Genomic DNA, 72089 nt, shown 5'->3' on the forward strand with positions numbered 1-72089 from the left:
TCCGGATTGAAAAAATTTGAAGCTACTGCGTTGATTAATAAGGAGATAGAGGATGAAGTAATGCAGCTCATAATCCACCTTACAAAATCGAATCTGAAACCAAGGTAAGTCAACAGAAGGTGCAAGTACATCCAACTTATTCTGTCATAGGCCATTGATAAATCAATTTTAACAATTTCCCCTTTCTTTCCATTCCTCTTTAAACTATGCAGGGTTTCTTGAGCAATTCCCACTACTTCATGAATCTGTCTTCCATCCAGGAAACCAAACTGCTCTGGAGAGATGTGCCTAGATAAGAAGGGTTTCATCCTGGAAGCAATGATTTTAGCAATAATTTTATAGACACAGGTGCATAGGGAAATAGGCCGAAAGTCATCGAAAGAGGCTGGCTGATCAGATTTGGGGATTAGAGCCAGAAAGGTTGAGTTGAAGGGTTGATAGATAGATCCAGAGGATCTTGATTCATCCACAACTGCAGCCAGATCATCCCCCAGGAATTCAAAGAAATGAAGGAAAAATTCCACTGTCCACCCATCTGGCTCAGGACTCTTGTCCTTCTGCATATCCTTGAAAATTTCCTCCACTTCCTGTTTAGAGACAGCTTCCATAATAGAGTCATTTTCTTCTTCCTCAGCATATCTTGGAAAGAATTGAGCAACTCCAATGACCTCCGCTATGGATACTTCCTCCGGGGCTTTGAAAAGATTCTTAAAGTGGTTTACACCTAGAGAAGCTAGTTCTTCAAAGGATTTTGCCATTTCCCCATCCTCTTTTTTCAATTCCCAAATTGTATTAGCAATCTTTCAGCCCTTTGCATAATTCTGGAAAAACTTAGAGTTTTCGTCTCCCGCTTGCAGCCAAATGGCTCTGCTTTTCAATCTCCAGCTTTCTTCCCTTAACTGGAGAAGTTTTCGCCGAGATGCTTCCAACTCTTTAATTCTGTTTCTTGAATCCAAGGACTCATAACCAGATCCATCCGAGTTTTCCAACAGATCTAATTCGAAGTTTATACTTTTGAGCTCCTCTTCTTCCTTCAGTTTCTTCTGATACACCCATTCTTTTGTCGCTTGCTTCATTCTCTTAAGATTGTTTGACAAGTGGATGCTTCTACTTCCTTCTTCATTATGATTGTCCTTTCTCCATGTATCATGGAAAAGAGCTTCAAAGGATTCATCCTTCAGCCAGGATGAGTTGAATTTAAAAGGGGTTCTTGGTTTTTTTCATCTCCTTTCAATTATAGGAGGATCGGGAAATGATCATAGTGACCCCCTTCCCCAACCCAATGTCTGAAAACTGATAGAAAATCCACCAGAGTCTCACAGAGAAGGAAGCAGTCTAGTCTTTTGCCCACCCAATCGACACCAAGGCATCTGTTACTCCAGGTAGGGTGCAATTTGATCAAAGGAGCATCGACCAGGTGGTAGGAAGCAATTTTATTCATGAAAAAAATAGAGAGGGGGTCCGAGTGGGCATTAGCACCCCAAGATTCCGAATCCCCTAAACAGAAGTTCAGGTCCCCTCCAATGATGAGGTAAGGATGGGAGAGGCAAGAGAGGCTGAATAAAGAGTTCCAGAAGCGTTCCCTCTCCAGACAGGGCCCATAGATATTCAGGATAAGGAAGGATATACACAACTCTCCAGAATAGAGTTCCATTGCCAAACAGTTTTCAGAACACCAAGATGAAACTTCCTTGAGCTTCCTCATATTGTAACCTATAACTACACCCCCCGACCTGCCTTCACTGTCGAGAGCTGAGAATGCCTACCCAGGCAAAAACTTTTGAAGAGTACAGATAACATCGTCACTTTTCCCCAATGTTTCTTGGAGGAGAATAACATCAGGGTTATGGGAGTGCACAAGGTTTTTGAAGGCTAGCTTTTTTGGCTGGCTAGCTAAGCCTCTGCAGTTAAAGGAAGGTAGAATTATCAAGGAACAGGGGGGGTGGTGGCTCCGCTCTAAGCACCCCAGGAAGAGTTTTCTGCTTCCCATCAGTGATATCAATGACAGCTTTGAACTCGGCTTTTGAGAGTAAACATTTTCTTCCCCTTAACTTCCTTGGCCAAATAACCACTGGATCCAAGGCAATTCCTCCTACAGCCTATCCCTTACCCTCTCTATTGGCCAAAGCGCAAAGATTATAAGGTGAGTTATCCAAGATATGAACACAGGATTCAGCAGAAGTAATAGAAATATCAGAGGGATGTAAGGCATCATCAGAAGGAAGGGAGACCGAGATGATAATACTATTAGAGGAGGCTTTAGATAAATTCAGTGCAGAGAAATCATTTAAAATCTGCCTGGAGGGACCAGGCCTTTCTGAGAGAGACTATAAAGAGATTGCAGAAGAACATTCGCAAAAAGGAGGAAAAGAAGACGTACCCGCCATGGACGCCCCAACAAGCTCATCAGGTAAGGGAGCCAGTGTGGTCGGCGGATTAATCTGAGCAGCAGCTGCATTTTTACCATCCAAGAGGTGTTCCTGCTCCATTAGATCGATTATTTGTGAAGCCCTCGCCTGGTCTACAAATTGCACTGAAACCTTCTGCTGAGCCCCCCCTGCTTCCTCTGCAGGAGCCCCCTGAGGTCGAAAGGGTCTCATCTGACAGCGACGACGACGATGTCCCAATGGACATTCCTTCGCAAGCTGACCATACTTATGACACCAAAGACAATGGAAAGGGAGGTTTTCATAGTCCAGAGTTTGAAGGAATTCAAGGTCCCTGTATTTTAACGTCATCGCATCCACCAATCCCTCTCTCAGATTTAGGCTTACAAGCACTCGAGCCATACTCCTGTCCTTGGATATGATGTAAGAGTTATCATAATCTAGAAATTTACCCAGGGTATTACCAATAGAGAGAAAAACGGATTCCATCCAGAATTGTAAGGGAAGTCCAGGGAGCTTTACCCAGACAGGGGACTCCTCCAATTTCTCCTTCTGCGCATCAAATAATGGAGTCCATCTGCGAAAAAGAATGGGACGCTTCCCAAAACACCAGTTCCGTTCAAAGACCCAGTCCACATGTGATTTGCTGTCAAAATGAATACTAAACCAACCCCTTTCCAAAACAAGAATCTCTGATGGCTTGCCCAGGGCTTCTTTCCACTCGGATTGGACCCAGTCCACTATGTATTCGGCTGAGTACTTCCTTCCTCTTACACGGCCAACCAGAATAGTCTCAGTTGCATCCATTGTTTGTTCTATGCTGATACCTACCCCCAACAGACATCACGGACGAAGCTTTTTCTTCTTGATGGACTTCGATTTCTTTCTCTTTGCCCCCATGACTTCCTTGAAGCCCCCTTCCACTCCTGCAGCATTTGGAACAGGAGCATCCGGTGCAACCGAAATAGGCGGCCCTTGACCCCCTCCTTCAGGCACAGAAGGGACTTCTGCTTCGTCCGACCTCCTCTGCTAGTTTCCTTCAACGGTCCCAACCTCCTTTGAGTAAGCAACAGCCTGAGGGATCAGATTAGAGGTCGAGGTCCTAGGGTTTTTGTCAACCCCCCCATAAGATGTGGCCCAAGGCAGTCGATTTATGCAAGAAGCAGCCAGAATGGAGCTTAAAGAAGGTCCTCCGCCACCGTGTGAGGCTTCTTGAACCTGGGGTGCGAAAAGCAGAGGAAAACCTTGCTAGGGGCTAGCTTGACCTTGCGAGACTCCACCAACAAGAACCACTTGATCCTCGTTCGACGAGATAATACGAGAGAAATGCTTCAAAAATTCCGCCCGATCTTCGACTGCCCACAACTGCTCTTCGTTCTCCATAGGAGTAGCTCCCACCCACCAAACACCATTCCAGACACTCGGGAGGTTCTCATCTCGTCGACTTACCCCATACTGTGAGCCTCCCACAATCGCCTCTTTACTGGGACCCTGGATGTTTACATTCTTTGGGAAAAACAAGTCAAGATTCTTGGAAGAGAACTTGTGTCCCCAGCACGTCAAAAGGTCCTCTGGCGCAGGCTCGAGCTCAAGAAATTCGCTATCAAACCCCATCTCTCCTGCGCCCAAACAAACTTAAACCGGCACAGCGAGAAAACTGCAACCGTCTCGAAACCCTAATCATCAAAACCCTTTGCAGTAAACAATGTCGGTTAAAAGGGATTAACCCCATCCTGTGGTTGTAAAACTAATGGCCCGAGTACCAACCTCACCATCGATACCTCGGGGCCAGAGAAAAGTATGACATTTTGGGTGCCGAGTACTAAGAACTAACATTGAACTGTCGCCATATTCAATTATGTGCCAGGGTCATGGGACCTAGGGATGAGGCCTGAAACCCTTGGTCTCCATTCCCCAATGCGAGAGCTCCAAGGTGATCCACCCCCCAACTCGTGAGTTCATCCATGTTGAATGTTGGACAAAATATTATAGCAATATGGCTATTCTTGATAATCAAGTAGATAGAAAGAGTCATAGCCAAGTACTAGTTCACGATGTTATTGTAAGAAAGCTAACATATGAGGATAAAGATGCAAAATGAGAGATAAATTACATTTATAAAAAATCAGAAGCATTGATTAACTATGTTATAGATTTATTTCAAATGAAGGGGATTTTGTTTTTGATTGATTCTTAGGTTCAAGTAAGTTTTATTATATAAAATTAGAGTTTAATATTTTAGTTTTTAGTTTTTATGTGTTTATACTAATTTACTTGACTATTTCTTTTGTGCTTGATGATTAGGTACAACACTAGCATGTTCACTAAAAAAGGAATAAATTGCATTGCCATTGAAAAAGACCCAATAAAATGTATTTTATTCAACAAAGAATTAATCTCTTCAATTTCTTGCAAATGCAATGCAAGAATTTTGTTTGACTAAGGGAGATTTTAATGAATCGCATGTGGAAAAACATGCAAACGAACCTCAAGCACCATTATATGGAGTGATTGGGAAACGACACAATGGGATATCAGTAGACATGAGAGATCCATTACAAGAGGAAATGATGGAACTAAAGCAAAAATTATTGTGGAAGAAGACAATAATGAATCTATAGAAGATGATCCACATGGATTATATGTTATTGTTGATGAAGTTTAAGTTATGCTTGAAAAAAAGGCTTAATTATGAGAGCCATTCATGAGTTTTACGTTTAATGTTTTGACTTGGAGATTTTACTAGAAGAATTACTATTAGATTATTGTTAATATCTACTTAATATATGTATTATTTGATTTTCACTTTAATTTTTATGTGAATCATTATTTTTTGTAAAAAAAATTGTGATTACTTGTAATTTTTTTCATAAAATTAAACAAAAAAGTTATTTTTTAAGTTTTTTTGTTAAGGTTTTTCAATAAAAATAGTTCATTTTACTTATCATTTTTAACAAAAAAGTCTTAAAATGTGTATTTTTTTCATTATACTTATATTAAAAATTTGTATTTTTTTGTCAAATATTTTAAATTAATATATTTTTGGTGACAATTATTTGATGTCCATTGAAATATTAATTAACATTAAATAAAAATATAGAAAATATTAACTTTAAAATATTGGCCCTTTTTTTATCTTTTAACTGTGTGAAAAAATGAAGATTTAATTACAAAAAAAATTGAAAAACGTAAATACATAAATACACTTAAAAATAAATATATCAGGGAAGAATAAGATATTAGGAAAATTAAAGTGTAAAAAATAAACCCTCTAAAGGAAAGGGGTTAATGATGCATCAACACCTTTTAAATCAACATGAAAATCACTCAAAATTAAAAGAAAATATTCATACTTGATACATAGGAAAAATTAAAGTGCCAAAAATATGCTCCAAATATAAAAGGTGTGTTCTCAATAACCACTTTTCAAAATCGTATGATTTTTTTCTACCTAAAAAACATGGGTAATAGGTAATTTTATCATTTGATCAGTAACTATGTTCTCTATAATCAATTCCATTTTAAATGTAAATTGTGTCATGAATTTGGATAGTTTCCATAAAAAATAAAAAATAAAAGGGAAAACAAAAGTGGCTAGATGAAGGAGATAACTAAAAATAAATAAAATTGAGAACATGCCCTAATATGATACAAAATTCAAAAAAGATTCTTGAATCAAATATGGTGTTGGTGGTGAATTGACATGCCCCTTCCTAGGGTCCCTTGGAACTTAACAACAAATCAAGTGGACAAATCAACTGCCCCCTTCCTAATGTACCCTATAAGTGCACCCTATATCAAATCCTCACAGCCATAAACAATTGTCTATAGGTAATATTTAAAATTTTTGAAATACATGGAAAATTTTGACGAGGAATAGGGAAAATTCATAGAATGTTGGAAAAAATCATATATTTAAGGATATGAGGAAGTTGAAGATTGATGACCCCATTTTGAATATGTCCCTATTCATATTTGGGAAGAGGAGGAAGAATAATCATGGAGAGAAGAGGAGGTTACCATTTATCTAGAATACTTTAGAAATCATCAAAGAATTGCTTCATCAATAGTTAATAAATATCGTGGTAGAACTAAATAAGTAAGTTAGAGAATGATGAGGTGGTTAGAATGTATGAAGCAAAACCATTGGAAATTTTTTAAATGAACAAGATGATAGGTGAAAGGAATTGGGAACTTAGTTGACAATTAAAACAATATGAAATAAATGAAAGAGAATGCCAAAGAATCCAAGTGGAGTTATCCTTGTTCAAATGGTGATTCAAAATATAAATGTAAATGATGAAGTGAGTCTCCTAGAACTATTTGGGGTTTGGAAATGACACAAGGATATTTGAGGTTAGAAAGTTAGTCAAAGGTGAATACCCCAGATCCTTCTAATCTAAGACACAAAGTTGAAGATCGATTTTCAAATAGAAGTGGAAGTATTTAGAAAGGAAGTGGCACCTCAACATTAAGCTCAAAGGATCCTTGCAAAGGTTATGTGTTTTCTAGGCCCCATATATTCTTCAACAACTCTAGGAGTGTAAATCCCCGCCTTAGATGGAAATTAGTTTTTTACATGTGTAGCAATAAAAGTTGTTTTTCTATACTTGCTTTGTAATTTACATGAACTCAATTCTTATAGTAATTGTATCTTTAGAGGTGACATAATACCATAATTGATTTGTTATAAAAGTGAATTGGAAGACTTTATAGCATTGTTATTTCTTATAGATATTAATTGTCAAAAACAAAGTAAACTTGAAGAATCAAGTCCATAGGCCCTCGAAATATAATGGTTAGGCTACACTCAATTATCAAAAGCAATGGTTAATTCAATAAAAACAAATATTATACGCTAGAGCATTAGCATGGGGAATTTATTACCATAAACCCGTCTTGCTTGAATTTCAACCTCATGTGGACTATCACCATCTTCCTTTTAATTTCAAAGTCTTTTGTATCTTTGTGTGTCTCTTTGTGGATGTTGTAACCATGGCATGAAGCATATCGATCATTGCCTCTAGGTGAAAATAATATAGGAAATAAAAATGGAAATATAAGGATGGATCAAACAATATCATCATGCCAATGAGAAAGAGTTTTTCCTATAAAAATTGATAAGAATAACTTAATGATATATTGGATAAAGATTAGACCATTCAAGAAATATACAAATAAGAGAGGTCATCCTCCCATCTTTTACAATAATCTTTAAAATAAAAATAAATTTTGAAATTAATGTCAATAGTTTTTGGTTTAAAGAAGATAAATACAAAATTTTTCCATAAGAAATGGAGATAGATTTGATACTTGAACATGTCCTTCAATTTTTTTTTGTATAGGATAATTCTTATCTATTAATTTCAATGATAAAGGAAGAAGTTTGGAAAGACTTATGATACTTTGATTTCGATAAATCCCTAGGTCCGAAAGGATTTTTTTCTTGTTTTTTTCAAAAATGTTGGCACATCATCAAGTTTGATTTACATAAGATGGTATACTTTATTGACCGGTGCAATAAAATGGGAGTTGGAATGAATTAAAAATTATTAACCATTGATCCAAAGGGTATAAATCCTTCATCATTCTCAACATTTATGCCAATTTCATTATGTGATGCCTCTTATAAAATAATTCCTAAAATTGTTGTTTCTCGCCTTAAGCCCCCTTTCCAAAAACTATTCTTTGAAAAATAAGGGATTCTATTCTTTGAAAAACAAGGGATTCTATAAGAAATAGCGAAATTTGTAAACACTATCGAATTGATATGTGAAGCGATCCATTTATGATAGAAAAACTAGGAAAGGAAGTGAAAATTAATCCGATTTTGGCTAATGATTTTGATAGAGATAGGCAGTCATTTCTATTCATTGTCTTGACAAAATATGAAATTCAGGAAAAAAAATAAATAAATAAAAAATAAATAAATAAATAAAGATAAAAAATAAAATAAATAAATAAATAATAATAATAAAATAAAAAAAATGTTCATTCTTGATACATAAGAAAATTTAAAGTGGCAAAAATATGCTCAAAAAATAAAAATGTGCATTTCGAATAACCACATTTCAAAATTGGGTGACCTTTTTGCTACCTCCAAAGAATAGGTAATCAATAATTTTCTCGTTTGATCGGTAACCAAGTTTTCTATGAGAAATTTCATTTTAAATGTAAGTTGTGTCATGAATATGAACAGTTTCCATAAATAACCTAAAAGCAAAGGAGAAATACAAGTGGCTAGACGAAGGAGAGCTTTGAAAATAACACAAAAGGAGAAATGCTCTAATATGATGTAAAATTATGAAAATATTCTTGATTCAAATATGTTGTTGGTTGTGGAATGACATACCCCCTTCGTAGCATCCCTTGGAGGTGAACTCCACATTAAGTGGAAAAATCAACTTCCCAATTCCAAATGCCCCTAATAATTGCACTATATATAAAATATATAGGGTTGTAAATAATGGTCTATAGGTAGTATTTACAAAATTTTTAGATACATGTAAAATTTTGAGGAGGAATAGTGAAAATCCATAGAATTTTTGGAAAATCAAGTATTTAAGAATACCAAGAAGATGAAGTTTGATGACCCCATTTTGAATATGTGCCTATTCATATTTAGGAATAGGACAAAGAATAATCGTTGGAAGAAGAGGAGGTTTCCATTTCTCTAGAATAATTTAGAAATACTCAAAGAATTTCATCATTGATAGACAATAAATTTCATGCTAAACCTAAAAACTAAGCTAAACAATGATCAAGTGGTAAGAAAGTAGGAAAAAAACAAATGGGAATTTATTAAATGAATAAGTTGATAGGTGAAAGGAAATGGGGACTTAGTTGACAATTAAAACAACATTAAATAAAGGAAATAGAATGTCGAAGAATCCAAGTGGAGTTATCCTTGTTAAAATAACGATTCAAAATATGAAAGTAAATGATGAAGATAGTCTCCTAGAATTATAGGGGGATTGGAAATGACACAATGATATCAGAGGTTAAAAGCATAATCAAAGGGGAATATCTCCAATCCTTCTACTCTAAGAGACAATGTTGAAGTTGAAGTTTTGAATAGAAGTGGAAGTATTTAGAAAGGTGTCGGGCCTCAACATTAAGTTCAAGGGAGCCTTACAAAGATTATGCATTTTCTAGGCCCCATCTATTATTCAACAACTATAGGAGTGTAAATTGTTGCCTTAGATAGAAATTATTTTTTTACATCTGCCTTCAGCAAAGGTATGTTTTGTAATGAAATCATATATTCCTATTTCATAGCAATAAAAGTTTATTTTCTATAACTCTCTTTGTAATTTACCTAAACTCAATTTGTTGTAATTATATATTTAGAGGGGACTTAATACCATAATTCATCCATTATAAAAATGAACTGGAATTTTGATGTGCCATCCCTTTAGGGAGCGCATGGAAGAATTTATAGCATTGTTATGTCTTATAGATATCTAATTGTTAAAAATAAAGTACACTTGAAGAAACATTCCCATAGGCCTTGGAAATTTAATGGTTAGGCTAGGTTGACTTGTAATAAGCAATGGTTTATTCGATAAATAATTTTATTTTATGTTCAAGCATTACCATGGAGAAGTTATTAGCATAAACCCATCTCTCTTGAATAACAACCTCATGTGGACTATCACCCTCTTCTTTTTAAGTTCAACTTCTTATGCATCATTGTTTATGGACTTGTGGATGTTGTCACCAAGGCATGAAGCACATGGATCATTGGATTTAGGTGAAAATAATATAGGAAATAAAAATGGAAATAAAATGGTGGATCAAAGACTATTATCATGCCAATGAGAAAGACTTTTTTAATATAAAAATAGACTAGAATAAATTAATCATATCTTAGATAAATATTAGGCCATTGAAGAAATATACCAGCAAGATAAGTGGACCTCTCATCTTCTACAATAAACTTTAAGATAAAAATAAAATTGGAAATTAATGTCAAGAAGTTTTTGGCTGAAGAGGATAAAATACATATTTTTTCCGTAAGAAATATAGGATGATACTGTCGAGAAATAATGTAAAATACATCATAATCAATCTGAATGCATATTTTTGTTTACAAATATTATTGAGGTTTCCTATGATCATTGTGGGAACTTATACTTCTTATCTATTAAGGTCGCTGATAGAGGAGGAAGTTTGGAAAGACTTATGATACTTCGATTTGGATAAATCCCTAGGCCCGAATGGAATTTTTTCTTATTTTGTAAATAATGTTGGGACATCATCAAGTTTGATTTACACTCGATGATATATTTTATTCATGGCTGCAATAAAATGGGAGTTGGAATGAATTTGACATTATTAACCATTTTTCCAAAGGAGATAAATACTTCATAATTCTCCACCTTTATTCCAATTTCATTATGTGATGCCTCTTATAAAATAATTCCTAAAATACTTGTTTCTCTCCTTAAGCCCCCTTTCCAAAATTATTCTTTGGAAAAACAAGGGGTTTTATAAGAAATAGTAAATTTGTAAAACAATATCAAATTGATAAATAAATCCATCCATTCATGAAATACATATTAGGAAAGGGAGTAAATATTAAGCCCATTTTTGCTAATGCTTTTGATAGGGCTAGGCACTCATTTCTATTCATTGTCTTGACGAAATATTAAATTCTGAAAAAAACAATTATCAAATGGAAAACTACTTTTATAGTTGAAACTATTGTAGTGGCTACAACCACCCTGCAAAATTTTGCCTTAAATTCATTTTGGAGCCTCTCGACAAATCTTCCTTATCATACTGTCTTGCAGTGTCAATTACATAGGCTCCAACTGAGTTTCAACGACTTTCTAGCTTGTGCATGTCAACTTGCTTGTCTGCCATGAGATGCTGCCATTCTGAACATAGGTGATTTTATGGGCGAGATGTTCACTCAGAAAATTGTGTAATTATGGAGGGGAACCAACCTTCCTTGTAGAAATTTCACAATCCTATTGGCTTGCCTATTGGGCTACAGAATTGCACAATGCAGCCAAGCAACGCTCCCTTAGAAAACTGCAAAATCCACCTCAGCACTAGGCTTCAACCCAGATATTGGGTAACTCTGGGAAGAAATGACCCCCTTACCCCAAAAATTGTTGCATGCCTGAGGGACATCCAACCCTACTTGGCCTAGAAATTTCACAAATCCCTTTCCCACGCTTCTAGACGGTTGCATGTACCTTCTGGTTGATTGGTTCCCTCTGGGATTGAGCAAACTTGATTTGCATGCATGAGTGGATTTTCTCAAAATAGCAAAAATAAACATGCAAAAAGCATCCATAAATTATAGGGATCTATTTTTAGCAGCTCGAGGTTACATGGAAATATCGTTTCAGGAAACTTCCCTCCAAGTGTCGCTTTTTTCCTAAATTTTTGGCATGCGCATAATGAGCCTCAAACTTATTTATTCAACACTGCAGAGCTCATTCCTCACATCAATTTTGTAGTTTTGACATACCATAAGAGATCTAGGAGTCTTTGGCACATTCATCTCAGCTGTTTCCAGATAAGTTTGCTTTTCATGTCATTTTCTACTTTTATGTCACTTTTCATATTTCGATGTTTATGAATGTTTTTTTCTTGGTTTTGTTGACATTTTTTGTTATTTTAATGTATATTAGCTTGTAGAAGCACCGTTTCATTTTTTTTTTTGCATCTCACTATTGTCTTGTGCATGACACTATTTTTCACTAACGGTCGCTGTTGCGGTGACTCATTTCACACACATGCATGTCTTCCCATCTTCTAAATCTTGCATTCATTTTTTGCATGCATGATCATTCAATCTTGCTTACTCTCATTCTCACCATGCATCCAAACCTTTCCATGTTTTCATTCTCCCATTGGTGGGTCTACATTTCCTTAACCCAGACCTTGCCTTGCTGAGACATAAGTTCATATTTCTAGACGCGAACCCTCTACCTTCCCTCTAGAAACTACAAAAATGAAGCTGGTACTGACCTCTAGGCTTGTATTGCGCAATTTTGGGATGCAGTACCCTGCTGACCCAGAACATTGTGAAATGTAGTCTCTAGGCATGCATGTGCTTACTGACTGAAATTGCATATTGCACGGTTTTGGTCTTCAACATGTAGGTTGGACTGTGCATTATACAATTCCAGTAGTGAGTGAGTATCTTGATGGTCTGGACTATCCTTTCTGCAGTTTTGGTAGTCAGACTCCCACCCTGCCGCTGAAAATTGTGCAATCTTTACCACTAGTGAACCAGGTGTGTTGCATGCGAGTCGTCAGATTTGTTTTGGTTTTAAACTAAGATATTTCTTGCCATGACTGTCACTATGTCTCTATCTATATCACATGTTCATCAATCTCTCAGAAGTACAGGTACAATAGCCTCCAAGAGAGTAGGGTCAAAGGACATCGATGGAAGTGGAACTGGAGATGTAGTTGAACAAGTGTCTATGGGCTTTCTCGTTTACGAAGACACCAAGCCAATCATAGATAAAGACATCAAGATGCAATGGTAGGACATCAACGATACATTCTCAAGCATATTTAAGGAATATCTGGAAGACCGTAGGGTCTATGTCAACATCCAAAAATTTGGCTTATACCAGATTGCATGCAGGTATCCCGCGTTTCCATGCGCGAACATGATACACTGGATTGTCTCGCACACTGATCCTGAGATGATGATGTTGAGCAATGTCAACACGACAGATCTTGCTACCTTCAGGTTGAAAGTCTATCAAGAGATGTATCACTTTCCACAACCGGTGAACACAATGGATAAACCATTCAGCACATGCAGCAACGTAAACTCCAGGGATATTTTGAAGAGTTGGGTGAAAGAGTCAGTAAATTTCATAACAACACCAAGTATGGTTTACAAGAGGAAGATAATGTGGAAGACATATTTTTACTTGGTAATCTTTTCATGCTACTCATACAGGCGAGAGAGCACAAAGACCTTCCCGCAGAGATCGAAAATTGCATTGGACCAATTGGCCAGCAAACGAAGGCTATGCAATTGGTCCGACATGTTGGCTCTCACATTGAAGGAATAGGTGACAGAGGCTTGATCTGGCCAAAGGTCAACAAGCTCACGTTCGGGATGCAACGTATGCCTACCAACAGTTCCCAGGTTTGAAGTGGGCATGGACACCTTCGAAAACCTTTTTGCACACTTATTGGAGATTGTTCTCCGAATGTAGCTTCCATTGCATTATCACATAGTTTTCAAACCACTTTTTCACCCCGATGTGAAAAATGATATTTGAGTAGGATCCACCTTACATGTCACAGGAAACAGTGGAGGAATTTATTGCCATAGCAGATTGGTATGCCCCACCACTTGGCACATTCATATGGATGTACAGTGCCACGAATCCTCCACATGTTTTACTGAATTTTTCCATGGACAATCTCGTTATGCAAAAAGTGTCGTATCACTTCTCAACAGGGATGTCAACTAGAATGCACAGGAAGAAGAAGGCACCTTGGCCCACTCTTCCTTTGTGGATCGGGTTGTATGAGATATTGAGTCTCAAGCACATTAATGCTGAGATGGAGGAGTTCAAAAGATTCACTTTTGACACCAGAAGTTTCAATATAGATGACCCACATTGTTTTGTAAAGGATGATTTTGTGAGAGTGAAATTTCCTTAGATCCACAAGGCATTTCATTGGCCAGAGGAAGACCCATGGAGTTACTGACACAACTTCTCTGGGCTCAACGAACCAGTTGGCATAGGTGTTGAATGGTTAATGAAGAAAGATCATAGAGAGAACCATCATCAGTAGTAGCAAAGGGTAATACACATGCGCATGACAAAGACAAGAGAAAGGTTGATGACAGCACAAAGGAAAAACAAAGCTACAAGTTCAAAGAAGATCCACTCATGATTAAAGAAGCTTTGGAGATTGGGGCTAAGAGGATACATCGCAACAAGAGGAACATGGAAAGGCAAAGAGATAAATGGAGGATGGATGAAATAGAAAAAGATTTGCAAGGTTTGAAGCAACAACTTCGGGAAGAACAGTGGTTGCACATAAGAGAGAAGGGAGCACAACATGAATAGATAGAGCAATAGGTGCAACATGAATATATGGACAAAACAACACCCAGAAAGGTTATGGGCTCATCCAAGTAGCTGGCACAGAGCAGATAGGGTGAATAGTCACAGTAGAAGGAGTTAGCTCAAGAGATTGAAAAAATGCTAGAACATATGGGCACAGACATGGTGCAGCCAGAGTTAGATCAGGATACATACCTCATGCATCATAACCAAAAAGTCACCCCACCGGGTTCACCAGATCGAGAAGAAGAAGATGTCGCAAGAAATCAAGGACACACAAAGATCCTTGAAGACAATCTGGAGCCACATATGTAGAACATATCTTTTGATGAATCAAAAAATAGAGTTTTGCAGTCATGCAAAGTGCCTACTCCAGATGTCCACACATCTCTTTCCCAAATTGAGGAATGAGTGATCATATCTGATCTATGAAATCATTTAGCAACACTAGATGATGCTACCAAAGCATATTCCAAGTACACTATATTGTGTGTTCAATTCTTGATAGAAGAGAAGGAGCACATGGCAAAGGTGTTACAAGTGGCCAAGCAGGGAGGACATCAGGTTACGTCATTTTCTAGAGAAAAGTGGAGGAAAGCGATACTGGATGAAGTATAGTCCCTCGAAAAAGTCATGCAGATGTTGGTTCTAGATTCGACATCATGCATAAGGAAGTTGTTTATCTCAATGATTGGCAGTAGCGCTATGCTTGCAGATCACGCATTTTTTCAAATTTGCACACTCCCACTGACTAGATGTAGACATGGACAATGGGATACAAAGAAGCCTCATTACATTTTCCAAAGATGATGAAGCTGAAGCTTGTAGAGTTGAAGGCCTACATCCAGAGTGAGATCTGGAACTATGAAGAACTCCTACAACTCATCAGTAGTTTGGAGGCTTTGCATGCATGAGTGTTCAGAAAAATGGATTTCATTGTGCACACACGTGATCCGATATATTGGCACACTCACTGAGGCGAATTCAAAGAACCAAATCTGACTAGAGCTGGACATGTACTTTGACGAGTTGATTAACATAGGAAACAACACACACTTGGACATCAACGCAAACACTTTGCATCAGTATGTTGCTGTTCTAGCTGCACTCTAGACTAAGACGTGTAAGTTATGAGACGAGTTGGAAAAAGGAGCCAAATCAGTGTACCTAAATGCAAAGAAGGCAAGAGTTCATTTTCAGCAAGATGTCACCGTTGAGCACATGAACACCATCATGGACTACCAATCTTGGCATCAATTCGCCATCGTCAATCATTGTGAGGATGTCAAAGAGTTGGTATGCTCACAACTATTTGAATCTTAGTGATAGCTTGCATGGCTTTCTCAAGCCTATTTTGTGTCACATGGGTACATGTGCAAATTATAATGTAACATCTTGTAAAAGTGAAAGACCAAGTGTCGATGGTCGAATGTAAAATCATGTAGTAGTTGAAGGGTGATGACGGTAGGTGAAGAGTCAGAAAGGGGAATTTGATGGGTCACCTCGCCCTTTGCTATTTATAAAACCTCATTACTGATCATACATGATTTTGGGACTCAAGCTCCCTATAGGTTTATCTTAGGGAAAGCTTGGAGTGTATTGTAACGAGCCTTTAATTCTCCACAAAGAAAAGCTAGTACATATCTTTGGAGGAGTAGGTGGCAGTGACTATAACATTCCTCTATTGGAACTAGTGGTTGGTCATGGTTTTATTGTATGATTGGATCTTTCACTCTTAATATAACAGAGCCAAAAAGTATCATGGATATGTTATTATTGTATTTCAGGTGTCTTGGTTACTCTAACGATATATGTAGTTGTTTTCTTACACATTTATGTATGTACTCTCTCTATATATGTATGTATGAATCTTGTTGAGATGCGATTTTGGTTTAACCATTCCTATGGATTGTTGGTTTACCTCCCTTCCAGCTTGTGATGTATCTTTGCTCGTGTGTTCTCTTCCATGCTGTGTGTTTCCAAAGGTTTCCAAGGGCCATAGTCATTCCACTTTCTGTGTGTTAGAACCCTTCTTGCACCTTCCTTGGCTCGTTGAGCTAGCCACAACCTTGCTATGAACAAGGACTTCCTACTTGCCTCTGCGTGCAACCGGGGTTAAGGCAATATCGTACAACCCACTGCTGGGACTCCTAAAGAAAACAGTATGAGGTCTATATTGGACTTCTTACTAGGGAGATCCCCTCACATTTTGGTGGGTCCAACATAGTCAAAAGAACCTTAGATTTCTCCTTTTGTAAATCTTAGGTTTGTGGGTTTTTTTAAATACCTTATTGGTCTAAGAAAGGGGTTCCCTTTCTCCTAATTAGAAAAAATCAATTATAAAATAAAATGAGAATTTATTCCTCATATTAGATATATGAGGGGGACCATGAATATAAGTCATTCATAATTTGTAGATGACACCCTGTTAATAGGATGTGTTTTATTTATAATGTCTTCTAGGTTTAAAGCCATTTTATACTACGTCATGCTACCCACTATAGGGTTAATCAATTCAAAGGAATGTCATATTTAATATTGAAATATCAATAGTCAAACCAAAATAATTATTCTTAGAAATTTAGGTTTTCTAATTTCATATTCTTGTACCAAATTCAGGTATGTTTAGATGATTGCACTAAATACCTTCCCACATCCCCATAGCTTCAACTTTTAGACAATTTTAGAGTTAAATGTTCTCAATAGATAAATCAATAGTGGAATATGTTTTGTTGTCTAGCCCTCTTCAATTCCATGCTATCTTGTGTTATTTCAATTCACATCTCTATTATATTCCAAAGGAGTTATAAATTTCTTCATCAAGTAAATTCATCAATTTATATGGAACAAAAGAAAAACAATGCCAAGGGATTTCATTTGGTAAATTAATTTGCAATGAAAACACCAAATAATCATGGAGGCTTTGCTATTAGAGATAAGTCTCTAATGAAAATGGCCCTCGGTTATCAAATATTTTGGAGAATGGTGGCATATTAGAATGAATCGTGACAATAGGTATAACATATGAAATATTTTCAAGGAGATCGATGAAACTCCTTTGAATGTTCAGTTCATGTTAGGGTAGGATAAATTTTTTTGAAACTTTTAGCTTCCACAATTCCATTGGTGAAATCGAGGTTGGCATAGATATCCTGGAACGGTAGAGACATTGTTAGGATATTCCGACACATAGGATATAGTTAAGTTCAACTTGGTCTAGTATAGAGTTAGGTTAGAGTTAGGTAAAGTGTGTTTCTTTACCGTTGTACATTTTGTAACTTACAATCCGACGGTCACGATATGTAGTGATCCGACGGTTCACTCTCACCTCGGTATTACCGACACTTGATCCGTGGCTTGACACCCGATTGGTCCATGAGTTCTATTTAAAGCGCATGGAGGGTCATTGTTCGGGTAATCCGTGCATGAGAGAAGCTTATGTAAATTTTCATTCTTTGATTAATAAATTGTCTGTACCCACGTTGGGACAGGCCGTGGACTATTTCCCTCCTTGCACTCTGAGGGTTTTAACCACGTCAAAAATACTGGTGTATTGATTTGAGATCTGGTTGTGAGCGGTGTCCTCTTGGTATTCTTTCTGAGGAACTTACCCTGTAAATTCCTACATGGTATCAGAGCTATTTGAGGGCCGCGTCCGTTGGTGATCCAAATCTGAAGCCGATAGAACTGCATGCGGCTGTCGTTTCCTAGATCTGCTGTTTCTGACTGCTTTCGGGCCGAGAGGACTGCTCTGTTGCGTTCGGAGCATCTGTTTCAGTGAGGAACCCCTTTCGTTTCACACGAAAAGGTTTCCGGTAGCCCTAGCTGCGTCATTTTTCAGATCGGGAGGTATACAGTGTTTTTTTTTGCAGTTTACTGTCATTTTCTCTCTGCTTATTTCGGTTTCGGTTTATTTAGCCTTTTTTTTCCGGATCTATACCTTTCATTTCTGCGTATGCTCTTTGCCCTGCGACTCTGTGCGATCTGGGCAAATCAGAAACAGAAAGAAAGGATTTTTCTCATGCGTATGCTCTTTTCCCTGCACCTTAGTGTGATCTCGGAAAATCAGAAACATTAAGAAAAATATTTAGTTTTTCGGCTAAAAGCTAACTTTGAGATTTTTTTTTAAATTTCTAGTTTTTTGGCTAAAGCTAACTTCGAGCCGTAAGGTTCGTTTTTCTTTGGATATTCGTGTTGGGTTTTGTGTTTTGTGTTTTGTAGGGGAAAAGAGTCTTCCCAAGGCAAGCACGCAAATCGAGGCCCCCCCCCCCCTCTCTCTCTCTCTCTCTCTCTCTCTCTCTCTCTCTCTCAAATATTTTGTATAGATCAATTGGTTCAAAGACCTTTTAAGAGAGTAGACGTCTTGGGTTCAAGTCTCCATTTTGTGGGGGCAGATTTTTTCATTCCCGCACATTCGTGCACTTTGCCGGCAACGTCAACAATTTTGTTTCAAAAATCCATAACTTCTTCATCCGGAAGCCTTTTTCAGAGCCGTTTTTTTTAAAACCGCCTATTTTTTCGAGATCTATCCATTGGACCACTTACTTTCAGCATCTTCAGCTTCAGTTGTTTTTCAAAAAATGGAAAGTCCATGCCAAGTCATTCTTGACAGCACTAACTACTTCCAATGGGTAGCCTACATGGGAGATTTACTTAGAAGTAAAGGTCTCTTCAGAATAGCCACAGACCAAGAGAAGAAACCCAAAGATGAAGACAAGGCCGAAAAATGGGAAAATCGACAAGATCAAGCACGTGGTTTGATAGGAATGTCTGTTTCTCCTGATCTTAGATTCCACATTGCAGAAATTGAAACTCCTCATGAAGCATTAGAAAAACTTGCTAAAGTTTTTGGGATTAAAAATGAAATTAGAGCCCATCAACTTGAGAATGAGTTGCTTACTTTGGATCCTAATAATTTTTCTTGCATTGAAGATTTCTTGTCCAAATTCAAGACCCTTAGATATCTCTTGGAAGGTGTTAAAGTTAAGAAAGAAGATGGTAACCTTATTTATTCCATCCTTACTAAGTTGGGACCATCCTACTCTGTATTTGTTTCCACTTTCCATTCTACCAGGGAAGCTTTCATTTGTCAAGGCAAAGACTACAAGCCCCCTTCCTTTGACTCCTTTTGTGATTCCTTAATAAGAGAACAAGAAAAACTCTTACACCTTGGTCTTCTTAATCTTGGAAACTCTTCCTCGAAAGCGTTAGCCGCCCAGCAGCAACCAAATTCAAAGAATCCTAAGAAGTCTTATCCTCAAAGGAATGGTCCTAAACCAACTCAGCCTCAAGATGAAAGATCATTTCAGCAATATGACAAGACCAATAAAAACAAATGGAAGAAGACTGACAGACATTGTAACTTTTGTAATCGAGATGGCCACTTAGAATCTAAATGCTTTAAGAAGATGGAAGCCTTGGAAGCCGCAATGAAGAAACATAACATCCATCTGGAGCCTACTTCAACTTCAACTTCCGGAACGGCATTTTCTGCATGTCATCGTCAATCATCTCAGTCTGGTTATGCATTAAATGTATCTTCTTCTTCTTCTCATTCTCATGAGTGGCTCATTGATTCTGGAGCCTCTTGTCACATGGCCAAAAACCAAGCCATGTTTTCTTCTTTAAATGATTGTAACACCAAAAATATATATGTTGGTGATGATAGATCTCTTAATGTTGTAGGGACTGGAACTGTTCATCTAGACAATGGTCAGTTCAATGATGTATTATGTGTTCCAAACTTATCCTGCAACCTTCTATCTGTCTATCAGATAACTCATTCAGGTGAAGGTAAAATTGTTGAATTTTCACCTCATGATGTTGTAATCAAGGATCTAAAAGATCCTAAACAGATTCTAGCTACTGGTCTTGCTGATGATTCCAAAAGGTTGTATAAGTTTCACAACTTTGGGTCATCCCATCTTCCCTCAGTATTTGTTGCTCATAATGATGAAGTGAGCAAACTTTGGCATGAGCGGTATGGTCACTTAAACTATCGCTCCCTTCAGCATCTATGTAAAGAAAACATGGTGACAGGTCTTCCTATGGTATCTTGCAAAGATGGTGTTTGTTCCGGATGTGTACTCGGAAAACATCATCGGGACAGTTTTGACAAACGTGCCTCTTGGCACGCCTCAGCCCCTTTACAGCTTGTGCACAGTGATTTATGTGGTCCTCTTCCTGTTGCTTCATTCTCTGGCTGCAAGTACTTCTTAACTTTCATTGATGATTTCTCCAGACGCACTTGGGTATACTTCTTAAAACTCAAGAGCGAAGTATTTACCACCTTTTTGGCCTTCAAAGCATTTGTTGAAAAACAATTTGGACATCAAATTCTTAAGCTAAGAACTGATAATGGTGGAGAATATGTTAAAAATGCATTCATCAACTTTTGCACCGAAAATGGAATTCAAATGCAACATACTGTTCCATACACTCCACAACAAAATGGTGTAGCTGAAAGGAAAAATCGCACCTTAAAGGAAATGGCTAATTGTATGCTGCAATCTAAAGGACTCAGTCTTAGTTTTTGGGCCGAAGCAATTAATTGTGCAAATTATATAATCAATCGCACTCCTACTAAGGTTCTAGAGAATATCACTCCAGAAGAAGCTGGAGTTCCATTAAACCAGATGTAAGTCACTTTCGTGTGTTTGGAAGTGAAGCATGGGCCCATATTCCAGATGAAAAGCATAAAGCCTTAGAACCTAAGAGTGAGAAATGTACTTTTTTGGATATTCTGAAGATGTAAAAGGCTATAGACTTATTCCATTTAAGTCCAAAAATGTTATCATTAGAAGAGATGTAAAATTTGATGAAAATAAATCGGCCTGCGAGCCTAGTCCGGCGGATGTGCCACCTCTTCCTATCTCTTCTATCTTTGAAAACATTTCTTCTTCTGATGATGAAAGCGAGGATGATAATCCTTCCCCACCTTCTCAGGATCCTCAACTTCCAAGATGGGTCCGTGCTACTCGGGATGCAGCAGGTGATCTTGCCGGTGATCCTACAGATCAGCGACGTACACGTTCTCAGTTTGAAAGAGCCTCTTCTTTACTGGCTCAAGCTCCAGTAAATCATGATCCTGACACTTTTGCAGAAGCTTCAGGCCATCCACATTGGGAAACAGCTATGAATGAAGAATATCATTCATTGATGACAAATGATACATGGGATCTTGTTCCTCTACCAAAGGGACGCAAACTTGTTAGATGCAAATGGGTTTACAGAACCAAGTATGGACCAGATGGGAAAGTTGATAAACATAAAGCTCGTCTAGTTGCTAAGGGCTTTTCACAGGTTGAAGGCATTGACTACACTGAAACCTTCTCTCCAGTTGCCAAAATGAACTCTATCCGCCTTGTTCTTTCCCTTGCTGCCTCTTTAAAATGGGAAGTCCATCAAATGGATGTTAAATCTGCCTTCTTGCATGGTGACTTGCAGGAAGAAATCTATATGGAACAACCCATTGGCTTCATACAAACAGACTCCAGCCTCGTTTGTCGACTTAAGAAATCCCTTTATGGCCTCAAGCAAGCTCCTCGAGCTTGGTATGCCAAAATGGATAGCTTTCTTTTAGAATCTGGCTTTTCTAGGTGTCATTCTGACAATACTGTCTACACCAAGAAAGTGGGCAACTCTCTCATCATCCTTGTTCTTTATGTTGATGATCTTATTCTTACTGGTAGTGATCCCAACCTTATAAACCATGTGAAGTCCAGCCTTAAAAAGAAATTTGAAATGACAGACTTAGGACACTTACACTATTTTCTCGGTCTTCAAGTCTTGCAATCCCAAGAGGGTATTTTCCTTTCCCAGTCCAAGTATGCTTGTGATATTCTTCGTCATTTTCACATGGAAGACTGTAAGCCAGCCACTTCTCCCTTTCAGTCTGGAGTCAAACTTTCAGTCTCTTGTACTTCTCCTGAAGTTGATGCTACCTTATACCGTCAACTTGTCGGAAAACTCTTGTATTTAACCCATACTCGTCCTGATCTTTCCTTTGCTGTTGGCCTTGTTGCTCGTTTTATGCAAAACCCCCGTGAAAGTCATTGGAAAGCAGCTAAAAGAATACTTCGTTATGTTCGAGGTACAGTACAGTTTGGGATTCATTACAGTGCCAAAGCAGCTCCTCTGTTAGTTGGTTTCACTGATTCTGATTGGGCTGGTGACCTTGATGATCGGAAGTCTACTGCCGGTTATGTCTTCACTCTTGGTTCAGGACCTATTACATGGGCTTGTAAGAAACAGGCTGCCATTTCTCTTTCATCAGCAGAAGCAGAGTATCGTGGTGCCGTGGAAGCTAGTAAGGAAGCCTTGTGGCTTCGTCAGATCCTATCAGAGTTTGGCTTTGAGCAACAACATCCAACCACACTTTGGTGTGATAATCAAAGTGCCATTCAGCTATGCAAAGATCCAGTCCAGCATCAGCGCAGCAAACACATTGAACTACACATGCACTTCATCAGAAAGCTCATTCATGACCATGTTCTTGAAGTGCAATATTGTCCAACAGATGATCAGGTTGCAGACATCTTCACAAAGGCTCTCACAGAGGCGAAGTTCACTAAACTTCGATATATGCTTGGAGTTCAGGAAGTTGTCACTAAGGGGGGATAGGCTCTAGTGCCTCCTTCCTTCTCCTATTGTGTCATATTTGTAAATCCTTCAATCCTATCCCAAGTTGTTCTTAAGGGGGGATGTTAGGATATTCCGACACATAGGATATAGTTAAGTTCAACTTGGTCTAGTATAGAGTTAGGTTAGAGTTAGGTAAAGTGTGTTTCTTTACCGTTGTACATTTTGTAACTTACAATCCGACGGTCACGATATGTAGTGATCCGACGGTTCACTCTCACCTCGGTATTACCGACACTTGATCCGTGGCTTGACACCCGATTGGTCCATGAGTTCTATTTAAAGCGCATGGAGGGTCATTGTTCGGGTAATCCGTGCATGAGAGAAGCTTATGTAAATTTTCATTCTTTGATTAATAAATTGTCTGTACCCACGTTGGGACAGGCCGTGGACTGTTTCCCTCCTTGCACTCTGAGGGTTTTAACCACGTCAAAAATACTGGTGTATTGATTTGAGATCTGGTTGTGAGCGGTGTCCTCTTGGTATTCTTTCTGAGGAACTTACCCTGTAAATTCCTACAGACATCAACTACTATAGTAGAACCATATGGTGAGATCGTCCTACTGAAGAATTGGAGCTCACTATCTCTTCTTAAAAGTTAGTTAGTTATGAAAGAATATTATATTTGCATAATATATCCTCATGGTCAAAGGATGGAGTATGGAAAAAATGGTATTGGAGAATTGTGCTTCGAAATATTCAAATTTTTATTCAAGAAACGGTGATGGCACTTTTGGGATGTGCTTGCAATAATAAATCGGAGAATGATAAACATAGTTGGCATTTTCAAAGTACTCTATCATGTGCTATATTTTTTCCAGATTGAACCCCTCCCATAGAATTACTGTGTAATAGAACCTTGCATAGGGATGGCCTCCACAGAGTGACAATTTTCTAACAGACATGACAATTTTCTAATAGACATTGGTGTAGATAAAAATTATTACCTTCTAAAATATTTGTTAATGAGGAATACTTTCTCTTTCTCTTTTTACCTCTACATCATCCTCTTGGAAAATTTGGAAATTATCTCTCATATTTTTTTGGAATGCATATTTACAAGGTAGTTTTGATATCATACCTTCAAAGGTATTGCATGTTGGATGGTATATCCAAAAAGGCTTCATTAGTTCTTTGATTTTTATTGAAAGTAGTATGTGGGGTCCTTTAAACATGAAACTCTCTTGAAGAGAAGTTATCTAGCCCTACATAAATTTTTCTATTGGGAAACATTGTTGGGGAGAAACAAGGCTATTTATGATGATAGCCCCTCCCATCCCTAAGAAGTTTCTCTTAAGGAACATCCATTATTTTTCTAATCTATTTATTTCAAACCTACATGAATTTCTCTTCCAATATTTTTCGACAAAATTGGGGAATCCTAGATCGAAAATTTCAATATTCAATAATAGCTCTATCACCATCATATGGAAAGAAAGAGTTGGAAGTTGAGGATATCATAACAGTAGTTTTATTTTTTTGTGGAACATCTAAATATAATCCAAGGATGGTATTTGGGAGGGGAGCGTTTTTTGCCAGAGAGAACAATTAGAAATTTCTTATTATTCCACAATATGCTCTAATTCTAATAATCAAACTAAAGCATATGTTGTATTCCAAGGCTTCCATCAAGCATCTATATCAATTTTAGCATAGTAATAGTTGTAGATGATTCCCGTATTTTAACTAAGCATGTTAACATTGGTTCTACTCAAGAGTGTTTAAGTCTAAGTATGTCTTTGCATAAAAGTCTAATTTTCTACAAAAGTGGGATAGTTTTTATGTGTTCCATGCTCTATGTAAAAATAGCGTAGACCTTCCGGTAACTAATGGGGAAAGACTGAATCAATTTTTCCTTGAAGTTAACAGAAGGATAACATATTATTTTATCCCATAGTGAATAGAGACATATGGGTACAAGTTTCTAGGACACATGTATTGGGGTGTGAGGACAAAAAGATGGAGAGGAAAATTTGTAAATGGAGGCATAGTTTAGTAATTCACTCTTGGCTACCATGCAGTACAAATAAGAGGAATAAGGAATAGTTATGATGTAACATATTATTTGTCTCTACTTTAATTGATTTTTTTTGCATAGCGTTTTCTCAATAATGATGCATCTGTTTTCTAATAATAAAATAAAATAAATAATTCTACACAATCAGCTAAATTTTTCAAAATAGGCTATAATCTTCGCACAATAAGCTAAGGTTTGCACAATAGGCTAAGTTTCTTCCATTCACAGAATACCTTGAGTTTTTCACACAAACTTTATGAGTTGTTTTCTCGAAAATGATGTATTTACTTTCCAATAATAATATAAAATAAAATAAATATAATTTCATATCTTATTGTGTGGAGCATAGCTCATTGTCTGCTGATACCCTATTCAAATTTGTGGGGTCATCAGCTATAATTCATATATTTTTTTTCCAATAATAATGTAAAATAAAATGAAAATGTTATTGTGTGGAACATAGCTCATTGTCCGGTGATATGCTATTGAAATGTGTGGATTTGTCGGCTATAAGTCTCACATTTATCAAGTAAAGTGTTTTCTACATTTTTGTTTTCCAATAAAAAAATAAATTAAATAGCTCACCATAGTCCAACTTATGGTTTATATGAATAGGACATTTTGTGAGGAAGTTCCAACATTTTTGTTTAATAGTAATATTTGTACATTAGTTGTGCATATAAGTTGTCCATGTAAAATAATTATTGAAAGTAGACAATATTAATGAGAGAGAATTAATAGCTATAATTAAAACTAATAGTCATGTTAATAAGAGCTAAATGTAATATCTATTATTGCAGTGTAGAGTTTAACTCATTTATTATTAACTATTAATAAAAAAAAACTAATAGCTAAATTATTATAATAGTTTTCCATGTAAAATAATTATCAAAAGACAACATTATTGAAAGAGAATTAATAGTTATTATCAAATGCACACTACTCTATTAAAAGGCAAGTTAATAATAGTTAATGTAATAGTTACTATGATGATGATTTTAACTGATTAATTATTAGCTATTAATGAAAATAGTTAATCCTAGTAGTATTATAGGTTAGTAGTAATACAACAAAACGACCCTGACGCTCTGTAACTAGGGTTCTGATATTCTCTACAACGGTGCAGACAACCTACTCCCTGCCTCCTCAGGACATACACCTGCCAAAGTGCAACAGCATACCCTTGGTAAATCAGCGCGGCAATGGATCTCCCCCAGGGGGGGCTTCAAAGCCCTCCCCCATCTCCAATCGTGAGCCTCCAGAGCAACCACGGACTTCACCCTCCGGGCCAGAACAAGAAGAAACGGTCATAAGTGAGTCCCCTCTACAAGATAAGACAAATGCTTCCACCAGCCAGTTAGGCGAATGCAAAGATAGACCCGATGGGGAAGCAGAGCCAGAGGAACCGTCCAAGGTCACCTCGAAGACATGCAAACCTGTAGTAGCTGAAAGGCCCAAGATAGAACTTCCGAGCCATAGAATCAATGGGAAAATCCAGTATATGAAGGACCATGCGCTCATTGGAAAATTCATTGGGTTCTGGCCGACAGAAAAAGCTTTGCAAGGATGGATCTCAACTAAATGGAAACCTAAGGGCCATGTTACGCTATAGCTAGGACCAAAGGGGTTCTTTACTACAATTTTTATCTACATTGAAGATAGGAATTGAATCATGGATGAAGGGCCCTACTTCTTCAACTCCGCGGGCTTATACTTAAGAGAATGGGTGGAGAGATTTAATCTGGACAAGGAGGACCTCAGCTGGGCACCAGTGTGGATCAGGATGTACTCACTTTCAGTGGAATACTTGGATGAAGATTCGCTCAAAGACATTGGAAACGGGATGGGGGAGTTCATAAAATCGGCGGAAGAGATGAAGCTGCGTAGAAACACCACCTACGCCCATATTTGCATCTTCATGTGCCTGGACATGGCCCTCCCAGACTCGGTAAGTCTCTTCCATGATGACTATGAATGGATTCAACCCTTGGATTATGAACATGTACCCTTTCGCTGTTGTAAGTGTCATGCTTTTGGGAATCTTTTTAGAGACTTCCCTCTAAATGCCAAACCCCAAACATCTGATCCCTCAGACAAGCTGGGCCAAGATGGCTTCACCAAAGTAACAAATCACAAAAGAGCGCACAAGAAACCCTCCTCAGGGAAGAAACCCCAGCAGGACGCTGCCTCCTTTCCTTCAACAAGCAACAACTTTGAGGTTCTTGCTAAAACCTCAGAAGACCAACCTCTGCACTCGATGCCCAACCCTATGCTTTACACATCCTCCGCAATCCCTCCTCCCTCTGGTTCCTCACCCATCCCTCGCCCCCCTAATGATACCAACGGTACCCCTGAGGAGGCCAGCAAGGTCTCGGATTGGAAAGCAAAAGAAATGGATGTTGACGGTGCTCCCAGTCAGACCTTGAGCTTAGCAATCATTTCAGATGAAAAGAGCCAGGCACAACAAATGGACGAAGAACCTGAGAGTATTGATTTAGGAGGACTTGACATTCTTGAGCTCGAACAAGCCTGCAGAAAGAAGGACTATGACAAGATTCCAGAGCACCAGATCAGCACACTGGAAGTCATCATCTCCAGGGCTTACCAGCAACAACAATTAGGCATTCAGCCAGGCAGTCATTGGGATGGCGGCTTTCTCCCTAAAGACTCCAAAAAGCGGGGGAGAAGAACAGATCTTCAACGAACTATTGCAATAGGGAAAATCCTGGTGGACTCAGGCAGATATTCTAAGCTGACTAAGTACTACAAGCCCACCACTAGTAGTGAATCATGAAGCTCACTTCATGGAATTTAAGAGGGATCAATAGCCCAGGGAAACTCAGATTGATAAAAGCATGATAAACTAGGAGCATCCATAGATTTTCTTTCTTCAAGAAATGAAATGTAACAGTATCACCCTTGGAAACATTCTCTCTAGGGCATGGCCAGGTTGTCACTCGGTGGCAGTGGATGCCTCAGGTGCCTCAGGCAGACTAGCTATTGCCCAAAACATGCAAGCAATAACACTTTTAGACATCCATGCTTCTCATCACATTATCTAGGCCACTTTCCACATTATTGGCACCAACATGCACGACAATCTTACCAACGTTTATTTCCCACAGGAAGCAGGCAACAAAATTGCTTTACTAGACACCATAGAAGCGCTCAATCTTAATAGAGTCCACCCTCTTTGGATCATTGGGGGAGATTTAAACATGATAACTAGGCTAGAGGAAAAGCAAGGAGGCCAAGCTAGGCTGGAGTAGGAAAATTCCCACTTCAAAGAATTCATACAAAACAATTTGTTAATTGATATTCAATTTTGCAACAGCATGCACACTTGGAGTAATCGCATGAGTGGGAGGCAACAAATTGCATCCAAACTTGATAGATTCCTCGTTTCTGACAACATGGTGCATATTGGAGGCGACATGGTGGCAACAATACTCCCTTACTAAGGTTCTGATCATTGGCCTATCTCCCTCAAGTGGCAAAGGCTGAGCAATGCCACCAGGCGACCATTTCGCTTCAAAGCGTTCTGGCTCTCCCATCCCGCCTTCAACGACCTCATCAGATCTACATGGAACAACTTCCCTCAGCCAGAAGGCTCAAAAATGTTTCAGTTTCAATAGAAACTCAAATTTCTTAAATCCCAAATCAAGCGTTGGAATAAAGAGACTTTCGGCAATATTTTTCAAGCACAATAGGATATAAACATGGAAATGAGAGAGCTCCAACAACAAATAATTATAGAGGGATACAAAGAAGTGACACTGGCACAGAGACAACGCATTCACAATCAATTGGAGGAGAGGAGGAAGCAGGAGGAGATACTATGGAGGCAGAAATCCAAGATCAGATGGCTAAAAGAGGGAGAAAGGAACACCAAATTCTTCCACCGAACCACAATTCAGAGGAGAATGCACAACACCATCTCTTTCATTCAGAAACCAGGAGGGGAAAGAGTGGAAAGTCATGCAGAGATTGAGCAGGAGTTTATAAGACACTTCCAGTAGGTTCACGAAGAGCCCCAAATTGATAGACGGCCTGCTATAGAAAAAATCATTCAAAATGTGTCGAAAATCATCACACAAGAACACAATGAACTCCTTCTGTGCCTAATATCGCCACAAGAGGTGGATGCAGCAATGAACCAGCTCAAGGAGGGCAAAGCCCCTGGCCCGGACGGCTTTACAACTACATTCTTCCACACTTTCTGGGAGCTGATTAAAGAAGAGGTCTAGCTAGTGGTGGAGGAATCGCATACTCTTCATTGGCTTTTGCCCTCTCTTAATTCAACCTTCATAGCGCTCGTCCCAAAAGAAGAAAGCACTATTACTCCAGACAAATTTCATCCAATTGCTCTCTGCAATGTAATTTACAAGGTGATATCTAAGGTCATTGCCAACAGGTTAAAGCCGCTACTACCCTTGCTCATTTCGCCCGAACAATCGGGCTACGTGGAAGGAAGATAGATTTTGGACGGCATTATCCTTACGCATGAAATCATACATACCCTCAAGCACTCCAAACAAGCAGGTATGATACTCAAGTTTGACCTCTCAAAAGCTTTTGATAAGCTTAGCTGGACATATATACAAAAAATGTTAACTGCTTTTGGATTTTCTCCAATGTGGGTACGATGGATTCTGAACCTAATATCTTCAACTTTCTTCGCTATCCTCATAAATGGCATCCCATCCCGTCCTTTCAGTCCCTCCAGAGGAATTAGGTAAGGAGATCCTCTCTCCCCATTCCTTTTTGTGCTAATGGCAGAGGGCTTGGGTCACCACATCAAACAGGCCCTCCTGTCCCAGCAGCTCAAAGGTCTATCCATTCACAACTCACCTGCAATCACTCATCAATAGTTTGTTGATGACAACATGCTTTTTGGATACCCTTCGGTTCAGGAAGCGTCTTTGTTCAAATCCCTTCTGAATGACTTCTCTGAGGCTTCAGGAACCAGTCTCAACAAGGCTAAATCGCAGATCTTCTTCTTTCACACTTCCCCTATTAATTAACACGCCATAGCTCATATCCTGGGTTTTTTCATAGACTCTCTACCTTTTAAATACCTCGGAGCCCCCCTTATTGATTCTACCCTCAAGCATGCCTCCTCGCGTATGCTTCTTGAGAAACTTGAATCACGTCTCAATCTATGGACTCACAGAACTCTGAATATTGCTAGTCATTTGGTGCTAATCAAAGATGTTCTACAGGAAATGCCACTCTACCTTTTCTCAATCCTTGCAGCGCCCAAATGGGTTATTAAAAAAATAAAGGCTCTACAGCGCAACTTCCTCTGCGGTGTAATAGGTACAAATCACAAATGGGGCTTGGTAAAATGGACGACAACTTGTAAGCCTAAAGAAAACGGGGGTATCGGTTTGAGGGATCCCAGTCACAGCAATGCTATCATGTGCACAAAAATCTGGTGGCAATGGCTCTCTACTCCCAACAAGCCATGGGCAACCATTTGAACGGACAAATACACCAATCATAGACCACAGGAAGTTCTCATTAGATTGAATCCCACTGTAAAAGGTTCACTCATATGGAATGCTGCAAAACAACACTTCTTGTTGATCCCGCAACATAGTTTCTCGGAAGTAAGAAATGCCAGATCAGCTTTGTTTTGGATGGATGCTTGGAACCAGCTACCAAATCTAAACAACATCCTAGGACAGCCTCCAGACCACTCCTGCGATGAGTAGCAACAGAAAGATGTCCAGAAGCATTGGACTCGGGAGACTGATCAAGGGTATAAACAATGGAAGCAAAGTGACAAGATAATTGAGAACGTAGATCACCAAACTAAGAACGACCTGGAGAGGGAGCTCCAAAATCGACGAATTAGATACTTCGAGGGTAGGGATATTCTATGATGTGGTTACTCACCTAGGGGAACCTTCACCACCAAAGAGACCTACAAAATAATTTGCACAGATTCCGCACCCCTGGATCCCATCTGGAGTAGAATCTGGTCTCCAGGAACTTGGCCCAAAGTCTCTCTTTTCCTCTGGCTGGTTGGGCACTGGAAAATCCTCACTTGGGACAATCTAAGACGAAGAAACTTTCATGGGCCCTCTATTTGTGCAAATTGTAACTCTCAGGAGGAAACGATCCAACACCTTCTAGACTCATGTTCCCTTGCCAACCAACTGTGGGAGAAGGCCATCTTTCGATGTCAAAGAAGATGCAGAGTGACTGATGACATCACCAACTCCATTCACCAATGGTAACAGAACCCTTACAAAAGTGAAATTCTCAACCAATTATGGAGAATGATTCCTGGACTCCTCCTCTGGTCCATCTGGAAAGAGAGGAATAAACACATATTCAAAGATCAAAGTACTCCATTAGAGATCATATGGAGCAACTTCTGTCTCCATCTAAAAGAGACCTTGGCACTTCGCACTTCGTCTCTAGACGATTTTCCCTCTCTCGCAAATGAGAAGGCCATTTGGGAAAACTGGAACATGCAACTCCCACAGGGAACTCAAAATCATGTCCCCTCAGAGTGTATCAACATCAAAAAGGACTCATGGATGCCCCCCCAAAGTACACTTTCAAGCTCAACTTTGATGGTGCTTCAAAGGGTAACCCTGGAAACGCAGGATTCGATGGCATATTTAGAAATCATGAAGGTTTGCCTCTCCTCATATACTTTGGAAACATAGGATGGGATACTAATAACTCGGCTGAATTGGAGGGTCTCTGGCAAGGACTTCTCCTTTCTCAGATACACAACTTCCATCCCCTGGAAATCAAAGGTGACTCCCAAATCCTCATTAACATGGCTAAACAGCTTCTAAATGGAACTCATGTGAGGAAAATTCCCAATAGTTGGAGACTCGAAGCCAGATTGGAGGCCATAGAACATCTGCTCCACAACAATTGAGCCACCATCTTCAATCATGTTAAGAGGGAAAGCAACAAGGTTGCTGACCTTCTTGCCAACTTGGGAGTGGAAACTAAACACACTCTACTCACAGGGACTCTAGACATCATTCAGAAACATGATCAAGAACAGGAATGCAAAACTCTGTTCCAAAGGGATGCAGCCCCCCCAGATGCAGGTGTTTGAGGTGGCATTAACTCTGAAGAGACAGGGGTGGGGCGAGGCAGATCGACACCTGCCCACCCAGTACAGAGAGTTTAATACAGGTAAGGTGGATCGATCTTGGCATGCGCACAGTGAAAGGTTAAACGGCTTCCAGTCCAGCCGCTCTAGTTCATACTTCATGTCCGCAGTGATGGTTCCTCCCTCTGCACGCTCCGGCTTGCATCAGGAGGCGGCGTTCTTCAATGCTATAGTAATGGATGGAGCATCTCGATGCATGCCAGATAAGGTTAAGGCCAGGCATTGTCTCGGGTATGCGATGAAGTCACTTATGCTGTTTCACTTGGTTCATTCCCTCGCCTCTGGTCTCATTTCAGATTTTAGGTTGTCTGAGGTAAGCTCTGTTATTCCGGAGGACTCTCGGCACTTGCGGGGGAAAGTTTCTCTGGTGCTTGGCTCAGCCCTTCTGGCGGAACGGTTCTTGTTGTCCCTCTCGTTCCTCTCCTGGGTTTTGAGCTGTTGTTTCATTGTCTTTGACTCGTCATTTCATTATCCAGTCCTAGGCCTTATCTCTGGTTTCAGGTTGTGGGTTTCGAGCTGTTGTTTAGTAGCCTTTGTCTCGTCAATTCGTTATCTGGTCCCAGGCATCGTCTATGGTTTCAGGTGGTGGGTGGTCGGCCCTGTCATTTTTTCAAAGGCCTCTCGAACTCTGCTTGGAAAGGTTAATTCAACGCACAGTTCTGTTTTTCAGTGAAAGGGATCCGCGGGCTCCCTTCCTGGTCTTGGTGTCTTTACTGCTCTGTTTACCTGGCTGTTGCTCTGTCTTACCGGCATCCCACTGTTGCTCCCTATCAGATGCCTTGTCTTCGCCAAAGAATGGGGTGCCGAAGAGGCCAGCCCCGGCATGCGCCTACCAGCTCGTCCTCAGATTCGCCTTCCCTCTCTAGTGAGTTGTTTGCAGGCCGCTACCCCAGCACCCGCAGTGGGAGAGGGCAGCTCCGTTCATCCAGATATCACCCTGAGCTTCCTTCCTCGTCTGGCTCTGCAATTTTCTCTTTTCACAGCTCTCTGAATCGCCCTAGGATAACGGCTCATATCTCGGTGGTCTTCCATGAGTCGGAACAGATTGAGGACTCAGGATCTCATCCGGGAGGTTTGGGTGCAGTCTCTGCTCCTTCTTCTTCCCTCCAGTTGGGAATTGGAATTGCGCCTCAGCAGGATTTGAATGTTCAGGTTTGCAGCGCTTAGGATATGGTGATGGTGTTGGTTGACCCTGGTCCCTTCGGTCAAAACGTGGCTCAAGCAAGGGATCTGCCAGAGTATGGTTGGTGTCGTATCGAGGAAGAGCCTCCAGATGAGTAGTGCGCTTTCCCCATCTTTGTCTTCATGTTATGCGACCTTCACCACTGGGCAAGTTTGTTATGCAAATAGTTTTGTGGTTTTCCTGTGTCTTTTTTATTTTTTGTTAATTATGTAGCATGAAGAGAATATCAACCCAATCCCCTGCATGGGTACTGAAATCAGTCTTGACTATGTACTCACTGCCTCTAGCGAATCTTCTCACTTGCTTTTTTTGACAGTTTTGCCTCTCTTCAAAGTGGAGACTTGACTTCGGTCCCGATGTAATTGTACCTCCTTACTTTGTTAATAGAATTAAACTTACTTAGAAAAAGAAAGTATTATAGGTTAGTAGGTTTCCTTGTAATAGATATAGTATTATAAAAATGTAAAAGTCAAGTTAATCATAGTTAAATGTAATAGTCACTGAAATGCATATTTTCACTCATTAATATTAACTATTGATGGAAATAGTTAATAAGTGTAGTATTAGGAGTTTGTAGTTTCCAGTGTCGGAATATAGTGGAGAAATTTAAGGTGAAACCTTGATTTGTATTATTTAAAATAATTTTTTGACTGTATATATGAATTCAGCAACATTAAAATGCCTAGGCAACTTCTATTGTGCAGGATTTACCCATCAATCTTATGATTTGAATGAAGTCTAGTTAGATGTTAGAGAAAGTAACCCGCAGAAATCCATCGGAAAAGCTTTCAAAAAGTTACACTAAAGACAACTCTGTATTATTATAGGTTAGTAGGTTTCCTTGTAATAGCTATAGTATTACAAAAATGTAATAGCTTCAGGATATTATTATTATAGTTTAATTATTATAGTTATAGTTGTTATTCAATCTTCTATTACTATTGTGATACTATCATTTATAGCTTCATAATAACTCCACACAATTTATTAATTAATAGATATTAGATATTGTGCAAAGCTTTTTTCTTTTATTTTCATTGTGTCGAGGCACTGCTAAAATGGTTGAAATTTAAATAACCAATTTAAAAGGTCGAATGAATGGTAGTGTCTGTTGGCATTGAAAAGGGGCCTATAGCTAGTAGTGTGTAAAGCATTGTTTTTGTAGAGATTTATGTACAAGGAGAGATCCACACAAGAAAAACTCTTGTAACAACCTTATCAGAAGAAGAAATAATTAATGTGCAAGAATTAATAGTTATAATTAAATGCACAATAGTCTATTAATATTCAAGGTAATAATAATTAAATATAATAACTATTATAGTGCTGAGTTTAACTCATTAATTATTAACTATTAAAGAAAATGTGAACAATTTTTTTTTTTGTGTTTTAGTTGTGTCAAAAACTTGTCCATTTACCATTAATTCCAGCTAATTAATAACTATAATTAAATGCACAATGTTCAAGTTAATAAATGATGATGATGATGATGGTGGTTAACGTCCACTGAGACCAAACATTGGTCTATCATACATAGAGAAACACATTATTTATTTTAATTTAAGATTTTATTCTTATGATCGAAAAGCTTGCAGAGAAGCCTCCCAAGCTCACTATAATTTTGACATTGTAAAAGGCTAGGAAGGTCAGTATTGTAACAAATATTGTGAAACTGAGATCTAATGTGGTTGTACACGGGGCACTCTAAGAGGAAGTGGTTTTCATCCTCGATGTTCCAACTCTCACATATATGGTAGATCCTTTCCATCCATGGCGTTTTAGGAATTGCCCAACGACCTGTTTCACTATGGAGCTCATGAGAATTCATTCTAATCTTTGCTATATTAATTTTCTTCTTTGAGCTAGTTAAAATAGAGAGATACTTTTGATCTTCTAGGGTGGGGTTGATGACCTTCTTATAATAACTTAATTTTCTTTTAGTCGCTAAATATTTCTCACACCACATTTTTTCTTTAAACTTAGAAGTAACAATATCTTTAATGTTATTTATGTTTTGCAATGCATCATTCTCATTGATCTCCCAATAGTTTAACCAGGCCCTTGTGTCTTTATGCCACCCCCGATTGAGCCTTAGGTGGTTTTGGTTGGAATGTAAATCTAGCTTAGGAAGTCTATGATCATCGATGTTATTGAGTTTGTGCCTGTACAACAGAAACCTAATCATAGCTAGGCTCTCAATAGGGGAAATACCTGCTTCTATAAGGAGAATAGGATAGGGTGTATTACTTTGAATTTTCAGGTTATAAGCTATAAAACGCTTCTGGATTTGCTCAATCTTTCTCCATGATTCTCTGGAGATGCTGCAACCCTAAACCTCACAGCCATATAAGATAACAGGAGTGACTAAAGTTTCAAAGAGGAACTTCTTTTTATCTCACATTACGAGGTTTGTTGTTTTACAATTATTTTCAAGACCAAGATAAGCTTTCCACCCCCCATTAATCCTTTTCTAAATGCTATGGTTCCAGCTGAGCTTGTGATGAATATGAATTCCTAGGTACTTGTAAGAATACACTTCCTCCAAGTTATTATTTTCATACATAAAATTAGTGTAAGTGTCCTTCTCGGATTTGATAATCATAACTTTTGTTTTTTCAGTGTTAAGAGTCATACCCATGGTAGAGCATAAATCCTTAAGAAGCCTAAGTTGCTTATCAAGATCAGATGGGCACCTTGCCAAAAGAACAATATCGTCAGCATAGAGAAGAAGGATGATGACTATCCTAGCTAAGATCGTGCCATCACATCCTGCTTCCTCTAAATAGCCTTCGAGCTTATCGATGTAAATGCCAAATAGGGTAGAGGAAAGGGGGCAACCTTGTTTAACTCCAATGTTACACTTAATATCTTTCGACCAACCCTCATTGCTCTTTACCTTGGCAATTACATTCTCGTATAACCTTATAGCGATAGCTCTCAACTCGAGAGGAACCTTTAGCTCTTCTACTCTATTCCAAAGGTTGTATCTAGGAACTGTATCGAAAGCCTTTCTAAAGTCCACAAAGCAACAAAATAAATTAGATTTATCATTACAAAATTCCTCCGCAATGATCCTAAGCGTAACGAGGTGGTCTCTTGTCGAGTGATGCCTTCTAATACTTGCTTGGCCTTTAGCCCACTTACCTTCACTTTCAAGCCATATGCTTAACTTCTTTTCCAAAATACTACCATATAACATGGCTAAGAGAGGGTTGATCATAATTGTCCGATAATTAGAGGGGTTATTTGTATGCCCACTTTTAAAGTATTACAGTGTGGTGGCTAACTCATTAATTATTAAATACTAATACAAAAAATTAATAGTTATAGTATTATAAAAGTTGTTTATATAAAATAATTATCAAAAGAAAGCATTAATGATAGAGAATTAATTGCTATAATTCAAGGGACAATAGTCTATCGGGAGCGAAGTTAATAATAGTTAAATGCAATAACTATTGTAGTGGGGATTCCAACTCATTAATTATTAACTATTAATTAAAGTGTGAACATTTTTCTATATTAGTAATATTCGTATTTTAGTTGTGAGAAAATTTGTCCTTTGTAAAATAATTATCAAAAGTATAATGCACTAATGCGAGAGAATTAAAAGCTATAATTAAATGAATAATATCCTATTAATAGTTAAGTTAATGGTAGCTAAATGTAATAAATATTGCAATGTGGAGTTTAACTAATTAATTATTAATTAACACATAATATTATAATGGTTGTCATGTAAAATTATTATCAAAAGAAAGCATTAAAGAGAAACAATTAATAACTATAATCAAATTGACAATAGTTTATTAATAGTGAATTTAATAATAGTTAAATGTAATAACTATGCATTTTAACTAATTAATTATTAGTTAATAGCTATAATATTATAATGTTTGTCATATAAAATAATTGTCAAAATAAAGCATTAATAAGAGACAATTAATAACTATGATCAAATTGACAATAGGTTATTAATAGTGAAATTAATAATAGTTAAATGTAATAGCTATTAGTATGAGGTGTTTAACTCATTAATTATTAATGAAAGTAATTAATCATTATAATATTATAGATTAGGTAAGTAAGTTTGGTTGTGATAATTGTAATAATATAAAAATATGAAAATTTAAAAAAACTATTATTGTTATTTAATTATTACAATTATTAATAATTATAATTCATTTTAGTATTACAATTGTGTTGTGATTATTTATAAATTCATAATTAACTCCATACAACAATCAACTAAACAAACTAATCAGTAACCATCAGCTATTCTTTATGCTTTCATTTACATTTTTATTGCTAATTATTTATGTAGATATATTTTCTTTCATTTTCATTGTGGGGAGGTGCTGCTAAATTTTTGATATCGAAATAACCAATCTAAAATGTGGAATGGCTGAAAAGTGTTTGTTGGGTGGTAGAGTTAGTAGTGTGCATAATAACCAATTCAAAAAGTGGAATGGATGAAAAGTGTGTTGGCATTTAACATGGGCGTAGAGTTATTATTTATGTAGATTTTTTTTCTTTCATTTTCATTGTGCGGAGGTGCTGCTAAATTTTTCATATCGAAATAACCAATTTAAAATGTGGAATGGCTGAAAAGTGTGTGTTGGGGGTAGAGTTAGTAGTGTGAATAATAACCAATTCAAAAAGTGGAATGGCTGAAAACTGTGTTCTGGCATTTAAAATAGGCGTAGAGTTAGTAGTGTGCATGGCATTGCTGGTTCAAAAATTTGGCACATTGGAAGCTTTGAACCAGAAATATTTTGTCAACATTTTATCAAATAAAAATAAAAATGAATTAATATGGAGAATTACTAATTGTAATTACATGTAAATTAAATGTATAATAGTTTATTAATAATCAAATTAATAATAATTAAATGTAATAGCTATTGGAGTGTAGAGTTTGATTTATTAATTATTAATGGAAGTGTGAACATTTTTGTTTAATAGTAATTTTGTGTTTTAGTCTTGCAGAAAATTTGTCTATGTAAAATAATTATTAAAAAAAGAAAACATTAATGAGAGAGAATTGATAGGTATAATTAAATGTGTATTAGTCTTTAATAGTCATGTTAATAATATCAAATGTAATATATATTGCAATGATGAATTTAATTAATTAATTATTAACTATTAATATAAAAATAAATAGCTATAGTATTATAAAAGTTATAGGAATAAAATAATTATCACATAAGTCTTTAATAGTCAAATTAATAATTGTTAAATCTAATATATTTTAGAGTGTGAAGTTTAATTCATTAATGATTAACTATTAATGAAAATAGCTAATCGCTATAGTATTATAAATTAATAAATTTCTTTGTAATAATTACAATATTAAAAAATTATAGTAATTTCATAAAACTATTGTTGTTGTTTATGTTATTAATAATCATAGTTTATTTTTCTATTCATTTTGTTATTACTCTTGTGTGGTTATCATTTATAGCTTCATACTTCAAAAACCTAATTAACTAATATTCATTAGCTATTCTTAATGTTTTCATTTACATGTTTATTCTTAATGTTTTCATTTATATTTTTATGGTTAATGCTTTGTGCAAATATTTTTGATTTCATTTTCATTTTGGGAAGGCACTCCTAAAGTTGGAATCAAAATAACTAATTTAAACAGAAGAATGGTTGCAGAGTGTTCATTGGCATTGAAAAGGGATGTAGAGTTGGCAGTGTTCGCATTGGAAAAGGGTATAGAGTTAAAGTGTGCACAACTTCGTTATATTGTATTATTTATTTTTTCTAAAATTAAAAAACAATTAATTTTTTAATAATTTGAAAATATAATTTTATTTATATTTTACAAATCAAAAAACATTTCTTAAGTATAGGTATTTCTACATAGTGAAATATTTTCACACCAAGCTTTCCCTGCAAGCTTCAACAATAGTTTTATTGACATGAAATAATTTATGAATTTTTTTTAGGAGAGGTATTCTTTTGGTAATGGGGACTCTTTGAGATATTGTTAGCAGTGATAGTGCCTAAAAAATTATTGTGCTAAGAAATATGTTTTCTTCTCACTCCAACACAGCCATTCATTCATGTTGTACAATTAAGTTTTTAATATTTTGAATATATAGTTTAAAGAGGGATCGCTATATATTTATTTTTTTTAATAACTTTAATATATAGTTTCATTTATGTTTTCAAAATTAAAAAACATCATAAATAAACTATTTTTCACGTTAAGCATAGTCATAATAAATGATATGATCTCATTTTAACAATTATATATATATATATATATATATATATATATATATATATATATATATATATAATTGAGTTGCATTTATGTTTCTAATAATTTGAATATATAGTTTAAAGTTGGATTAAGTTAGAATTATATTTTTAATAATTTGAATAAATAGTTTTTAGCCATGTGTTTGAAATTTAAAAAAATCACAAATGAACGATCTCTTATGTCAATCATAGGTATAATAAATCATAATATATAGTTTGCAGTGGTAATGAGGAGAAGTTGATTGTTTAAAGAACTGTGTTTTCTGTGTTGATTGTGTGAAGAATTGTATTTTCTCTACATTCTGGCATAAACATTATAGTTTAAAGCGATATTGAGTTCCAATTACGTTTTTAATAATTTGAATATATAGTTATTTATTGTATTGTGGGACAAGCTTGTGTACAAAATATTTATGTTCCAAATTAATAGCTTTTTAGAGGATTTTCATTGTTTTTAATTGTGCGGGGATGCATAAGTTGTTTGAAATGAGTTGTTGCACAGAATTGTAATGTGCAAAAAGCCATTGTGTAAGGCTTTTGTCTTTAACAACCTTTCTCATGTAAGGGACATGCAACACTCGGAAGAGCAGTAGCAGCGTTAGAAATATAAGGCTTTAGAAATATAAGGCCAGCCACAAAGTGTTAATATCAAAGCACCCCAATGTTAATGTCAAAGCGGTGGCTAATAAGTTAGCCACTTAAAAAATTTTATTTTTTCAAATTTGAAATCTATGAGAGATTGATTTATATGAAAAATAAAACAATCTGCACACGAAAATTATGTCTCATCAAAGTTCATTCAACCAATCTAAAATTAAAAATAAAATTTGGAAAAAATTGTAAAATTATTTTTGAATTGATAGGAAAATAGAAATATTGATAATTTTCATAAAACTTTAATTAAAAGTATAAAAAAAAAAAAAGAGAAAAAGAAGAAGAAGAAAACAAATTATGCAACATCAATGCAACCCCAAGGTGAATGACTAATGACTAAGGACGAAGCAAGGACAAATAAACATGAGTGGGTTATGGTTGTCCCTTTAGCTTAGAATTGCACCAAGTATTATATGCGATATTTAGAGTCCGGAATGAAGTCATAACACGGAAAAGATTAATGGATATGGATGTTGTTCCCTAGAGGGAGGATGAATGCACGGGTGAAAACAAATACTTCCTTCATATTCAAGATATAGATGATACGTTTGAAATTGTGTTGAAAGGTTGGTCATCATTTCACGAAGTCGATGCTCACATGAGGTCGTGACCAAAGAGTCATAACGAGTTATGATGAAAAATTACGGAAACAACCCACTACGTGGTGCGTGGAATCCGATCCTTGTTAGAGGCGTGGTTATTCGCCAAAGAATCTATATTGATTGAGTGAAGTAGGTTAAAATTTCTACTAATAGTCTAGGCAACTATTTAGCTCTATATTACCATGAGATTGGCTAGCAACCTTTGGTGTGGACGCACGCATGTGAATGTAAACAATTCACAGTTGGGTGACTTAAGATATAGGATGTTTGGTAACTAGCAGAAGGTTGGTTACATTGTTAAGATTTGGAGATGGAAAATTAGAATGAAAAACTAGGGACGGTTTTTTTCATACCCTTGGTGATACAAAATCTCAACAGACATAGCGGGTTAAAAGAAAATAAATGATTGGGCATATCACAAGAGCATGAACGATATACTATAGGTTGAAATCAGGTACAATCAACTAGCTTCACACATGAACATGGTAGTGAACCACATAATTAACCATAAAACAAATTAAGATGAATCTATGCTAGTAAGATAAATTTGAGTGTAAAAAAATTATAAATGGAAAAAAGGTAACATGTACTATATGAGATATTAACAATACTAGGTGATATAAATGAAATAGGGACTAAAACAATGAAATATGCCAATTGTTGGGGTATTTAATGTTGATAAGGTTGGAAGAGAGAGAGCGGGAGAGTAGCTAGGGTTACAGACTTCAGCAGGCATTGATTTCCATGGAAGGGCACAAAGGAGGGAGCTCCACTCCCTCCTATAAGCAGGCTGTGGCCAGCAGAGGTAAGAAACCATTAGAAAATGTTAGAGGTCCTTCAGAAGAAGGGAAAAGGAACATTGAAGGGGAGCAAGATTGTACCAAATCAAGGGAGAATAATAGGACAAGAGAAAATGAGGAAGAAGACAAGGAACATGGAACAAAAGACAAAGCACAAAAGGGACCATGCAAACCCAAAGCTGAGATCACACCTAGAGTGGTTTTAAATTATCTTGCTATGTAGGTGTTGTGCTCTACAACAACCCCCCATTTCATATCATTATTTATTTAGGAAAACTATCATATGAAATGGGTCCTTTTAGTTTTGATTGGTATCAACATTGTATTATTCAAAAAAGGTCTGAAAACAAAATGAAAAAACATTATGAAAACCTTTTCGATAAACCCATTTTGATCTTAATAATACAAATAATCAATCTTTTATCATTGCGATAAAGCGATTGCAAGATCGCATATCGCAATGACATAGGAAGCATACTTTAACGGCCCATTCATTTTCCCCGATGTGATATTGCCATCGACAATCGGTAATATACTATGCATGTTCTTAAAGCACCCCACGTAATTCACCCCAATACGATGCAATATCGCTATCGGAGATCGCCGATATGCTATCCATGTTTTCGTAAAGTGCCCATACTCCCAATGCGATGCGATATCGCTATCGGCAGTCGGGGATTTCAAAAGGTGTCAATATAAGGAGTTAAGTTTTCCCCGACGCCCGATTGTGATAAAGCCAAAAGCACAAATTTCAAAAAAGCCGTTAAAACAAAGGGATATTACGATCAATTCATATTGAAAGCTTGATCTGTCGAACAATGATTTTCCTATGCAACCGCCAAAACATCCAAGGCACGCTTAAACAAATCATTCAGTTGATTAATGATATGATGGGAATTTAAAGGATTGGCAGGTTTTAAACAACCATTTAATGTAATTGTAAGTCCTAAAATCTTGCCATAAATTGTATCTGCGGCCACTTTAAAAGTTAATCCCTCATCACGCATTGATCAATATATCTTTCTCATATTCGATTTTCATTACCAATTCTCTGTGTTACATTTATTTTCACTCATGTGCAGAATTCTTCCAAAGCAGAAAACTCAAACAGAATGGGGAAGAAGTCTAAGAAAACCACAGTCGCTTCCGCTGCGCCAGCCACAGGACAAGCCGTCGCTGATCCAACAAATAAAAAGAAAGGATTGATATCTGATACTACATGTTCTGGTCTCGGCAAAACTACTTGGAAAAGTACCTACAATTTGATTGAAGCCGAAGAACCTGAAGTGACAACAGTACAAGCCTATGCATATTCAACTCGGAAATCTGATGGTACTTTAAAGGACTTACCTGACTCCTTCCTTCATCGGATAGCAGCTCGGGAACAAATTCTCCCATATACAGATGTAGTGCGGTGGGCAATTGAGGAAATCCCAATCATGGACAGAACCTTCTGCACCAGAGACGAGAGAATTTTCGGGTCATTCAAGGCTGATGATTTAAGGCAAATGTATCATTTTCCTGAGCCACAGAAGAAGTACAACAAGGCATTCTTGGAAAAATTCCGAAAAGAGAATGAAATTGAATCCGAACACATCCGGGATTAGAGACAAAATCCGGCAAAACACCAACATGAATCTTCCGGTAAGTACTCAGTTGATTCCCTATGTTCTCCTTATTGTTATGCTGGAATAATGATGTGTAGATTGTGGGGGTTGCACGACTCTTCTAATTTCACTATAGAAATGGTTCCTTTGATGGAAGCGGCGTGTAAGAGTGAAATAATGGATTGGGAAACTATACTCTCAGATAAACTAGCAACAGTTGTTCTTGAGTTTAGAAATAAGACCCGCGTTACTGAATGGTTAATTCCCCCATTCTACTACAGTGCCTATATTTTAGATACCTTGTGTTTTAATTCTAAATTTCCTGTGCTCGGCTGGAGGTTGACATCACAAGACCCCATGCCTATTCACATATACCATCAGAAATTATGGAAATCCTCTTATAAGCACCATTTATACCAAGTCTGCAATGGCTTTATGTTACCCATTCATTACTCTATTTTTGATAAATTTGCTCCCAAGATTTCCTACCAAGTAGGGATTGACTTGACGTCAATAGGAAGATGGTTCAGGGAGGAGAAGTTTACTTATATAAGAGTTTTCGGTAGCCAAGCCGAACCTCATGTCCTTCCCTTGTACATACCTGATAAACTGCTGGCAAGGGAAATAGCTTATCAGCTCATTGCCGAGGGAGTCACACAGACCCTCAAGAAAAATAAGAAGCAGGGTTGGCCCTCTTTCCCTTTGAGATGCGGTGTCTACACGTTGCATGATTTCAAACATGCAGAGAAAGAAGCTACAAAGATAAAATCATTAACTCTAGCAACCCTCCCTAATAGGCAATTTGATCCCAACAAAGTCGCCTATAATGCACTTGAACAAGCCAAATTGGCAAAGTTTGATCATAAAGAAGATATGTTCGATGACCTGTTCTCCTCAACCGAGTCAATAATGCAGGTTAAGGTATTTGCTAGAATGAAATATCAAGATGAAGGGTTGGTTGAATTCAACAGACTTAGAGAACAGAGGTTGCAAACTCTGCCTCTAGATCTGTTGGCAACAACCCCAACAACATCATCAAGCGAGCCTGAACAGGAACAGTCAAAGGAACCTCCGGTTACAACAAAAGAACAAGAAAAACCACAGGAGGAAACTCAGACTAAAGAGCGGGAGAAAGTGCGGGAGGAGACCTAGACTAAAGAGCAGAAACAGACCAACATTGAAGTAAATGTGGATACTGATATTGATCCAAAATTGCTCCAGGAATGGCAGCAATTTGATTCTATTATCAGCAGTCTCGAATGTTCAAAGGACACTAAAACTTCGAAAGCAACAGACACACAAGAAACCACTTCACAATAGGTTCCAAGTGGAACCAGCGGCCCACCCATTTCAAAGGAAGTAGAAATAATACCAAAGGACCCCTCCGATCAAATAATTTTGCAGGTAGAAGAGATTCCTCCCTTGGATGTCTTCTATAACCCAAGGCATAAAGCTGTAGTAAAACGACAAAGGAAGAGAAGAAGGACTAATCAACCTTCCCTTTTCCCAGAACAGATGGTCATGGGCAATGTGGTTTGGAAGGAGGAATTTGACCCCTCTGATGACCTGACAAAACTGTCACAATATGCTGGAGCCTATTCAGCAGCAACAATAGACAAGGCATCAGAGATGAGTCTTTTATTGAAAACAAAAGACCAAGAAATCTTCTTATTACAGGCACAACTAACTAAAGCAAAGCAGAAAGCGGAGCAGGCAGAACAGCAATTGTTGACACAACAGCAAGTAAACAATCAACTAACTCAACAATTGCAGGCATAGAAACAAAGGACTGACCACAGCGCAATCCAAAAGCAAAAAGAATTGTCAGAGGCCTTGGCACAACTGAAGGCAGCAAATGAGCAAATGCTGAAAACAAAAGATGAGCAGATTGAGAAGACAAAGGGCGTTCCACAAATAGCTGAATTCAGAGTAGAAGCACTACAGATAAATACGACATTAATAACACAAATCAAACTTCTATGTCAACAAATCGCCCAGGCAGAGCCACTATGTGAATTAACGGCATCAATAAGTGAGAAAATAGAAAAGGCTAGGATGGAATTGGATCAAGCTGAAGAAACGATAGCTGCATTTCTTGACTGGCAAGATACTGACTAGGGACAAGCGGCGAATTTACCAAGAATTTTAGTGTCACATAAAGATATATTATTTACAGAATGGCAGTCCCAGTTAATGAAAGCAGAGAGGGAAGTTTCAAGGTGCAAATCAACTACAAGCAATTTGGTTGAATTAGTTAATAACACTCTCTACTTGTCAAACATGATTTCCCAATGCACACCAGGAAAATTGACAACGATGAAAACATTGGAGCAGTCATGTTATCCAAATCTAGAGGAAAAGGGGAGATTAATTGCTGGAATTAACAGTTTAACATGGGACACCTATTGGTTCTTCTTGGTAAAACCACACACTCAAAGAGCCGCCCTCAAGTGCCTTACAGATGCAATCGGGTATATTATCCCCGATATTCAGGATGCCACCTATGTCGCCCATCTTAGCTCTCGCCTCAACAGACCACCCGAAGTGGAGCCGATGCTTGCGATAAGTCAGCCCAGATTTAAAGGCAAACAGCCTACTTGATGATTCATGCCGCCGACTGCCATGTTGCTGAGGAAAATATGATCAAAATTAATTGATACCAATTAAGTAGGATTTCAGTTTCATAGATAGTTAGCTTAATTAAGTATTTATAGACCCTTTCATTGTTTTGGAAAGGGTCGTAAAGTTTTGTATTTGACTTAAAGACTGAAGTTGCACTATTGTGCTTCAGCCATATTCTTTTATAAAAATGGACCAGTTATTCTAATTTTGACAAGGAAGCTTTTATGAAAATGTGCACTACTGTCTTTGTTTGAAAGTATTTCTGCGTTGGAAGAAGAATCTCAAATAGCGATTGATATTGGGAGTGTTTAGCAGCTCATATGGTGCTATTATCTATGTCTGAATTCATTCTTTTCATATGAATTTTTATTTGATTGCCTTTGCTATTATCGAATATATGTATGTGTTTTAACAGCATTTCTTTATTCCCTCCACTATTGGATGTTTATGGGATGCTTTTCCTTTGATCATATATGTATTGATGATATATAAAGTGTAGCAATATTGCGCTAATCCCTTTGTTTAACGATTTAAGCAGAGTAATTCTTGAATGAATAAAAGTCCATGTTTATTGAATAGAGTCATCTACGTGCCTGTATATAAACATAGATCATCAAGCGCTACACTTTAAAAAATACAATAGTTCCCGGGATTAGTAGTATTTCTTTTATTTTACCGATATATTAAGCTATTCGCCTATCATTAGATTAGTCAACCAATCATTCATTCATCCTGTTTATCCATTACTGGAAAACTGGTCCGATTATCCCCAGTCGGATCCACCATTCCAAACGGAAAAGGAGTTGTACTAAGGTCTGGACCGGGTGGTTATCCCCCAATGTTGATACAACGATTTTCGGGGCATCAACATTTTTGGCGCTAGAAGGAGGGCCCCAACTGTGAATGGCAAGCAAACCCAAATCTGCAGGCCATTCTAAGAGTAATTCTCCCTTCGTATCACCTCGTACTTCCCAATTGCATGCTGGTTCTCCAGTATCCAAACAATTAGAAGAGGAATCAACTACCACTGCTCAAACCCATCATACTCCAGAACAATTAAGTCTTCAATCCCCTGAAGTCTAGTCTCTTATCCACAAACTTCAGAGCTTCTCGATTTCACCACAGAAATATGAGGTATCACAAAGCAGTGCGACTTCATAGTTTAATGTACCTCACCCTCTCACCAGACTTCAGAGCAAAAAGCTCAGTATTGAACCCACTGAGTTCCCTTTACCCAAAAGGAAGAAGGTGAAGAAATATACTGAAGGATCTAACAGTGAAGAGCTTTCATCCACATCCTCCATCTCACTTTCCCCTGTGCAAAGTCAATCATCCACTCCCCCATTACATATTGTTGTTCATCAGAGATTAGGAGCTTTAACATCCCAACCTGCTCACTCCACAAAATTATTTCCTTCCCAGACATTTGGAATTTCAACAGTAGTATCATCTACTACTGCTGTTATAATGGCAGATCCATGGACCAGGCCTGGTGGAGTCAACATGCCTGCACCATTGCATGCATTACCTCATGCTCCTGAAAAATGGCTACCCAAGTTTAACCCAGATGATGGGACCCAAGCTGAGGAACATATTAATAACTTCATGTTGGCAGTCAACTTGAAAGGAGTAACAGAACAAGATGTTGTTGTTAGACTTTTCCCTTATACCTTGCAAGGATCAGCAGGATCCTGGTATTTTTCTTTACCCTCTGGTTCCATTACCAGTTGGAACACTTACCAAGAACAGTTTCTTACTAAGTATGGAGATGATAGGTCTTTGGCTACAGTAATAAACGATGTCTCCAATCTTAGGATAGAGCATAGGGAACCGATTAAGGAATTTAACGCCTGATTCAATAAACTCTTGAATAAAATCCCAACAACCTCCAAAACAAGTGAGCAAATCCGAAGCGAATGGTATATAACTGCCCTACCTGCCAATATAGCTATTTTTGTAGACAGGGTTGGGAAACCTACTTTAGCTGAAAACATGAAAGAAGCACTTGCTGTGGAGAAACGCATTAATTCTCTAGAAAAGAAAGCTGCTCTCGAAGACAGAAAATCCAAAAAAGTTTCTTTTAAAGATGATTCAAGGAAGAAAACCCCAAAAGATCCATATGACTTGGAGGGTCTGCAAAAGGTCCTCAAGACTTTGTGAAATGAAATCAGGGAAAATTTTAAGAACCCCCCCTAAATTTATAAATATAATAAATGGGCGAATCTCCATGGTATGTAGGAAAAATGGAAGGCGATTTTATCAATAATATAATATGTATATATAATTTTTTGGCGAATATCTCACCAGGCATGGCGAAGATTTTACTCAATTATAAAATCTTGTAAGATCTTGGCGAGTCTTTCACTAAATAATAAAACTTTGTAAAGTCCTAGTGAATCTTAGCATAGGCTACATGATGGTTTAATTCCCCCATTTAAATAGGCTACATTCTAGGTGAATACCATGGGTCAATACCATGTGCCATTTTTATTTTTATTAATTCTAATATTAGGGTTAATAATGGTTTTTTGCATGGTATTAATAATAATCTAGTCCATGGTATTTGTCCCATAGTATTTTGGCCATAGGTTTCACCTAAATATAACCCATTTTTTGAGTGTTCGTAAATATAAGGTGACTTATGGAGTAAATATAAAAAAATGTTTTATTTGTTTACCATACCTCTCGTTTATTTATATTTTTATTAATTTACCATACCTCTTTTACAAATATGGTATTTGGCCCATAGGATTCACTTAAATAAAACCTCTTTCTTGAGCCTTCATAAATAGAACTAGATTTATGGACAAAATATAAAAAGAGGTTTTATTTATTTACAATACGTCTAGTTTATTTATATTTTTATTTATTTACCATACCTTTTAAGTATAAAAGGATGTTTTATTTATTTACCATACCTCCACTTTACTTATATTTTTATTTGTTTACACCCTTACATGTATATAAGGTGACTTATAGAGTAAATATAAAAAATGTTTTATTTATTTACCATACCTCTCACTTATTTATATTTTTATTAATTTACCATACCTCGTTTATAAATATGGTATTTTGCCCATAGGATTCACTTAAATAAAACCTATTCTTGAAAATGGGCGAATGGATTCACTTAAATAAAACCTATTTTTGAAAATGGGCGAATGGAAGGTTGTAAGTCCTAATTTCAAGGGCTAAATTTACCTTTTTTACCCTCTCCCTTAAAATAAGGTGGGCTATTTGAGGTGATTTGTAAAAATGTACTATGATACAAAATATTTGCCCACTAAAAATTTACAACCCCTTAATTTCGCCAAAGGGTGAACATTTGCCCCTAAAATTATCCTTGAATGAAATGGTTGAAATCAAAAAATAGGTAGCCGAAACCTCAACCAAAAGACCCTTTAGAAATTATAAGAAAACTGAATCAAAACCACCAAATGTTATATCAAATGCAGATTCAGATCTTGAAGAAGGAGAAGAAGAAACAGTTACACCTACTGATGAAGAAGAGGAAGTTGTTGAATGTCATGGAATGTGGGATTTCATACTGCCTAACTCCGATACAGATAATGAAGAAGAAGCATTTCCTGTCACTACTAGGAGTAAAAGTACCTCCGAACCTGTTCAGGCAACTTCAAAGAAAAGGAGTGCAGGTGCTGCTACAACAAAGGAAAAGTATCTACAAAGAAGCCACCTACAGCAGTTCCTCAAAACCAACCTTCAACCTCAAATACTCCTTTAACATCTAAAACTTTGGTAGTATCTGATTCAATGGATTACAATATTGTTGATGATATGAAGAAAACTAAGGCAAACATTACCATGTTTGAACTTAGCAAATTGAAACATCAGCAGAAATTGCTTCTCAAAGAATTAAATGTTGTTCCCACTTCACCTCTTCACAGTGCTAAAGCCGCTAACGATACAGGTCAACCACCTTCTGGTATGGTTGAAGATACTGATGCAGTCCTAATAGGAGATAGATCAAACTCTCATACTCCACCTTTCCTTCTAACCTATGAGATCTACAATAGAAACCTGCACAACTGTTTGATTGACTCACGGGCATCTTCTAACATAATGCCAGCTTCAGTTTGTTCCAAACTGAACATTGAACCCCAGAAGTCTGCTATTAATATTGTACAGTTGGACAGGACTAAAGTACAGGTTTTGGGAGAGATTAATTCCGTAACTATCGGGTTATCTGTTGATCCCAGAATAGTACAAAGGATTGATATCCTAATAGCCGACATACCTCAATTTTATGGTTTAATATTGAGTAGGGATTGGTCTAAGAAACTACATGGGTATATTTCTACTGATTGGTCACATATGTGGCTTCCCTATAAGGGTAAGCCAAATCAAATAAGGATCGATCGAGAAAAACATATGACCCATACAGTTACTGAGTTTGAGCAAGAAAACCAACCAATAGCATTTAATAACAACATTTTGGGGAATTATTCATCAGAGTCATTCTTTGGCAACTTCGTTGCCTAGCCATCCCCTTTCTCAGTAAACCATTTTACATCTCAGAGTGAAATTTTTTCACAAACAGACAGGTCAAGATGTTTCAATGGTACTGAGAAAACTGTAAATAAAATTGTTAATACTTCTTTATTTTGGTCGTTATATTTCGATTCGTCCAAATCTAGTGAGGCCTCAGGAGCAGGATGTATTTTGATTAGCCCACAAGGGGAAAAAACAATGCTGTCATGTAGGTTAGAATTTGAATGCACAAATAACACAGCAGAGTATGAAGCCTTAGTCCAAGGACTATATAAAGCCATCGGCCTTAAGGTCCAATATTTGAAAGTGTTCGGAGATTCTGAAATTATTATCAAACAGGTAAGGAATACAATTCATTGTCTATCCACCCATCTCAAGCATTATCAATTGCTGACGCAGGAACTTACCTCCCACTTTTTTGCATTCAATATTTCTTCTATTCCCAGATCTCAAAATTTGGCAGCTGACCTGCTAGCCAATGTTGCCTCCAAGCTCCAAACTTTCGATGACTACATCCCAGATAGATTTTCAGTAGAGTTGCTTTTTAGGCCATAAATTCCTGACAATGTCACGAATTGGAGAGTGTTCAACCATGATGAAGACATTTTACAGTTCTTAACTTCGGAAAAGTCATATGATAATCAAATCATCGAGGAAAACAAGCATGACCTTCAAATGAGAGGTAAACCTGAGGAAAACTCAATCCCTTAGCCTGTGGTAAAGCTTGAGGATCTTTATGATATTAAAGACAGGTTTAAAGCTGTGACTAATGCAAAGCTCCAAAGTTCTACCCTAAGGTTTGAGTTGATAAATCTTGGCATTGAGCAAACTCCTCAAAACATTAATTTAGGATTAGGACTTTCCTTGGAAGAGAAGGAGGCATTCATTAGACTGTTAAGGAAAAATAAACAGGTTTTTTCTTAGAAGTATGATGATTTAAAGACATATGATACATCCATCATCCAGCATACCATTCCAATGCTTCCCGATCAGAAACCAATTCAGCAGAAGTTGAGGAAAATAAATCCGAACTTAGAGAGTTGAATAAAATCTGAACTTAACAAACTCTTGAAAGCTAAGATTATTTTTCCCGTTCCGCACTCAAACTGGGTCTCCAATATGGTGCCAGTCAGAAAGAAAAATGGCGACATTAGGATTTGTATTGATTTCAGAAATTTGAACAAGGCGAGCTTAAAAGATAATTTCCCATTACCTACTATGGAGCAGATACTCCAATCAGTAGCAGGCTCTGAGTTAATGTCCTTTCTAGATGGCTTCTCAGGATATAACCAAGTTCTGGTCCATCTTGATGACCAGCTTAAAACCACATTCAGAACAAAATGGGGAACATATGCATATCAGAAAATGCCTTTCGGACTTATTAATGCAGGAGCGACGTTCCAAAGAGCGATGGATATAGCTTTTAAAGGGTTTATTAATAGAACAGTAGTCGTCTATCTAGACGATATTACCATATTTTCCAAGGAGAAGTCCAATCATTTGCATGATCTAAATCAAATCTTTCAACGCTGCAAAAGATATGGTATTTCTCTTAACCCTAAAAAATCTTTCTTCGCTCTTGACCAAGGAAAGCTCTTAGGCTTTATCATGTCTAAAGATGGCATTTATATTGATCCTGACCGGATCAAAGCAATCTCTGAAATCCCTTTCCCTCATAATAAAAAATCCATGCAGTCATTTTTAGGCCAAATCAATTTTGTCAAAAGATTTGTTCCAGATTTTTCTCAAATTATTTTTCCACTTCAAACTATGATTAAGAAAAATTCAGTCTTTAAGTGGGGATCAGCAGAAAAGGAAGCATTTGATTTAATCAAGCAATCAATAATCAATGCCCTAGCCTTAAATTATCCTAATTTTTCTAATCATTTTACATTGTATACTATCGCATCCAACTTGTCTTATGCACCAGTACTCACACAGCTTAATGATCACAATGTGGAAGCACCCATTTCATTTTATAGTTCAAATCTTCAGGGTGCTAAATTGAATTACTCCAAAGTAGAAAAACAAGCCTTTGTTGTATATAAAGCTGTCAAACATTACAGACCCTTCCTTTTAAAAACCCACACAAAAGTTATAGTTCCTTTTCCTACAGTAAGGCAACTATTGATCCAAAAGGAACTAGGTGAAAAAAGGGCAAATTGGGTTACAGCACTTCAAGAATATGACTTAGAAATTAAACCAACAAAGATTGTTAGAGGCCAAGATTTTTGCAGGTTACTGGCAGGATCATCCAACATTCCAGAATCAGGTGATACAGATCAAACCGAAGAAATCAACCAGATAAGTATTACTGATTCTGAGTCACAATATGCTTACTTAATCTTTTATTTGAAAAATGGATATGCACCTCCTAACTTGTCTTACAAAAACAAAAGGGCCATTAGATTGAAAGAAAAAAATTTCACAATTATTGATGATGTGCTTTTTAGGCGAAATTATAATTCAATCTTATTAAGATGCCTAGAAAAACCTGAAGCACAAAAGGTTTTGCAGGAATTACATGATGGACCAGCAGGAGGACATTTTGGAGCTGACACAATAGCCCATAAAATCATTCATGCTGGCTATTATTGGCCCACTCTGTTTAGAGATTCTCATGAATATGTAAGGAAATTCCAAAATTGTCAAACTTCTATTGGAAAACAAAGAAAATAAGCTTTTCCTTTGCAGCCGGTCAACATTGAACAACCATTTGAGAAATGGAGATTGGATATCATTGGGGAAATTACTCTGCATTCTTCCAAACAACATAAGTATATCCTTACTGCTACTGATTATTTTACTAAGTGGGTTGAAGCAATTCCTTTGAAGACAACAAATTCTGAGGCAATAATTGAGGTTATAGACCAATTCATCATTACCAGGTTTGGTGTCCCAAATGCTCTTGTTTTTTATAATGCATCTTACTTTTCAGGCAATGCTATGCTTGATTTCGCTATTAAAAGAGGATTTAAATTAAAATATTCCGCTAATTACTATCCTCAGGGTAATGGTTTAGCAGAGTCTACAAATAAAAATCTGATTAAAATTATTAAGCAAACTATCGAACAAAACCATAAAACATGGCACAAATCCTTAATATTCGCACTATGGGCTGATAGGATAACACAGAAGGCTTCCATAGGATCTTCTCTATTTAACCTTGTGTATGGAAAAGAATTAGTGTTACCAACAAATCTTGTTCTTCCTTCTCTAGCCTTAGTTCAGTTCATTGAGGAAAGCCCTTCTTCTTCTATTCAACGTAGACGTGACCAAATTCTAAAATTAGAAGAGGAAAGGGAAAAAGCCAAGGTTATTCATGCAAAACATCAGCTAATCATCAAGGCATCCTTTGATTCAGTCTCATCCGGTTCAAACAAATTTCAAGTCGGTGATTTAGTTCTGAAATGGGACAAAGCCCATGAGGACAAGGGAAAACACACCAAGTTCCAGAAGATGTGGCTTGGGCCATTTCAAATTTGTGAGAAGATAGGCCATTTGACCTTAATATTACAAGATTTATCAGGTTTGAGAGATTCCCTCCCTGTTAATGGCCTTATCTTAAAGAAATTCTTTAATTGAGGAGGTAACCCCTTCTCCTTTTTTAGTTTAATAGAGTTTTGTAGTTTGTAGGACCATTAGAAAATAAAGTTGTAAGGTATCTTCCATTGACCTTTGCTGTATTTGAAAGTTGCTCCACAGAAGTAGTGTGGATATTTACTTTTAAATAATAGACGTCTTACATAAGAGGGATAATTTCTAGGAAACTAGGTATAATTGCATTCCAAAATCACAATTCAATTTTTGTGAACCCTTCTCAAAGTTTAGAAGTATTGTAAATCATTTTATGTTTTCAGATTGGCCACAAAAGGGTTATCAATATCAAAACAGAAACTAATCCAACTTCTGCATCTTTAACTCTTACCTTGTCATCCATTTACTCTTAAGGAGAAAATTGTCCATCCCATTCACCAAAGATTATGGTTACTCAGAGTGTAATTCTAAAATATATGATGTTAAAGATGAGGAGTCTTATTACAAGCCTTCTTACCATGTTCATAGGGAAATAGTTTAACCGACATTACCAATACTGCATACCAAAACAGGGTAATGGCTTAGAATTATAAGACAAGGGGTCTCATCACGAGCCAGCTTGTTCGGTTAGATTATAACCAGTGAATGGCATTGTCAATAGCTGGCCACCAAACCAGCACAATGGCTTTTTATATTAGCAATAACAGAAAAAGAAAGGAAATACAAAATGTGAAAACATGTTTTGAATTCATTCTGTTAATCACACTCTTAAATGGATCGGACTATGGACAATAATATGGTTTAAAGGTATCCCTGTCGAAACTATGAACGTTTGCTGGCAGCAGAGGCTCTACCTATGACAAAGGAGTCAATTTTAAAAAGCTGATTTGGAAAGGTTCTATGTTTTATCATTATAAACCAATAAACGCCAATTTAAAACTTAGAATGTATCTAATTTTAAAGAAGAGAGGAAATTAACAAAGATAGATGCATTTTATTTAGAATGCATATATACCTAGTTATATTAGAATTTTCCCCTTTAGTGAGAACTCTATTTTGAAAAGTTTAAGTATTTCCATACTTTTCAGAGATAATTGTTTCTTCCAGCGAATCACCAGTTGTTGTGCTATACAACAACCCCCCATTTCATATCATTATTTATTTTGGAAAACTATCATATGAAATGGGTCCCTTTAGTTTTGATTGGTATAAAATTGTATTATTCAAAAAAGGTCCGAAAACAAAATGAAAAAACATTATGAAAACCTTTTCGATAAACCCATTTTGATCTTAATAATACAAATAATCAATCTTTTATCATTGTGATAAAGCAATCGCAAGATCGCATATCGCAATGACATAGGAAGCATACTTTAACAACCCATTCATTTTCCCCGATGTGATATCGCTATCGGCGATCGGCAATATACTATGCATGTTCTTAAAGAACCCCAGGTAATTCACCCCGATGCGATGCGATATCTCTATCGGCGATCGGCGATATGCTATCCATGTTTTCGTAAAGTGCCCATACTCCCGATGCGATGCGATATCGCTATCGGCGATTGGGGATTTCAAAAGGTGTCAATATAAGGAGTTAAGTTTTCCCCGACGCCCGATTGCGATAAAGCCAAAAGCGAAAATTTCAAAAAAGCCGTTAAAACAGAGGGATATTATGATCAATTCATATTGAAAGCTTGATCTGTCGAACAATGATTTACCTGCGCTCAACCGCCAAAACATCCAACGCACGCTTAAACAAATCATTCGGCCGATTAATGATATGATGGGCATTTAAAGGATTGGCAGATTTTAAACGGCCATTTAATGTAATTGTAAGTCCTAAAATCTTCCCATAGATTGTATCCGCAGCCACTTTAAAAGTTATTCCCTCATCACACATTGATCAATATATCTTTCTCATATTCGATTTTCATTACCAATTCTCTGTGTTACGTTTATTTTCACTCCTGTGCAGAATTCTTCCAAAGCAGAAAACTCAAACAGAATGGGGAAGAAGTCTAAGAAAACCGCAGTTGCTTCCGCTGCGCCAGCCACAGGACAAGCCATCGCTGATCCAACAAATAAAAAGAGAGGATTGATATCTGATACTACATGTTCTGGTCTCGGCAAAACTACTTTGCAAAGTACCTACAATTTGATTGAAGCCGAAGAACCTGAAGTGAAAACAGTACAAGCCTATGTAGATTCAACTCGGAAATATGATGGTACTTTAAAGGACTTACCTGACTCCTTCCTTCATCAGATAGCAGCTCGGGAACAAATTCTCCCATATACGGATGTAGTGCGGTGGGCAATTGAGGAAATCCCAATCATGGACAGAACCTTCTGCACCAGAGACGGGAGAATTTTCAGATCATTCAAGGCTGATGATTTAAGGCAAATGTATCATTTGCCTAAGCCAGAGAAGAAGTAAAACAAGGCGTTCTTGGAAAAATTCCGAAAACAGAATGAAATTGAATCCGAACCCATCCGGGATTGGAGACAAAATCCGGCAAAACACAAACATGAATCTTCTGGTAAGTACTCGGTTGATTCCCTATGTTCTCCTTATTGTTATGCTGGAATAATGATGTGTAGATTGTGGGGGTTGCATGACTCTTCTAATTTCACTATAGAAATGGTTCCTTTGATGGAAGCAGCGTGTAACAGTGAGATAATGGATTGGGCAACTATACTCTCAGATAAACTAGCAACAGCTTTTCTTGAGTTTAGAAATAAGACCTGTGTTACTGAAAGGTTAATTCCCCCATTCTACTACAGTGCCTATATTTTAGATACCTTGTGTTTTAATTCTGAATTTCCTGTGCTCGACTGGAGGTGGACATCACAAGACCCCATGCCTATTCACATATACCATCAGAAATTATGGAAATCCTCTTATAAGCACCATTTATACCAAGTCTACAATGGCTTTATGTTACCCATTCATTACTCTATTTTTGATAAACCTGCTCCCAAGATTTCCTACCAAGCAGGGATTGACTTGACGTCAATAGGAAGATGGTTCGGGGAGGAGAAGTTTACTTATATAATAGTTTTCGGTAGCCAAGCTGAACCTCATGGCCTTCCCTTGTACATACCTGATAAACTGTTGGCGAGGGAAATAGCTTATCAGCTCATTGCCGAGGGAGTCACACAGACCCTCAAGAAAAATAAGAAGCAGGGTTGGTCCTCTTTTCCTTTGAGATGCGGTGTCTACACGTTGCATGATTTCAAACATGCAGAGAAAGAAGCTACAAAGATAAAATCATTAACTCTAGTAACTCTCCCTAATAGGCAATTTGATCCCAACAAAGTCGCCTATAATGCACTTGAACAAGCCAAATTGGCAAATTTTGATCATAAAGAAGATATGTTTGATGACCTGTTCTCCTCAGCCGAGTCAATAATGCAGGTTAACGCATTTGCCAGAATGAAATATCAAGATGAAGGGTTGGTTGAATTCAACAGACTTAGAGAACAGAGGTTGCAAACTCTGCGTCTAGATCTGTTAGCAACAACCCCAACAACATCATCAAGCGAGCCTGAACGGGAACAGTCAAAGGAACCTGTGGTTACAACAAAAGAACAAGAAAAACCACAGGAGGAAACTCAGTCTAAATAGCAGGAGAAAGTGCGGGAGGAGACGCAGACTAAAGAGCAGAAACAGACCAACATTGAAGTAAATGTGAATACTCATATTGATCCAAAATTGCTCCAGGAATGGCAGCAATTTGATTCTATTATCAGCAGTCTGGAATGTTCAAATGACACCGAAACTTCGAAAGCAGCAGACACACAGGAAACCACTTCACAACAGGTTCCAAGTGGAACCAGCGGCCCACCCATTTCAAAGGAAGTAGAAATAATACCAAAGGACCCCTCCGATCAAATCATTTTGCAGGTAGAAGAGATTCCTCCCTTGGATGTATTCTACAGCCCAAGGCATAAAGCTGTAGTAAAACGACAGAGGAAGAGAAGAAGGACTGATCAACCTTCCCTTTTCCCAGAACAGACGGTCACGGGCAATGTGGTTTGGAAGGAGGAATTTGACCCCTCTGATGACCTAACAATACTGTCACAATATGCTGGAGCCTATTCAGTAGCAACAATAGACAAGGCATAAGAGGTGAGTCTTTTATTGAAAACAAAAGACCAGGAAATCTTCTTATTACAGGCACAGCTAACTAAAGCAAAGCAGAAAGCGGAGCAGGCAGAACAACAATTGTTGACACAACAGCAAGTAAATAATCAACTAACTCAACAATTGCAGGCAGAGAAACAAAGGATTGACCACAGCGCAATCCAAAAGCAGAAAGAATTGTCAGAGGCCTTGACACAACTGAAGGCAGCCAATGAGCAAATGCTGAAAACAAAATATGAGCAGATTGCTCAACTATCATCACAGCTTGAGAAGGGCGTTCCACAAATAACTGAATTCAGAGTAGAATCACTACAGATAAATACGGCATTAATAGCACAAATCAAACTTCTATGTCAACAAATCACCGAGGCAGAGCCACTATGTGAATTAACGGCATCAGTAAGTGAGAAAATAGAAAAGGCTAGGACAGAATTGGATCAAGCTGAAGAAACGATAGCTGCGTTTCTTGACTGGCAAGATACTGACCAGGGACAAGCGGTGAATTTACCAAGAATTTTAGAGTCACATAAAGATATATTATTTACAGAATGGCAGTCCCAGTTAATGGAAGCAGAGAGGGCAGTTTCAAGGTGCAAATCAACTACAAGCAATTTGGTTGAATTAGTTAATAACACTCTCTACTTGTCAAACATGATTTCCCAATGCACACCAGGAAAATTGACAGTGATGAAAACATTGGAGCAATCATGTTATCCAGATCTAGAGGAAAAGGGGAGATTAATTGCTGGAATTAACAGTTTAACATGGGACACCTATTGGTTCTTCTTGGTAAAACCACACACTCAAAGAGCCGCCCTCAAGTGCCTTACAGATGCAATCGGGTATATTATCCCCGATATTCAGGATGCCACCTATGCCGCCCAGCTTAGCTCTCGCCTCAACAGACCACCTGAAGTGGAGCCGATGCTTGCGATAAGTCAGCTCAGATTTAAAGGCAAAGAACGTACTTGATGATTCATGCCGCCGACTGCCATGTTGCTGAGGAAAATATGATCAAAATTAATTGATACCAATTAAGTAGGATTTCAGTTTCATAGATAGTTAGCTTAATTAAGTATTTATAGACCCTTCCATTGTTTTGGAAAGGGTCGTAAAGTTTTGTATTTGACTTAAAGACTGAAGTTGCACTATTGTGCTTCAGCCATATTCTTTTATAAAACTGGACCAGTTATTCTAATTTTGGCAAGGAAGCTTTTATGCAAATGTGCACTACTGTCTTTGTTTGAAAGTATTTCTGCATTGGAAGAAGAATCTCAGATAGCGATTGATATTGGTAGTGTTTAGCAGCTCATATAGTACTATTATCTATGTCTGAATTTATTTTTTTCATATGAATTGTTATTTGATTGCCTTTGCTATTATCGAATATATGTATGTGTTTTAACAGCATTTCTTTATTCCCTCCACTATTGGATGTTTATGGGATGCTTTTCCTTTGATCATATATGTATCGATGATATATAAAGTGTAGCAATATTGCGCTAATCCCTTTGTTTAACGATTTAAGTAGAGTAATTCTTGAATGAATAAAAGTCCATGTTTATTGAATAGAGTCATCTACATGCCTGTTTATAAACATAGATCATCAAGCGCTACACTTTAAAAAATACAATAGTTCCCGGGATTAGTAGTATTTCTTTTATTTCGCCGATAGATTAAGTTATTCGCCTATCATTAGATTAGTCAACCAATCATTCATTCATCCCGTTTATCCATTACTAGGAAACTGGTCCCATTATCCCCAGTCAGAGCCACCATTCCGAACGGAAAAGGAGCTGTACTAAGGTCCGGATGGGGTGGTTATCCCCCAATGTTGATACAACGATTTTTGGGGCATCAACAGTAGGCACACAGGGACCACATGTGGACATATGCAATCATTTGTAAATTTCATGGGATTATGGCCCGCTTAAAAAGCTTTACAGACATGGATTAAATACCACTGGAAACCAAAAGGAAGCATAGAAATACATCTTGGATCAAATGGATTCTTCACTGTGGTCTTTACAAATATTGAAGATAAAGACAGAGTGTTTGAAGGAGGGCCCTACTTCTCTACAGCAGCAGGCCTCTATATGTGGCCATGGATTATAAATTTTGTCTCGGAGCGTGAGACGTTCACTTCGGTCCCGGTCTGGGTAAGACTCTACTCTGTACCTCTTGATTACTAGAAAACAGAATCATTATTTGCCATAGGAAAGAAATTAGGGCATTTTGTTAAAGCCTCTGAGGCCACCAGAATGGGAAAGTACACTTCCTTTGCAAAAATATGTCTGGAGATGGATCTCTCTGGAGCATTACCGGATGAGGTAATCTTGGAAGTTTTTGATGAATAATGGGTGCAAACAGTTGATTATGAACATATTCCTTTCAGATGCCACAGATGCCATGAGCATGGGCACCTTTTCAGAGATTGCCATCTCAGTAAAATAGAGAACACGAATAAAGCTAACACTATGAAAGATACTGAAAGCTTTCAAAAAGTGGTACACAGAGGAAAATGGGGAAAACGGGGCCAAAGCCACATCAAATAGAAGGGAAATAGGTCAATCAGAATAGGGTCCAAGTACTTGAAGAAGAAGAAGAGATAACAAAAATAGATCAGACAATGGGAGAGAGTCCAGTGGAGAAGGAGAAAGAAGAAGAACATGAACAAACACAGGGTAATAATAAACAGAAAGAGCCCATGATGAGCAATATAGAACTAGAAATGGACCAGGAAATGACCCAGAGTGAGATGGAAATGGAGGACCATGAACTACAGGAGATTCTGGATAGAGAGCATCTAGATCTGGAAGGGTTCTTGAAATAGGGAACCATGGGAGGGGTAGATTCATTACCTCAAGAAGAGTTCAATAGAGTTCAGCTGCTGTTCATATGGAAAACTCAGGCTAAAGGGTTGGAGAGGCAAAGATGCAATGAAAGGCACGGTAACGAAGGTGTGAAAAGTATGAAAACCACATCATGATTAGCACATAGAAACCCAAGAAAGAAAAGAGGCAAGAAAAATAAAAATGAGCTATTGATGGAATGTGGAAAGAAAATGGTTGATTCAGGTAAGATGAACGACCTAACCAGCTACTCCTTTACAAATCTTTAATGGTGAAGTTCACATCTTGGAATATCGGGGGTCTAGGTAGCAAAAGAAAACAAAGATTACTTAGTAATAGAATGAAACAAATAGCTCTAGATATTATCTTTATCCAGGAAACTAAATGTTCCATTCAAAAACTAAAAGAAATACATAGCAAATGGCTCAATCGATTTGAGTTTCTAGAAGTCAAAGCAGAGAATACAACAAGAGGCATACTCACTCTTTGGAACACCCCAAAATATTGGCATAATAGATGCTGAGGCATCGAGGAAATATTTATCAATGGTTATTCAGCTTGTGGGGGATAGGGAGACCTATCTGGTCACGAATGTTTATGCACCTAAAAGAATGGATGACAAACTCAGGTATCTTGATTCTCTTGTGGATCTTAGAGACAGACATGTAAGAATACCATGGATCATGGGGGGGGACTTCAACATTATCCAATCGCTTTCGAAGAAAGAAGGAGGAAACAGAACTCTAAGCAAAGACTCTTTAGCATTTCAAACTTTTATAGATAAAATGAAGCTAGTTGACACTGATACGAGTAATGATATCTTTACTTGGAACAATAAAAGAGGAGGAGAGTGTCAAGTAGCTTCAAAGTTAGACAGATTCTTAATCTTAGAGAACTTGATGCTCATTGACAGGGAAATGGTAGCGAGAGTTCTCCCCTTTGGAGGATCAGATCACTGGCCGGTTTAACTGGAGGTTCATGGTATTGGTACCCCAAGGAACAGACCTTTTAGATTTGAGAATATATGGCTTATCCACCCAGATTTCATTAGCAACATTGCAAATTGGTGGTCAGAATATTTTCATATTCAGGGTACAAGAAGGTTCCTTCTACACAAAACACTAAAGCATATCAAGCTCAGGCTCAAAGAATGGAACAAGAATGAATTTGGTAGTATTTTTGAAGCAAAAAAATCTGTTGAAGAGAAAATGCAGGAACTCAACCAAGCCCTTATCATGGATGGCTTTGATAAAGTCAAAAGTGATTAAGTCACCAAACATCAGCAAGACTGGGAGAATTTATGTAAACAAGAGGAAATATTTTGGAGACAAAAATCTAGAGTTTAATGGATAAAAGAAGGAGAGCGAAATACTAGATTTTTCCATAGATCCACCATGGTGAACAGAGCTTACAAGAGGATCTCTTTGATCGAGGATGAGGGAGGGAATATTCTTAATAACCATGAAGATATAGAAGCTGTGTTAGTCCAGCACTTCCGAGGTATAACAAAGAAAACCATTTCAGATAGAGAGCACTCCATCAGGGACTTAAAAAGACATATACCTAGGTTGGTGTGTAGAGAGGATAATTTCAACCTTAATAGACCAGTGATTGAAGAGGAGGTTAGTGAGGTCCTCAAAGAAATGCAGAATGGCAAAGTTCCTGGCCCTGATGGTTTCAATGTGGATTTCTTTAAAGCTTACTGGAATATTGTGAAACATGATATTCTGAATGTAGTGGAAGATTGCAGAATGAATACAACTATTTTGAAGGTGCTCAATACCTCCTTCATATCCCTGATCCCTAAATAGGACAATTCTCAAACTCCAGATGGGTTTAGACCCATAGATTTGTGCAATGTGGTATACAAGATAATATCCAAGGTAGTGGCCAATAGACTCAAACCTCTTCTTTTGACACTAGTCTCTGTAGAACAATATGGTTATGTGGAAGGCAGACAAATTCTCGATAACATCATTCAAGCGAATGAGGTGGTGCACCCATTGACTAGCAACAGGAAGGCTGGAATGATCATGCAATTTGACCTTGCCAAAGCTTATGATAAGTTGAATTGGACCTATATCAAGAAAGTTCTTATTGCTTTTGGGTTTGATCATAATTGGGTTAGATGGGTCATGATCCTGGTAACCTCCTCCAGCTTTTCAATATTGGTTAATGGTTCTCCCTCCAAGACTTTTATTCCTTCAAGAGGTCTCAGGCAAGGAGACCCACTCTCTCCCTTTCCTTTCATCCTCATGATGGAAGGACTTGGTCAATTTATAAAACATGCAAAAGAGGTTAATAAGATTAACGGTCTCCAACTTTCTGAGAATGGACCGGCCTTGACTCATCAACAATTTGTTGATGATACCATGTTGCAGGGAATACCCATGGTTAAGGAAGCTCTTGTGTATAAAAAAATCTTGAATGATTTTTCCATGGCTACAGGTATGGATGTTAATCTCTCCAAATCTAAGATTTTTTTCTTTAATACCAATATTGCTATTTAGAAGAATATCTCTAGGATTCTGGGCTTTCAAAGGGATGTCCTCCCTTCAAAATATTTGGGAGTTCCTCTAATTGATAAACCTTTACACAAGAGCATCTGGGAGTCGGTTATTAATAAGTTGCAAGATAAAATCAAGAAATGGACTATTAGATCTCTAAAATTGGCTCGTAGGTTGGTGCTTACAAAAGTTGTTCTTCAATCAATCCTAGTATTCATGCTATTAGCTCTCCCAACACCAAAAGAAGTCTTGCAACAATTCAGAATCATCCAAACAGAATTTCTTTGGGGCAAGGGGGAAGAAAGAAATAAATGGGCCTTGGTAGCCTCGGAAAAAATCTGCAAACCTAAAACCCATGGGGGTCTTGGATTGGATGATCCGGAGATTCTTAGCAAGGTTTCAGGGGAAAAATTATGGTGGCATTGGGTAAAATACCCAAAGGCTCAGTGGGCTATTATTTGGAAAGAAAAATATGCCAGCACTTGGCAAAATAATGATCACATAAGGATGTCTGGAAATATAAAGGGCTCACACATTTGGAATAAGGCTTGGGAGAACAAGGGCGTGGTACAAAAAAATAGCTTCTGGGAAATCAAAGAGGTAGATTTAGCTTTATTTTGAGAGGATAAATGTCAACAAGAACCTATACTGTTAAAAGAGGACTTAGCGAACCTCAAGAAAGAGATGGATACCAAAGGGTTATCTAAGGTAACATATTTTTGGGACCAAACCAGCAGTATAGGAAAATGGAGAACCTGGAAGAACTTTGATTATAGGAATGACAACCCCTTGAAAGCTAAAGCAGAGGCACTTATGAAAATGTTAGAACAAAGGAAGATTTTAGTGTCATGGGGGCATGACCAACTGAGGTGGGGCAACAATAATGAGGGTACCTTTAATCTTAAGGAGGGAAAACATATACTCATTCAACTAGATTCCCATGTTCTAGATAGGATTTGACAGAACCTATGGAGGCATCAAGGTTGGATGAAGATTAAACTCTTCATGTGGTTGTTTCAGCGTAAGGAAATTTTGACCTGGGATAACATTCGGAAGACGGGTGTTTTGGGGCCTTCCAGATGCGAGCTCTGTGAAGACCAAGAGTAAACAATGGAGTACCTTCTCAAAAATTGCATTTTCACCTCCAGGTTGTGGGACACTTTTGCCACCATTTTCCAACAGACTGATAGGGACAAAGGGAGTATTATCAACACCTTAAAAAACCGGAGAAGACACTTTTTAGATGATGAATTTCTTGGCTCAGCTTGGGCTCTTACGCCAAGCTTCATTATATGGAATATTTGGAAAGAAAGGAACAATAGAATCTTCAAAAATGAAAATAATCCCTCCCAACGCCTTTTTGAACAGATCTTAAAATAGCTTAAGGAGACAGTTGGCACTATAGCATGAAATCCCCATAGGAACCCCCTTTCAGAAGCTGAATTGAGGATTCTCAATCAGCTGGGTTTGTAAGGACTTATTCCTCAGGGCTTGGATACGAAGGTAATAACAATGGATTTTGAGCATGATTTCTGGCATCCTCCCCCTAAGGATTTTTTGAAATACAACATTGATGGGGCTTCAAAAGGCAACCTGGGCACTGTTGGTTATGGAGGGGTGTTAAGGGATGAAAATGGAAGTATTATTTTCATCTTCCATTTCCATTTAGGAAGAGCCACTAACAATATGGCAAAATTAATGGCTATGGAGCAATGTTTAGATTTCCTGGAGCAGGATAACTGTAAAAATGTGATTGTTGAAGTTGATTCTGAGTTAATCATTAACTCGATCAAGAGAATTAGCTGGGGTATGATGCCAGAAAAACCCTAAGAAAAGTAGAGGATGATCTAGGTCTTTTAATAGATTCAGCTTCACCTCCAGTGCCTTTGAACAATAAGTTTTAACAATGTGCGAAGAATAGCCAATCATGGAGTGATCTGTAGAGAAAACAGGATCACGAAGGGTTGGCAAAAGTTGCCTGAGAACAAATTAAAGGTGAATTGTCATGACCAGGCAGATGAAGACAGGATGGTGTTTCGGAATAGATCCATGGAGGTGGGGCCTAGATGACTTAGATTATTTATTATTAGCTATTTTCTTCACAGTCTGGTCTTTAGTAGGATGCAGGTCATTGTCGGCCTTTGCAATCCTGGTAAGTACATTCATAGAGGATCAAGGTGGAAGATGCTCGGGAGATTCTATTTTTTGGATGGTCAGTTGGATGGCGGGAGTTTAGGCACAGGCGTAGAGGAGAAGCGAGGGGCCGAAATTCGGGATCTCTCGGCAGCCTCAATTCCCCTAGTTTTAATTCTGGGGATACAATACCATGTTTCAGGTGGTTTATCGATGATCACAGGCTTTGCAAGTGGGAAGTGGTTTTTTCGAAATGGGAGTGATTCCACTCAGTGAGCTACACATGGCCGGGGGGAAGGGTTGAATACTACCCTCATCGTGTACTAATGTCCGATACTGTAGACCCATGCGATATGATCCTCAACTGTCAGATTAAGCAAGGTGGATCTATGTTAAGGAACGATCGAGCATGTTGGTGGGTCCATACATGTAAGCGTCTTTCTTCTAAGTACTGCGAAATCTTCCACTGTCGTTGGATCGGGCGAGGAGATTTCATGGTTGAGATTAAAGATGCAAGTCTAGATGATGGTGGGAATCATTGATGCAATATATTCTTGGCGGGATGCAAAATGTTCTTGGCGGGAATCGTCGATTATGGCACGTTCTATACGTTCAAGGGTTTGTGAGCTTTTCAAACCCGAAATTCTTATATATTGGTACCTTTTCTCCTCTTCGGGTCCACTTCTTTATTCTCATTAGCCGACTTTATGTGGGCATATCATATGGCCTCAACATTGTATTTCTTTGAAGCGTTTTGAGGTTTTGTTTGTAGGGATCAGGGCCTTTGCCTTTGGATTGATGGAAATTAGAGAATTGTTTTTTCCTTGGTCTACAGTTCCTCATGGATTGTTGTATTCTATCTATTTTATTTTATGATTTAATGAAATAGAATGTCCGACTCTTGCTTCAGCAGAAAAAATTAAAAAAAAAAAAAAATAAAAAAAAAATAAAAAAAAAAAAAAAAAAAAAAAATAAATAAAGAAATAATTAAAAAAATTAAAAAAAAAATTAAAAAAAAATTAAAAAAAATAAAAAAAAAAATTAAAAAAAAAATTAAAATAAAATAATGCCAATTGTTATAGTTAATGGAGAAATGTATTCGAAGAGAGAGTCATTGGTTACATGAGAGACTTAGATTAGGAATTTGTTCTTATATTCTAGGTGGTTGTTCTAATCTCCCTATTTCCTTGTAAAATATTGATTCATTGAGATTAATGATGAGTGTGTAGAGTGTTCTGCGAGAGATAGTCTGTAGGTGAAGCCCTCACCTGAGAGCTGCTCAGTTTGATGAATAAAATCTTTGTTTTCCATTTTTAAGATGGTATTAGAGCTTCAAAGTTGAGTGAGTAAAATCCAGAGTGCTTTGGTGATTGGGTGAGTTCCTAGAAAAATACTGTGGCTCTGAATTGTGCAAAGAAGACATGGTGATGAGGCCGAGGACGAAGAAAGTTTGGAGAAAAGTTTTCTCTCCTTGATGAGTGCTCGTTTTGGCTCAAGAAACATGCTTATCTCTGTTGTCACAGTGCCCTTCCTCGAAAGACAAAAACATTGTTCATCCTACTCTTAGAGCGATTTTTTATAGTGTGGGCCATCAATGTGCATTTGGTAGCAAAATTCACGTTGTTCCATTCTTTGATGTGGATGTGGAGAGATGCCGACCTGTTGGCAGACCTATGCAGACAACTTGTTGATGGATCTGGTCGAGAGGTGCATTGAGATCTGCTACTTCAGAAACAAGATGAACAACTTTGGTGATTGGGTAAAAGACCCAAAGGCTCAGTGGGCTATTATTTGGAAAGAAAAATATGCCAGCACTTGGCAAAATAATGATCACATAAGGATTTCTGGAAATATAAAGGGCTCACACATTTGGAATAAGGCTTGGGAGAACAGGGGCTTGGTACAAAAAAACAGCGTCTGAGAAATCAGAGAGGCAGATTTAGCTTTATTTTGGGAGGATAGATTTCAACAAGAACCTATACTGTTAAAAGAGGAGTTAGTGAACCTCAAGAAAGAGATGGATACCAAAGGGTTATCTAAGGTAAAATATTTTTTGGACCAAACCAACAGTATAGGAAAATGGCGAACCTGGAGGAACATTGATTATAGGGATGATAACCCCTTGAAAGCTAAAGCAGAGGCACTTATGAAAATGTTAGAACAAACGAACATTTTAGTGTCAGGGGGGCATGACCAACTGAGATGGGGCAACAATAATGAGGGTACCTTTAATCTTAAGGAGGGAAAACATATACTCATTGAACTGGATTCCCATGTTCCAGATAGGATTTGACGGAACCTACGGAGGCATCAAGGTTGGATGAAGATTAAACTCTTCATGTGGCTATTTTAGCATGAGAAATTTTGACCTGGGATAACATTCGGAAGATGGGTGTTTTGGGGCCTTCCAGATGCCAGCTCTATGAAGACAAAGAGTAAACAATGGAGTACCTTCTCAACAATTGCATTTTCACCTCTAGGTTGTGGGACACTTTTGCCACCATTTACCAACAGAATGATAGGGACAAAGGGAGTATTATCAACGCCCTAAACAACTAGAGAAGAAACTTTTTAGATGATGAATTTTTTGGCTCGGCTTGGGCTCTTACGCCAAGCTTCATTATATGGAATATATGGAAAGAAAGGAACAATAGAATCTTCAAAAATGAAAAGAATCCCTCCCATTGCCTTTTTTAGTAGAGCTTAAAATAACTTAAGGAGACAGTTGGCACTATAGTGTGAAATCCCCATAGGAACCCCCCTTCAGAAGCTAAATTGAGGATTCTCAATCAGCTGGGTTTGCAAGGACTTATTCCTCAGGGCTTGGATAAGAAGGTAATAACAATTGATTTTGAGCATGATTTCTAGCATCCTCCCCCTAAGGTTTTTTTGAAATACAACACTGATGGGGCTTCAAAAGGAAACTTGGGAACTGTTGGTTATGAAGGGGTGTTAAGGGATGAAAATGAAAGTATTCTTTTCATCTTCCATTGACATTTAGGAAGCGCTATTAACAATATAGAAAAAATTAATGGCTATGGATCAATGTTTAGATTTCCTGGAGCAGGATAACTGCCAGAATGTGATTGTTGAAGCTGATTCTGAGTTAATCATTAACTCGGTCAAGAGAATTAGCTGGGTTACGATGCCGGAAAAGGCCTCAAAAAAGTAGAGGCTCATCTAGGTCTTTTAATAGATTCAGCTTCACCTCCAGTGCCTTTGAACAATAAGTTTTAACCATGTGTGAAGAATAACCAATAAATTGGCGGATATTCTGGCCAATCATGGAGTGATCTGTAGAGAAAACAGGATCACGATGGGTTGGCAAGAGTTGCCTCAGAACAAATTAAAGGTGAATTGTCATGACTAGGCAAATGAAGACAGGATGGTGTTTCGGAATAGATCCATGGAGGTGGGGTCTAGATGACTTAGATTATTTATTATTAGTTGTTTTCTTCATAGTCTGGTCTTTAGTAGGATGCAGGTCATTGTCGGCCTTTGCAATCGTGGTAAGTACATTCATAGAGGATCAAGGTGGAAGATGCTCGGGAGATTCTATTTTTTGGATGGTCAGTTGGATGGCGGGAGTAACATCTTACATTGGTTTAGGCACAGGTGTAGAGGAGAAGGTGCGAGGGGCCAAAATCCGGGATCTCTCGGCAGCCTCAATTCCCTTGGTTTTGCTTCTGGGATGCAATATCGCATTTCAGGTGCTTTATTGGTGATCGTAGGCCTTGCAAGTGGGAAGTGGTTTTTTCGAAATGGGAGTGATTCCACTCAGTGAGCTACACATGACCGAGGGGAAGGGTTGGATACTACCCTCATCGTGCACTAATGTCCGTTGCTGTAGACCCATGCAATATGATCCTCAACCGTCAGATTAAGCAAGGTGGATCTATGGTCAGGAATGATCGAGCATGTTGGTGGGTCCATACGGGTAAGCGTCTTGCTTCTAAGTAATATGAAATCTTCCACTGTCATTGGATCGGGCGAGGAGATTTCATGGTTGAGATTAAAGATGCAAGTCTGGATGACGGTGGGAATCGTTGATGCAATATATTCTTAGTGGGATGCAAAATGTTCTTGGCAGGAATCATCGATTATGGTACTTTCTATAGGTTCAAGGGTTTATGAGCATTTCAAACCCGAAATCCTTATAGATTGGTACCTTTTCTCCTCTTCGGGTCCACTTCTTTATTCTCATTAGTCAACTTTATGTGGGCAGATCATACGGCCTCAACATTGTATTTCTTTGAAGCGTTTTGAGGTTTTGTTTGTAGGGGTCAGGGCCTTTGCCTTTGGTTTGATGGCAATTAGAGAATGGTTTTTTCCTTGGTCTACAGTTCCTCAAGGATTGTTGTATTCTATGTAATTTATTTTATGATTTAATGAAATAGAAGGTTAGACTCTTGCTTCAGTAGAAAAAAAAAATATGCCAATTGTTAAAGTTGATGGAGAAATGTATTCTAAGAGAGAGTCATTGGTTATGTGAGAGACTTACATTAGGAATTTGTTCCTATATTCTAGGTGGTTGTTCTAATCTCCCTATTTCCTTGTAAAATATTGATTCATTGAGATTAATGATGAGTGTGTAGAGTGTTCTACGAGAGATAGTCTCTAGGTGAAGCCCTCACCTGAGAGCTGCTCAGTTTGATGAATAAAATCTTTGTTTTCCATTTTTAAGATGGTATCAGAGCTTCAAACTTAAGTGAGTAAAATCCAGAGTGCTTTCGTGATTGGGTGAGTTCCTAGAAAAATATTGTGTCTCTGAATGGTGCAAAGAAGGCATGGTGACGAGGCCGAGGACGAAGAAAGTTTGGGGAAAAGTTTTCTCTCCTTGACGAGTGCTCGTTTTGGCTCAAGAAACACGCTCATCTCTATTGTCACAGTGCCCTTCCTCGAAAGACAAAAACATTGTTCATCCTACTCTTAGAGCGATTTTTTATAGTGTGGGCCATCACGTGCATTTGGTAGCAAAATTCACATTGTTCCATTCATTGATGTGGACGTGGGGAGATGCCGACCTGTTGTCAGACCTATGCAGACAACTTGTTGATGGATCTCATCGAGAGGTGTGATGAGCCCCAAAAATGGATAATTATTTGGGCTCATTCAACCTCCTAAATTTACTTAATCCACCATTCTCATTAGTTTATTGCATATTTTTGATTATATTTATGCTAATAGAGTGAATTTGGTTAGTCATTATGCCAAAAAGTCTAATGGGTGCTTTGTGTAGCCTTTTTGGTCAATTTGGAGACAAAATTGAAGGTCTTAATGAGCACTTGGCAGCCAAATTCGTGGGAGAACAAGGGAGAGGATTTGTAGGAAGGTGTCCCCTTCATTTATGGGCCCTTACCTCAAATTCTCCACCATCAGCTCGGAGTTCAAAGGCCACCAAATCAATTAGCACAAGGGCAGCCAAGCAAGTCAAGTAGGACTGCTGTTAACTACAAGTTTTGGGCAGTCGAGTCCCTAAATTTTAGGAGGACTGGTGGGGTCCTCAATTTGTATAAATAAGAAGGCTTAGGGCCTCATTTTGGTTAGCTAGTGGTTAATCATTTTGTAGCTGGTAGTTAGTCATTTCATAGTCTTGTTGTAGTCATTTTGTAGTTCGATTTCTAGGCAATAGATTAGTTTTGTTGTCAGCTCATTTTCAAGCTCTCCTTGTGGACAGTTTTGATGTAACTCTTCATTTCTTAATCAATAAAGATGAATCCAGCTTTGCACCAGCTCTAAATCTCTCTTGGGAGGCTGTAGCTCTTGGGGTTGGGCCCATCTCAAGTACCCAGTACCTCCTTTGTTTATCTTTATGTGTGTTTGCTGCGTTCTTAAAATAAAATCTGCTCTTTAAATTTAAGTCTTGCTTTGTTATTTAGGTCGCTCTTGATGGTTAAAGTAGCTTTTTATGTTTAGAATAGATTGGTAGGAATTAGTCATGCATTAAGATCTTTTGGAATGTTCTTTCTCATGTGTTGTATGTGGTTCTTGTTATGAATAAAGCTGTTGTCCATTCTTGTTACTGTTAGCTAGATCATATTAGGGTAGCATAACTAGATCTTTGTTTTGTTGCATGTCTTTCTTTGTCCAGTTTGAAAAACCACTTGCAGAGTACCTGTTATCCTTCTCTATCTACCCATAATCCATTTGATAATCTGCTCCAACCCTTAGTCCATGATTCGTACCCTTCATTTGCCATACTTTCCCCACCTTGCCCTAATTCCTACATTCTTGTGCATCATCACTTCCTCCATCCTTCAACAAATCCAATCGCTCCTTAGCCTCATCCACCAAGTCCTAGACCTCTTCACACCCCTATTTCACCTCCATACTCATTCCTCCATCTTTTTCCCTCCATCCATGCTCCAAAATCCCATTTCGAAACATCCTGTAGAAGAATT

The sequence above is a fragment of the Pinus tabuliformis genome, chromosome 6 (assembly GCF_031772625.1).
Source record: "Pinus tabuliformis cultivar Carrire ecotype Pingquan chromosome 6, CPIR1, whole genome shotgun sequence".
NCBI lineage: Eukaryota > Viridiplantae > Streptophyta > Pinopsida > Pinales > Pinaceae > Pinus > Pinus tabuliformis.